The sequence below is a fragment of the Pomacea canaliculata genome, linkage group LG7 (assembly GCF_003073045.1).
Source record: "Pomacea canaliculata isolate SZHN2017 linkage group LG7, ASM307304v1, whole genome shotgun sequence".
Lineage (NCBI taxonomy): Eukaryota > Metazoa > Mollusca > Gastropoda > Architaenioglossa > Ampullariidae > Pomacea > Pomacea canaliculata.
In genome coordinates, this window is record NC_037596.1 from 13,647,358 (window position 1) to 13,719,446 (window position 72,089).

At 40.2% G+C, this 72,089-nt stretch overlaps 3 protein-coding genes and 1 long non-coding RNA gene across 13 annotated transcripts in view; 2 read left to right on the top strand and 2 right to left on the bottom strand.

Moving 5' to 3' along the window:
• The first annotated feature begins 205 nt into the window (after window positions 1-205).
• On the top strand, window positions 206-27,253 carry LOC112569096 (DNA-directed RNA polymerase II subunit 1-like). 9 transcript variants are annotated; one of them, XM_025246775.1, is made up of 4 exons: window positions 22,333-22,463; window positions 22,864-22,971; window positions 23,008-23,112; window positions 23,146-23,560. In XM_025246775.1, the coding sequence occupies exons 1-4, from the start codon at window positions 22,406-22,408 to the stop codon at window positions 23,337-23,339; spliced, it is 465 nt and encodes a 154-aa protein (XP_025102560.1). In that variant the 5' UTR covers window positions 22,333-22,405; the 3' UTR covers window positions 23,340-23,560. The 9 variants fall into 9 exon arrangements, 8 of the variants coding, with proteins under 8 accessions (XP_025102565.1, XP_025102560.1, XP_025102561.1 ...); XM_025246776.1 differs by having other exon boundaries at window positions 22,864-22,968; window positions 23,047-23,112; XM_025246774.1 differs by having other exon boundaries at window positions 22,864-23,112.
• Window positions 3,702-13,241, top strand: LOC112569101. The gene is made up of 3 exons (XR_003100299.1): window positions 3,702-4,775; window positions 5,650-5,804; window positions 6,285-13,241. It is a non-coding gene; the product is annotated as an uncharacterized LOC112569101 (long non-coding RNA).
• A 39,346-nt stretch (window positions 27,254-66,599) lies between the features above and the next one.
• On the bottom strand, window positions 66,600-69,198 carry LOC112569093 (arylsulfatase J-like). Of its 2 annotated transcripts, XM_025246771.1 has the most exons (4): window positions 69,168-69,198; window positions 67,845-68,827; window positions 67,176-67,372; window positions 66,600-66,983 (listed from the first exon to the last, which is right to left on the bottom strand). In XM_025246771.1, exons 1-4 carry the CDS (start codon window positions 69,171-69,173, stop codon window positions 66,721-66,723), a joined length of 1,449 nt encoding a protein of 482 aa, XP_025102556.1. In that variant the 5' UTR covers window positions 69,174-69,198; the 3' UTR covers window positions 66,600-66,720. The 2 variants fall into 2 exon arrangements, with proteins under 2 accessions (XP_025102556.1, XP_025102555.1); XM_025246770.1 differs by lacking the exon at window positions 69,168-69,198 and having other exon boundaries at window positions 67,845-68,984.
• A 1,523-nt stretch (window positions 69,199-70,721) lies between these two features.
• Window positions 70,722-72,089, bottom strand: part of LOC112569094 (arylsulfatase J-like) — a 2,942-nt gene continuing 1,574 nt past the window's right edge. Inside the window, exons 2-3 of the mRNA XM_025246772.1 lie at window positions 71,302-71,498; window positions 70,722-71,101 (exon numbers count right to left, since the gene is read on the bottom strand). Of these exons, the coding sequence (XP_025102557.1) occupies window positions 70,839-71,101; window positions 71,302-71,498 (460 nt within the window). The 3' untranslated portion in view covers window positions 70,722-70,838. The remainder of the gene's footprint in view (window positions 71,102-71,301; window positions 71,499-72,089) is intronic.

Sequence of the window (72,089 nt, forward strand, 5' to 3'; positions counted from 1 at the left end):
AGGTTGATTTTTGCTACTCAGAGTGGAAATAAAACTTTTATTCTTCTTACAGCTGAAGATGAGTCTTATTTTCTAAGTTCTTTCCTTAATATTTACTTACAGCATGGTGATCATTTTCGAACAATATATTATTATTATATCATTATTTTATTTTATTTTTTATTTTATTTATTTATTTATTTATTTTTAAAGCCTGGTGGTAGGTAATCTTGCTTTGAGAAAGTACTTCTAGGTCATTTATTTAACTCAATCCTACCGAAGTCGTGACTATTCAAGACTTTAAAGTATCCTTCGCGCTGAATTTTAAGAATTCAAACTTAACCAAATTAATGAATGTTAAATACTACTATTGTCAAGTACCTGCGCATGGACATTTTGTAGAATAAAGATGTGTGAACGTAAAAGGTGATGTCGATGCCAACACAGTATCGCGCTTCTGTAAAAAATATTTTCCTTACACACGAAAGGAGCCAATAAAGATACTCATTGGGAAAAACTGAAATTTGTCACTAATCTTTACGACCAGCTACATTTGCGCAGACTGTCAGAAGTTCCGTGGTTCTGACACGGCAGAACAGTTAAATAACAGTCCAGTATTAACTTTCCTAAACCAGAGACATTTCTATAGAGATTTTTGCCTAAACATCCGACTCTTTCATATGAACAGTTTCTAATGATATTGCTAGCCTAAAATATTTTCATGAAGACTACCGCAACAGCAGTTTATTCGAAGGGTTCAATTAATAAGCACACGCTTGGTAGTAATTAAATAAAAATAGAAAGATCAAAAGTAGCACGATGTCTGTATATTTTGCGCCGTTTCCTTTGTTAAACGGGTGTTTATTGATTGGATGATTTTCTCGCAGATAGGAGACTAATTAAAAAAAAAAGTATAAAAAGGTAGTTTGGGTCTTTGAGCTTCATTCTGAATCCTGAAGTCTTCTGACTGGTACAGAAAATTAGTGAAAACTGAAACATGAAGGTTTGTGTTATTCTGGTTGTCGTCGGCATAGCCATGGCGAGTGCGGAATACGGTAAGAAATTTACTATGAGTTTAGTTGAATTGTTCTGGTGGATTTGATACCTTGAGCAGCTGACAGTGTTCTCCATAACGACCTTTGCTAAAGGCCAGCACGGAGGTCCATCGTGATAAGCTCTGTTCATTGTTCTACGTTTGCCATACAGGTTTTTCTAAATAATCCCATTTGGCTGGTTTATTTCTGCTTTTTCCGTTCATGCTTAAGATGTCTTTTACTTGTGAGAGTTGTCATCATTGCAATCTGACACTAAAGCTTGTTGTTCTTGATGTTTGTTGCTAGTGACTACCGTAAGGTCATTGTTGACTGTGAAGTGAATGTTTGAAATACGTCTACCGATAGAGAGAGTGTATTCTTTCTGAAGACTTTCTTTTGGTGTGTTCAAAAGATCGCAGGGAGGCCTCTCCAGGTTGGGTCCGGGACGCCGAAGAACGCAGAGAAGCCTCTCCAGGTTGGTACCATGTCGCCAAGGAACGCAGAGAAGCCTCTCCAGCTTGGTTACCGGACGCCAAGGAACGCAGAGAAGCCTCTCCAGGTTGGGGACCATAGGCCTCCGAAAGGCACAGGCTTGTTGGTGTTGTCAAATGCGACAGTTAGCCTGCATGCAAAGTATTTCACTTCACGAGAAGGCTTTTTTCTAGATTTAAAAAAAAAATCAGTCGTAAAGTTGCTAAATGTAGACAATCCCCTTCTCATCTCGACTCGAAAAGTAACAATGTCATTGAAAAATTCAGTAAACAAATCAATAAAAGTGAGAGACATGTATGATTTGTGAATTACACTTTTTGTGAGATGTTGTGTGAGCAGTGGCGTAGGAACAGGGGCAGGGCAAGGCTAACCCCCTCAAAAAAGATACTAAAGAGGCAAGAATGTGAATGTCGTTGAGACGTTGACTGTCAGCATGAAGTTTGCCCTACATCCTCCTCTCCACAAAGCTGAGCATCTTCCTACGCCACTGGTGATTGGGAAGTGTAAGCAGTCTGGTGAAAGGACAAGAAAGAGACACTAAATAAAGCTCTAATGTAACCGGGAATGTCTGATATAAAATACAACTCATGCATTCCAGCGGAAAAAAAAGCACATACGACCGCCATACACTCCACCCGACAAATGTTAAATGGGTTACAAAGAAAATAGTCCGTCTTTGTCTTACATTTTAAAATCAAAACTTTGTCACCAGTGCCTGCCTCTTTGGGAGTCACAGCCTATCTCTCATTTTAATTACACTATAGTTTCTGCAAAGCCAGTGTTTCATTGAGACAAATGTTTATATGGCATATGTATCATATCGAACTAAAATAAACATTCACATTATTTCTTAATAACAAAAATATGACTAAGTAAGTATATCAATAATTAATATACACATTCACATTATATATTTGCAAAAAAAAAAAGTACAACTAATTAATTCAATTAGTTCTTGTTAAAATAAGTATAAGTAATCAATTCCTATTAATATAAGCAATAACATTCAGGTAGTTGACTTTGCCGACGGTTATTAAGACCATTTGATGTAAACTGTTCAGCCTTGTAACGATGTAATCTGAAGGTTAATTTTTTTCTTCTTTTTTTCATTAAAATAAGTATATACAATTATATTCTCTTTTTTTTTCTTTTTTTCTTTTTTTTCTTTTTTTTTTTTTGTCGTCTGTAATTGAGACAGATTTCTAGTTGAGCTATATATCCAAAACGGTCACTGCGAAATTTGATGTATGCTGAGCTAAGAATTTCGAATAAAAAAAAAATTAATTTCCGCTCCAACTCATCGAGGACAAGTGAGTTATTTGAACGTTCTTCAAATCTAGGAGTAATTTCCCTCCTAACCTGTAGATTTGCTGATTTCGGATAGACACATCTGTGTGCCCCTCCCTCAGGGGAGAATCATGTCTTCTTTCTAGTGGAGCATGAAGTCAGAGACAGACGGTTTAGAGAGGATTGTGATATCAATGTTAGCGCGTGTCTGTGAGAATCAATGTAGAATGAATAAAAACTGTTCCTCTTTCCCACACCCCAACCTCCTAGAAACGCACAGACATGCGAAAAGAGTTAGGTATGATAAGTAAAGACAAATGACAAAAAATTCGTTATCGAATATTATTTGTTCCTCTCTGTTTTTGCCCTCACCATGCAGCCTTTGAAAACTCCTGTAAAATCCATATATTATATATGGTTGTGAGAGAAAATAGTTTTTATGGTTTAATTTTGCCAGAATTATTTTGACCAGTTTTTATTCTCTATATTATATAAATTAAAGCTTTTTGCGTTGTAAAATGAAGTTATAAGTTAATTTTTTTTTCATGTGCAAAGATTTTTAAAAACCAGTTCGCTTGGATTTTTTTCAAACATAATTTAGTGGATTCTCATTGCTACACTCAGAATAACTGAGGTTAAAGACAATGGCTGTTAAATGTGGCCACAGTGTTTGTTGTAGCAAGTATTTCAGTGAACTGTGTTGACCTCAAGTCACATTGTCCTTTTGTGATGTCAGTACTCATCAGTTTACTGGACAGGGAACAGGGATGCAGGAATCCAGTCCCATTGCTCATACCATGAACGTAGATCCCCTATCTACGTTCATGTTCATACCACGAATATCCCATGGACAGATTGCAGACGATTTTTTTTTTTTAGAACGAGGCTCCATAAAGGATCGCTTCGCAAGAGTGGAAGAGTGAGTCTCGGCATACAGACATCAGTGCATAAAATTAATACACTTCGTGTTTCATCGAGAATTCTCAGGAAGCCTTCAAATCTATATCGTTATATTAGAAGCAAGAAGGGATACATGAAGGTCTCCATCCTTGTGGCTGCCATGTGTGTGCTGTCGCTGTCGCCAGTACGTGGCCTTATTTAGGCATATTAATAAACAACGTTGTGAATGTTATTTTCCTAAGGAGACGGTTATTAAATGATGAGAAGTAATTCCTTGTTGTTTATGCTCCAAAAAGCTCGAGGAAACCAAAAAATAATTGCCCTTTGGGATAAAGTATTATTTTCAGTTCGTTTGGAGATTTACAATGAACTTGAATTATATACGTCTGTGGTTCTAGTTTTCAGAAAATGCACTTCTGTTTGGTTCTCTCCTTAATAGGGATTTCGCTTTTTATCGCGCGTCTGACATTTGATGGGATTTTCACTAGGCTTAGAAGTGGGTCAACGATTTTTAAACACGAATTCAGCGCGTGGCAGTACGGTCGTTGGCCATTGGTCGGGTCAAAGGCTGTTCCGGCCCCTGCAAGGCCTTCTGGGAACCTTCCAGCGTCACGTTGTATCAAGCAAGACGGGCTGGGTGGTGTGGACAGAGCATTGCCTTATAGATTCTAGTCCTGTCTTAGTGGAGCGCTGCCATGCCTGAAAGTGATCAGCAAACAAAACAGAAAAGCGAGAGCTGCGGCCGAAATCTCAAGCTGTTAAGTACGATTCCTGCATTCAACACGCGGGACGCTTGTTTAACATGGCTGCTGTGGTGTTCATGATCCTTAATGCAAAAGAACGATTTTTGCGGAATATTTCGGAACTCGACAAACCCACTCGATGCTTTGGACAATTAACAGCTTTTTCAAAGATTCCGACTAGGTCGGCAGGATTTTCTGGAAATAATGGGTGATAAAATAAGAGTCGCCTTCAAATTGCATATCTGGGATGGAGCGTCATTCTGAAGACATGCATACGAATTAAATTTCCGAGGAGCTTAGAGTCGTCTGCAGCAAGAACTGTTACTCGATTAATGATCAGGTAAACTTTAAGTAAAAGTTGAAACACTTCGTTGCTATATATATCATTGTCCCATTTAATGTCTGATAAGGAAAAGTGCTATAATTAGTCTTAGTTGCACGTGTTTGCTGTAACAGCATGTAGTGCCTTAGACCAGTGATGCTCAACCTTTTTCGGCCTGGGGGCCATAGACATTTCCGACATGCGTGTCACGGGCCGCTTCACCGCAAAGAAGAAAAAAAAATAGAGCAGATACCATTCTTATTAGAAACAAGTTGTACTTACCATTAATTATGTAGTAATTAGTGGGATATTTGAAGTTGTTTTCCCGAAACCAACTTCTGAATGTCCGGCTGCATCGTAGAGACAGCGAGTCGGAGCACTGAATCGAAATGTTCGTCCATCGAAAAAAAGATTGAGAGAAGCCCCTACGTAGGGATAAATAATTCTTCTTTCCTTTTTTTTTTTCGTTTTTTTTTTTTTTAAATTACTAACATGCGGATTTCCTGCACTGAAGGCAGAAGTTTCGCGGGCCGGATATGTCCGCGGGCCGGATATGTCCCGCGGGCCGTAGGTTGGGCATCCCTGCCTTAGACAGTTTGACTATAATTTTCCAGTCTACACCTTAATTTGCGTTTTACTATCATGCCCCCAACTCCACATTCGCTTTGTGTGGTTAAAAGAAGAAAAAGTCATACTTTTGATGTTTAGCATCACTTCAGATACAATTAACCATATTGAAACGTTTTGTTTTAGAATTTTAAAGATATTCACTCAACATTTGCACAATTTGCTTTTATAAGCTGTGTTATAGTCACTTTCAAAAGTTGAGCATTGCCTTTAAAAAGATAGATGGGGGGAAAATATTATTATGAATTGCTGTATATTTTAACAGGTCTTCTGTATTGGTATTCATTATGCATGGATGAAGTATCGGAAAACAGGACTTCCCACCTAGACCTAGAAGAAGGTCTCTTATGATGCCCGCCTTTGATCCCACTATGAGTTACAAGAAGCTGTATAATGCAGCACACTAATTCAGACTGCACAGTATGTATGCAAAATACATTTTATTAGCAGATTGTTAATATCAGGACTGGCATTAATTACCGTTCATTGCTGTGTAGGTTTTTTCAAATAGATCTTATTCTATATCACAAGATTTTGTGGCATATATGTATTATGTACTTTTTCTAATTTTCATTATTTCTGCCTATAAATGTTAAATAATGTTAATTTTAGACATCAAAATAAAATACATTATGTAGAGGTATTTCCTCACCAGATAAATATTATATTGTACACAATGGAATTGAAGGATTGTAGCCACTACCGCTTGTGCAAGTTTGCCAATGTGAGATTAATAATAAGAGAGTTGGAAGGGTTTATAAACCTGAAACATTTATAAATATAGCACCTCTACTTTTTGGGGGGTTTCTGGAACGTAACTCCTGCAACAGGTGAGGGATCACTGTATTATTTAACATTCATTTTGTATATGGTGGTTATAGTTTGTTTGTTGTTTTACAGATGTTGCCAAATGATGTCACTGCCAGCAAGGTCTTGGGCTGAAACCAGAAAAGGTATGCCTAATTATAACAGTCTGCTTTGTGCCAAGCATCAAGGTGAAGATAATCGCTCACAGTGAAGATAATGGTGGTTACAGGTACTTACTGACAATGTATTTGCTTGATCTTCCAACTCAAAGGACTTCTTTTACAGAAGGCCAAGCTGAAAGAAACATTTTTGTTGATTGGCTGTGATAAGGTCTGTAGCATAATTTTGTATACATTTTAACCAGTATTGCCAGTATAAACAGTTCATGATGGGGCACAATGGCATATGCAAGTCCTTTAGCCATTGATACTCAAGACTGCAGGATCTAGACTATGTCAACGACCTAGGCTCCAAGAAAAGATTGAAAACCTTTTTTATTTTATATTTTTCTTGTAAAATAGTTTTGAAAGTAAGTATGTGACAAAATGCCCAGTGAAATGAATTATGTATTTGCAATTTATAGCTATTAGGTCTGGTCATTTTTTTCTTTGCATATATGTATTTTTAAAACAGTGGCAGAAATTGAACTATTGGTTTTTGCGATTCCTTTTAAGAAGTACAGCAGCCTCCTCCATGCTCTTAGTCTTAAAGGTTTGTGTTGCACATAAAAAATATTGATTTTTCCACACACATTAGTTAAGATAAGCTTGAATTTTTTTGTGTAAGTGTTTCTTGTGTATCTTCACATTGAACAAATGTGCAGGGTTGATTTGTTTTTCTTTTTTCTCTCTCTTTTTTTAAATTTCCATCTGCTTCTTGAGTTCAGCCACAGACTGGCTCAGATTTAAAGTTCTACCCAGGGGAACTTCCAAAAGTAGAGTTTGTGAAAGCAGACTTCTCATGTTTTTGAAACATTCAGTCGTGGCAGTTTGTTTTGCACAGAAGTGTCTAAGTTTGGTGTTTAATTGGCGTTTATGCACTATTATGCCCGTGTCTTATCCGAGTACTGCGGTCTCAATCTAATAATAATGTTAATGGTAGCAGACTTTTGGGGACGGATACACACATGGCACTGTCAACACACTCCGTCCCTCGCGTGTTCTTTCTTACAACATATCACAAAGATTTGTACATGGTCTTTCTCCTCTATTATGTGGGAGCTTGTATTTTTTAAATGGGAAGGGTGATAACTCTTACATAAACATCAATACATAAACAAGACGTCCAAAATATATTAATGTCAGGAATGATTAAACCCTCCTTGTTATTAATCAAATGTTTCTCCAATAGGTTAACAAAATTTAACTTATGGTTCGGATGTTGTCCAGAGATGTTTAAGCTTACAGGCACACACATCTACACTTCTTTGAATTCTCTGAGTCCTGCTCAGGGCCTGGGTTTCGCTCCACATCCCCGGAGCACAACAGCAAGCTTGCGACCATGATCGCCAGCAACACACACCGCACCCTCAATATCTGGGCCCTGCTGTACAATCTCGCCGATGTCCGAGCTCGCTTGTGCATGAAAGACCAAAAAGTCCACACAAATCGACCACAAATGCTCCTGAAAGTTGAATACTCCGCAGGCATGATTAGCAGCACCCCATAGGGCACAAATCACAATGTTTAAATTGAAATTGCCTTAATTTTAGGAGAAAAATGAAATCCAAAGTGACCGCAAACCAAAAGCTTGCACACATTCTGTGAGCACAGTTCAGGAATGATAATAAAGGAATAATCCACTTCTTCACAATAAAGGAATGATCCACTTTTTGAATAATTGTCCGTGACTAACCTTCCTAGAATAACTTTCCTTGAATATCCTTCCTTACTTGGAAACTTCCAAACAGTAGGTGCTGCCTAGTCTGACACACCTGACTGTCAACAATACAGTTTAGTGTCCCAGAACCACAGGTGCTGACTCGACAGAAACATCTGGCTGACGATACAGCTTCAGTGCTTCAATATCCACAAAAACTAGGCACGGCTAGTGTCGACTAAGCATATACACCAAGCTGTTGATGATGCTTTTCCAGTCATCTTCTTCCTATAGATCCTTATTTTTTCTCCTCACTGGTAAATTCCTTCTCCTTTCCTGGGTAATTCCTGAAATGCTTATTGTCTAATGGATATTCTTATCGAACTTATCACTGTTGCAACAACAACCACAAAATAATTTGCATCATCATCATCACTTCCAGTCAAATATACATCATTTGACACCATTCTTTCCCTGATATGGACGTATTCCATACCTTTACTATGCAAGGGATGAATTTGATTCCCAAATATCTTCTCTCAAATTCTCTTCAGTCTGTCTCCTTCGAAGACTGGCATGGTAATAAATCCAATCAGTTATTTTCCCCATACACCTGGGGTTCAGTGAACCTTTTACTCATGAACGCTTGCGTCACACATCACACACTCATGCATTTACTACACTCACACTCCCTGTTAGTGACCAAATACAATGCGGTCTTGCCATGGCACAGTGCCCTCATCATTCACATAATTTTTTACTTCCTCACGCACAAGTCTGGCATCAGTCGAAGACCTGTTGACTGGAGGATTGGTAAGGGAGTGTAGTTGATGTGTATTCTGGCGCCAGTCTCCCTCGATTATATTGTGGGTCTCAGTTTCTTGTCAATAAAACACGGAGGCATAAACTCCTGGTCTACTTTGTATCGCATGCCAGTGTTACTGTTGTGGCTCGTTCTGGGCTATGGGGCATTGATTTTTGAAGAACACCAAAGCGTGCTGCCAGAATGCCAAACACGTTCTCCACTATTCTTCGAGCTCTTGACAATCGATAATCAAAAATTCGTTGTCGCCTCCTCTCCATCTCCTCTTCAGCATCTTGCAGGTTCTGTATGACCTTTCTGAACAGGAATGGTTTTAGCAGGTAACTTTTTAGGGGGAAGGCATCATCCCCTACAATAAAGTATGGGACAGGTGTAAAACGGCCAGGCAGAGCCACTGGCGCTGGAATATTTAGAGTGTTCTTCTCGAGGGCAGCAGCTAGAGTACTGTCTCTGAAAACGCAAGCATCACCTGCCCTGCCATTTGCCCCTACGTCAAAATACAGAAATCTGTATTTTGCATCAACAGCAGCAAGAAGAGTTATGCTGTGAAATTTTAAATAATTAAAATGGGTTGACCCTCCAGGGGACCGAATGGCTACATGCTTGCCATCCATAGCTCCAATGCAGTTTGGCAGATTCCACCGTTGTGCAAATTCTTGTGAAATTTTTGTCTTTATTTACTAATAACTTTGAATGAATACCATAACACTGATTGTTTACAAAGCCTAATGTCTCTTTGTCAAAGAGACACTCGCAGACCACATTACACATTTATTTATCAACAAATTTTGTGACTGACAAGGAGGTTACAATATGATATCACAGCAATCATTTCTTCGCCCCAAATAATGGATGTCATTTGTTGGATGCTCCTATGCATTCTATGTTTCCTACACTTAAACAAACCTCTACCTTCAAATAATCCACCCGAAGAATCCTGTACAATGCAGCACAGGTATCCATTACTATGTTGTGGATTGTGTTTCCTGGGATCCGGAAAAGGAACGATAGGTCCGCGAATGAATTGCCTGGAAATAAAATCAGACCACGTCTGCTCATGTGGGTTGGCATTCACAAAAATTATCTTGACAGTTCATATGGAACATATATCAATAAGAAATTAATCTGAAGTTTCAAGCAGCTTCAACTAAATTACTGAATGATTCTCTGACAGTAAGACATGAAAATTATATTACAACTACTGTAAACAATCAATAGTGATGAATTCTGCAGATTTTTCCCCTGGTTGTACAATGAAGCATTTTGCCTAATTAAAAACATACTAACCAAGTCTACCAACACAAAGATGCAATTAAACTGATTTCTGTTTAGATCCTGAGGATAGTTGCTTACACCAGTATGGTGTTTGTGCTCTTCCGCATCAACTGGTTTTGTGGATTTTTTTACTTGCAGACAGCAGAGGGTTTATTTAAATTGCCATTATTCTGATATTGCTACAAACACCGGGTCCTCACAAGGCTGTTGCCTGTCACCCCTGTTGTTTATTATGTACACCGATAGCTGTAGAACTATGGAGGAGACTAGCTACCTCATTAAGTTCTCTCTGATGCTGTGGCCAACAAATAGTAAGGAAAGCTTCCTGCAATTTTATCAGGACCTCAACAGGTACTAATGGTAGAATTTACATTATTAAGTTCAGGTAAACGTTATATCATGCCTGTAAAATAGAAGCAATAGGTACCTGAAATCGTTTATGCCGTCTATAGTCTAGCTGCTCCATGACAAATGAATTGTATGTGGTGTGTGTGTGTGTGTTGAAGGTGCGTACATTTTTCTATTTGCTCATAACTAGGGCACGTTTTCAATATTTAAATTGACCATTCAGACTAATAACGTTGGAATGAGCTGGAGATCAATTTGTGTTCCATACTTAGTACTCTTCTGTACATAAAATTAACCAAACCTAAGCATGCAAAGAAAACAAAAACCAAAAAATGCATACCTGACCCAAGGTACCGCAGGGTCACTGCCAATCTTTCCTCGGCTTTAATACACTGTCTCATGACAGTATCTTGTCTGCGAATTGCAGGCTCGATTAAATATAAAAGTTCTGCAGACGTAGTAGACGACATTCGCAAAAAAGCGTCTGCATTCTCTTGAGTCCTCCGAAGATATTTCTTTCAGAAGACACGAAAAGGCACCTAAACGACTCCTTCGCGCTACCCACCCCCTCACCCACATCTTTTTCTTCTTCTTCTCTCTTTCTGCTTCATCATGCAATATTATTAATGTAGCAACAGTAACTTGCAGAAGTATCTGATTGTCTGCCATTTTGTCGACTTCCCACAATGCGCTGCGCGGATGACGTCACGTCGCAAGACACTAGCGGGTGTCCTTGCTCCTCAGGCCACCATCCTTCCTGATGCTTGTGTTGTCCTCGTCGACTAGTGACTTGGAGACTGTACAACGTCTCTGGTACACGACACACCTCGCTCGCTCTTCCAAACAGCTTCTTAACTTAAACACTGTCTGTGTTAATCCAAAAACAATTGCCCCCCCCCCCCTTGACCTTTCTATGCTCCTCTGTATATACACCCTCTGTCACCATCCACACGGGGTGAGCTCTAGGTGCCTTGCTTGTGAGGTCTGAAACTCTTGGGGTATCCAAAAATCACGAGGCCCATGATTTCTACTAACATTAGGACATTCACGAGTGACAACCTTTCATCCACTCATACCCCTGTCCACTACAAAAAGCAATGTTTAAATCATAATCATTTCACATCATATTATATAGCTTATGCATTTGGTAACTATTCGTAACTAACTACTGCAAAATTTTAGTGCTGTAGCACAAGCCTTTCTTGACAAAGTGCTTTTATAGTTAACGACTGGTTGTCAAAAATGGCAAACAGAGAAATTCAAGTTTGAAGATTCAATATGTATATAGCACTTCCATATCACTTCAAAAAATATTTGTTGTTTATAAGCTGCATTAGGCGTCTTGGTCTGATTGCCTACATCTCTTTTTATCTCGATGCTCTTGATAGGCTTTCAGAATGGTTACTGTTGGAACAATATCAAGATGTTTCATCACCTGAGTGAAATGAGCAGAGCCTTGATTAAAAAATGGATACAGCTGATGCAACTGCTGATTTCACACGCGCAGCACCCACAAATTTTGTCTTTGGACATCTAACCCCGATGGTTGCAATCAAGGCTTCATTTGCATTTTGGGTTTTTCCATGCTGTATACTCCTTAAAAGTTTAGGGGTGACATTCTTTCATAGATGGGTTGAATGGCACGTGAAACTTCATAAGCATTCCTGGGGTTTCTCCCGCAGCTACTGCTTTCTTGCGGAAGCACCAAGAGTCTGGGCCATCAGGACATCTCAGATGATGTGGTTCCTTTTCTGTAGACATACAGTGTAGCAATGTTGCCCAGATAGCTATCCTCTCCCAGGTGTTTGTTGATTGCATTTCTGTAATATTCTTGCAGTTTTGTGCAGACATTCATTGTTAAGGCTCCATACTTCCTTCCTCCTAATTTTTCCTCTGTTGCCTTTTTCCTAGGAACTGCTCCCATCCTTTTGTGGCAATTATTGACACACTCTAACTTTTTTTATCTTTGTGTTGCCATACACATTTGCTGCTGTTAATGCTAAGTTGGCAGTAGAATCACCATCTGACAGCATACTGGTATATTGCATGTTGTGTTTGTCTAAAGATCTGCCCCATAGTATGAGTGCTGCCTCCTTCTCCATTGCCTTTGATGAACCTTCATAATTAAGTGTGCAGCTGTCCTTATGCAGTTTATCCCATTCTTTTCTCTCCTCAGCAGTCATATCTTTAACTTTGGCAGCTTTACAAGCCTGGCAGTGCTAAGACCTGTATAATCTAGGACTAGCCCTGTCACAAAATCTATCACTACTCCAACTTCATGACTGGAGGTAAAACCCCTTTTATGCCATGTACCATCCAATGAAACCATAACATCAAGGGGGGAAACAACTTTGCTGCAAGCAACATTTTCATTATTATCATCATTATTCTGGGGAGAGACATTGCTGAAAACAACATTTCATCATTGTCTATATTATTATCTAATTCTGCATAAGTATCACGCACAGCTTCAGCTGATGCCTTCGTCACCATTTCACTAACATAAATGTGTGCCGTGCCGATCTTTTTGGTCATTTTCTGGTATGTTTTGTGATGCATGCCAGGAATGTTTACCAAAGCTGAAAATTTATTCATGGCTGTGTAACGAAGGCCAAGTTCATTAAAAGAAAGTACTCAGGCACTATTTATATCAAAACCTGTTTCAATTCAATTCAATTTAACTTTATTATCTCCACGAGGAGAAATTAACAGACGTGGTAAAACAACTGGCTTATAATAAGAACTTATAATAAAAACTTAATTCCATTCAAACTATCATCTCACACAAACACCTACAGTCCATGTAAATAACCCTACTAAAACTATATTCACAAAAACACACACCCACACCCACACATTCACAAATCCTTACAACACTTGTTCAGTAAGACAACAGACTTATTTATAAAACTTATTTATCTCGTCTTTTCACTTTCCTGAATTCGCGAACAGGAGTATTTTAAGGCGGTAAATGTGCATTTCTGACATTTGATATTTATCTGTCGTGAATATCCCTTTTTATCGCCAAAAAGAAACTTTAAAACTGCCTGTAGTGCAACATTCAGGGCAAGAGAATAAAGAAAACGTTTCTGTCAGAGTTTTTAACTTGATTAATACACAGAAAATACCCAAACCCTTAAATGTGCTTCAAGTACACAAGCAATGCCATACATGACGGTCAGCCGTTGACTATTTCCTTCCATAAGTTTTTTCAACAAACGACTGCATACCCAAGCCTGTGTGCAAACAAAAAAGTTGTGAAAATCAAACTAATATTAAACACATTACGTTTGGAAATGTTGGACCTTCTGTTATCCCCAGATTGGAAGTTGCTGCAAATGACCATGCAAAGGGTTGAAGCATTCTATTTTAATATGTACCATAGAGTGTTAAAATAGCATATTTATAGCACATGGCATTTGATTTTAATCAATGTTTATCATTATAAACATACTAGTATACCAGGATGATAGATGGAGCAACTTCAAGATATTTCATCACTTGGCAAAGGTGAGCTGAACCTTGATTAAACTGTGATACAGTTGATTTAACCTGTGCAGCACCCACAAAGCTTGTTTCGGGACATCTAGCCCAAATGGTGGCATTTAGGGCTTCATTGCCATTTTGCGTTCTACCATGCTGCATTCTCTTCAGAAGATTGGGGTCTGACATTCTTTCATATATAGGGCAAATGGCCCAAGCAACATGTTTTCCTGGTGTCTTGCCTTTGGCTGCTGCTCTTTTATAAAAACAACAAGACTTGGGGCAATCAGGTCATCTCGGATGATGTGGATTTTCATCTGTTGACATGCAGTGTAAAAGTCCTGCCCAGAGTTTTTTGATGGCGATGATGTACTTCTGTAGAGCTTTGCAGGGATTTTCAGTCAAGGCTCCCTTTGCCTTTCTCCTAAGAGCTGTCCCATTCTTCTATGACAATAGTTGACACATTTCCAACTTCTATATTGTGGTGTCACCATACACCTTTGTATTTGTTATAGCTGAGTAGGCAGTGTAGTCTCCATCTGAAAGCATATGTGTATACCACATGTGTTTTTCCTGTGACCTTTTTCCACAGAATCATTTTTTTCTCTCATCTTCAGTCATATTCTTTGCTTTGGCGGTGGCACATGCATGACAAGACTTGGTCATAACTTCATAATCTAGTACTAGACCTGTCAAAACTGCTATAACTATTCCTACTCCGTGACTGGAAATGAAATCCCTCTTGTGCAGAGTTCCATCAACAAAAACTGTAACATCAAGAGGAGACTTCTTGCTTGAAGCAGCATTTTCAATATCATTAACATCATCTTCATTTTCCCCATCAGTGGCATCATCAGTAATATTTTGCTCATCAGTATTATCATCAACATCATCCTTGTCATTAGCACCAACATCACCATTATACAAGTTAGTGTTTAAATCAGCATAAACATCACGCTCAGATTCAACAGATGCACGCATCACAGTTTCACGCACATCAATGTTAGCTGTGCAAACATTCTTGTTTAATTTGGAATATGTAATTTCATGCATCAAAACCTGCCAACGTTTCTTCACTGTCCTGTTATTGCAAACAGGAGTGTTGTTTGGCAATATAGGCCATTTTCGACATTTGCGTTAACATGTCTTGAATAACCCATCCTATCCCCAAAAAACATGTCACAATTGCCTGTAGCGCAACATTCAGGACAAGTGAAGAAAAAGAACAAATCAATTAAAGATTTCAACTCAACAAAACAACGTTCTTTTATGTTACCGTTTTCGGTCTCATAATTCATCTCAATTTGAAAAAGTTGTCACAATCGTACTAGTTTCGTCAACAAACTTGTCAGAAATGCCAGTCGTAGAAGTGCTTGCCGTCTCGACAATATCGATGCCATGTGACTCTTCACAATCGGATTTGCGTCTTTTAGCCCATCGTGCGTCAAGCGCCTTTTGACACTGTGCCTTTCAAGACAGGTGTCCTCTACCATAAGGCATTCTCTTCACTTTCATATTCATAGCCTGCCTCCCGTCTAGGAGAAGTCCAGGCCAAAGAGGTGTGTTGATAAAAATGACTTGCAGTAGCTGCTTCAACTTTCAAAAGGTGCCTTTCCTCTGTACAGCGTGCAGCCATATCTTTTATGTATATTATTTTCCTCTGAATGTCTGAGATCCCTGGTAATTTCAAAAATACCTGACAATCCTCAGAGGAAACGTCTTTAAAGCTAAGGGTTGCTGGCAAGGTGGCTTCAACATTGCTATAGCTGTTGTAGTTAGGGATTAGCAATTTTATTTTGTTGTTAAGTTTAGAAACAGTCTTGCTGATTTTCTTGGCCACCTCCTGTCCACCTGCAAATAAATACCAACATTAACAGTAAGGAAACATTAACGCTTTCAGCTTGCTCATACTATAGATTAAATATAACTGTGGTCGTCATTTCCATACAGTCTAGTCAATGCTGTCTCCATGTGTCATATTGGCAGTGTTGCGTGATGATGTGGTTGTTTTGGAGTGCGCCTTGCGGCCCACCACCTCTGACTTCAGTTCTCGTCGACCACTCTTTGTCTGGTCTCTACCCTTCGACCTGTCCGACATGGGTGACCCTGCTAGGAGCTGATGCTCCTGTCGGCATAGCTCTTAGGGTCATCGAGACACGCAAGCCCCCCGACCGCGGCAAGGTGGTGATCCAACAGGGGGATATATACAGTCTAGTCACAAACAAAAATCTATTCGAATTTTCTACTATAAATGGTACATACGTGCTGCATGCAGCTGCATCAAGCTGCTCCTTCTTTCTGCAGCAACAGCCCTGAGCTTGCTGATATGGGTTCTGCGGTGGCTATCAACAGCACTGGACAAAGCCTGCCTATACTTTTCACTGCCACTCGCCATCACCTCATGGCCATTATGATGGAACCTCTGAACCTTTTCAGCAAGCCTGTTGACAAAAATACAGCACTGTGTTGTAGAAAGCACAATATTTATATTACACATATAAGTATATTATAAATTATACATTATCCTTGTTTTATATTATAGTTTGACAATCACTAGTCAACTAATTACACCAAAAGACATGCACAGGAATTTTACAAAAATGTTAGGCATGTTACCAGTCTCTGAATAAACAAACATTCTAATTAACCAAAGTGATCATGCAAAGCTCATGAAACTGCAGACTTAAAAGCAAACCTTTAAACTTCAGGGTTTTCAGATCACTAATAATAAAATGCCTGGTTTTGCGTCAAAAAAGAAAGATTACATTAACAAACAGCTAGTCTGTTCCTAAGAAGATTCAGACGCACCCAGTTTCTTTCGCACTTTTGATACATAATGCAACAAAGCATAAGTTAATAGGTCACTTGGTCCTAAGCAGTCATTTGCTTGGTGGAGACCTTTTGTAAATAAGACCACAGCCTCTTTATGGTCCCATCATTTAATCATTTGATCTTTTCTTGGGACATACATCAGCTACAGCATTAAGTGTACATCTTTAATGTTCAATTCATGATGCCAATTTTTTTTCAGCTGATCCATACTGGCACTCAATTCATTTTCTTGAAGTAATTTTCGGTAAAAAGAGCGTCACTGACGAGATTGAATAGTTACTGCCAAAAGGCACAAATGAAAACAATTTATGCAAAAAACATAATGCTAAACAATTTTTAAAATTTTATGTTTCTCCTGAATATGCCTGTAATTTAAAATACGCATTTCATATTTGCTGCCAATTTCAACTTTTGTACTCATCTGTCAAACTGGCCTAAACCGTAATTTGAACACTGTCATTCTCTCACATTCTATTGGCAGCACAAATTTCATTATTTTGGGGAAAGACATTGCTGAAAACATGTACATTATCATCATCATTTGCAAAATTATCAAATTCTGCATAAGCATCATGCACAGCTTCAGCGGATGTAGGTGAGTTTCCTGTATGCAGCAGATGTTAATGCTGTTCTGGTGCAGGAACTGTTCCAGTTCTATCTTCTTGTTGGTAACCCCTTCTGCATTCCAATGCATGATGTTAATGTTGAGGTTTTCCTTGGCTTTGGTGGTATACTGGCCAGTCGCTTTCCTTCCTCGTCCCCTGGCTCCACGAGACGAGTTGAAGGGACCTCCAGTAGCTGAGAGTGCTCCTTTGAGTCAGGGAGCCCGGCACTGCACCTGCCTGGCGGATCTTCACAGGGCGAGCACCATTTCTGTCAATTCTGTCTCCAAGTGTCATATTGGCAGTGTTGCGTGGTGATGTGGTTTTTTCGGAGTGCGCCTTGCCCAGTATGTAACAGTGCTCATGTGTGTGGAAAATCTTTATAAGAATTTGTTTTTATTAAAGAAATACATATTTTATGAGCTTGCATTGCAAATGTCGAGCAAGTAGAAAGTATATAGTATAAGAACAAGTGTGAATGTTTCAGTCATTGACTGTTACCTTATTTTGTTCATGTGCACGATGGCTATGATTTTTTGTCATGAACATTTTGAACTGTCTGGCTTCTCCTTCCACCAAGTCAACGGGATTTTCAAGGATCCATAAGGTTGATGAAATGTCTACTATGATTTAGCTCTTTTTTTTTCTTTTTTTTTTTTTTGTGAAAAAACTTCATGGTGAACGTGTAGTAATATTGTTAATATAACTTCAGTTTAAGACAAATAATTATCACTGCAAATTAAAGTTTATCACATTATGACAACAGATGATTTTTTTTAATCGTGCTTCAAGAAAATTGGTAGGCTTTCACCCATAGATGGTGAGAAAAGACTAGATGTGTAGCATCTGGCAAGGACAAAAAAACTGATGGCATTGCACATTCCTAAGCATCTGTAATGTACAAGATGGGATGATTTGAAGTCTCTTCAGATGAAACAATCTGACCAAATTACTTTGCATCTCGATGTAACCAAGGTTATTGTTCAGGACCAGTCCTGTGTTTATCTAACTGTGGGTTATAAAGCTTTTCTAAATGGATCTGATGGTAGCCTGAAAGTGGTGCATGCACCATTTCACGTTGATTAAGGCTCTTTTTTTTTATGTATTTGTCAACATTGTAATCACCTCACTAAGCTAATGCTTTGTAAATCCGTTCATGAAAACTTTATCATTTACCCTTATGTGTAACACATTGTAATTTAATTAAAGATGTATTTTTTGCTTCATCGGATATTTAAATAAATATTTCTCCAAATGTAACTTGCTTTTGGCTCAAGCTCTTGACGTTGATTGAAAGATGAGTATGTTCTGAAGGGTGTTTACAGTTTTACATTTTTACTTACAAATATAAAACTTTGAATTGTCAGTTGGTGCAGAAGCTACTCTCCCATAAGATTTTTTCACATTGTATGTATATATTTATGGTCGGCAATTCTATTTAGCATACTTATATTTTAAATGCATAGCTCGCAGCTCTGTCTCCCAAACGGTGCTACCAAAAGACCTTCATTTGTTTTTGGCACTCAGATATGAAACAGACCTTTCTGAAATTATGCACATCAGACTAAGTACATTAAACACTAAAGAGTTTGGGGGGTATGTGTACAACTACTTTCTTTTGCATGTGCTGTCCATTTAACGCCTCACATGTTGACCGGCAGTCTTTACCATAAAAAGTTCTAGAATAGTCATGACAACATACCTGATATGCTGACCAATACAACATTTTCGTACTTTTTAATAGTAACATTTTGAAACAAAATATATTTAACTACAGTTTCCTGTTGATTCATCACCCATTACACCTTTTGGATACATACTAAAATGGCATACAGGTTCCTTCTGGAAAGGGTGGGATTATTGTTGCCACTACTGGAGCTAACCATGTTTACAAATGAAAAAGTTGTGAGCTCTTTTCTCCTGTAGCAGAAGTTCTTCATTGAACTCTCCGAAATCTTCAGTCTCTAAATTATACAAGTTCGTGCATTCAAACACAATCACAGAGGAATTGGTTCATCAGAAAATGTTCTCCATGCTGCACTATGGAAGGAGAGAAAACCCTCGACAGCCGGTCCCTTGAACAGGCATCACATACAAAAGAGTGTCACAAGACGAGATCTGAACCCAGAACCCTTTTACTCATGATGTCGAGTTTATTTCTCAAACGAAAAATATCTCTTCATTTTAAAAAAAAAATTATGGAGAGGAGGAAATGGTTATCGTCGATATTGTAATCACATCAAGAGATGCAACCACTTGCGCCTTAACTGTGGTATTCTTGGGAATATGATAACTATTGGTAATTACAACGAGGAGGGTAAAAAATCAAACGTAACATAATATGGAAGCAGCTTAAAATCCATCTTAACCGAGAAGATGTCAAACGTTTGACCAAGTTTGGCAAGTAAAGTGTACTCCCAAAGTCATCCTTTTTAAAAATATTTGAAATGCTGACTTTAAACAGAAATGATCAAATTTTTTTTTAAATGTTCATTTAGGAAGTTTAACAAAGCTGTTTCTTATATGACAGTGGCTAAAACAGTCAACCTCGTGATGTCTCCAGAATTTCTGTCTGACATTTTCGGACAAGAAACTAGACTAGCATGTGCCATCCACACGCACGCACACAAACTCACACACACTGCAACAGTGATTATGTCAAAAACGGATCAGTGTCAGCTGGGAGTTTCTCCTGGTCAAGACTGAAAGACAGAGGTACCTACCAGCCATGTTATAACAACAGAAAATGTAAACCGTTCTGCATGACTTCTCCACAATCATTACTCGACAAGCTACATAAAGCCTGGCCACGACCTGGGATATTGCGCTAAATTAAAATTAGTGTTATTTTTATTGAAGAAAAAGGTTAAAAGGTCTCGTTACCAATTTTTTGAAAGGGGGAGATGAGCGTCGAGGCTCCATGCTTTCAAATATGCGTGATAAAAAAAAAACCCGAAAAAAATTATTAATGCGTAAATAAACCAATTGAGTTATTTTTAATTTAAATCATCTACAACTGATGTGTGTGTGTGGTGCTCATATATTAGAAGTGAACTTATTACCCTTTGCTCGCATCAAAAACGTTCCGGTTTATCGTCGAATGGGCAACATGGCTTGATCACATGCAGAAAAAAAAAACAACAACAGCGTGCTCGAGACGAGATCTGAACCCAGAACATCTATTAACGGTTACCACGCTGTTAACATGCAGACACAATGTATGTTTCCGTTCTACTTTGTTTTTATTTTACAATCATTTGTACCTACCCAGGGTACCTGGCCTCGCCTCCAGGTCGATGTCTGCTACTCAGCGTAGAAATAAACTCTCACTTTTCAATCTTTCTCCCTTGCCGCCCTCACCCCTCTGTGTCATCTGCTACATCTAGAATGACGACGTCTGTTATTCTTAATAATCTAAACCTTTAACGTGTAACGGAGAAGAAAAAAACTAAAATCGCCAAAAGCATCAAAAATAAGCATTCTCTGGTGAAATGCACACCATCTAAACATTGTCCCAGACCTAGACATATATTCCAAAACTGCTTAAAATACTCTTACCTGGTGTCAGTAAACTTTGGTGGGATTTATTGTTTCAACTTTTTACCATCAAAGTGGGATACCACGGTCTATTTCGCTTGTAAGTGGAGACCCCTGGATAAAGTTTACAAACTTATTCAATAATAAAATAAAAGGAGTTCAGAATAAGGAGAAAACAAGCAAACGACGTCTTCCTTTTTTCTGCATTCAGGTGTTCACATCTTTTTACGTTTTAATTGCTGCCACAAAGACAAATACATTTTCTGTGATATGTTTAACATTGGAACATATGTGAGTTTTAAGTTGATCATATTTTAAACCTAAAGCCAGAACAAAGCAAACCACCATAAACACATATGAACTTAGATTATTAAACTACAGAAATACACTCAAGACATGGATAATTACTTTTGGCATTACTTACCAAACAAAGTGCACTTAATGGTGTCCCCACCACAGTTGCCGACAACTTGAATAACCCATTGAAGTCTGCGAGTTTTGTAATTAAATGTCGGACAACTAGAACTGCACGCGCACTGCCCACAGACGCACTGCTACATCGATGACAAATAATGATAACAATTATTATGTGGAAGTTCCAGCCATTGAGACACTAACAGCAGTAGGTCGACATTGCTGCTGGAAAAATAAAAGCCTCAAACACCATATGTGGTTCTATAAAAGAATGCAGAGAAATAACTATCTAAAAGTACCAACGGCTTTAATTACTAACAATTCTTCTCTCGTTTAGTGAAAATAATATGTTAACTTGGTAGTACATTTGTTTGACAGGCTTTATGACTCTCGTTTGAGTACAGCTGTCTCTTTTCTCCCATGTCTTTTGATTGCAGCTCAAAGACCAACCTGAATGGATGCCAAGTGCGAATCGAGTATTTTGCTGGCGGATAATTAATTAATGGATACGTTTTCGAGGCTGAAATTTACGTATTAGTTTTATATCGATAAGTATTTTCTTTACACACGAAAGTAACCAATAAAGATACTTATTGGGAAAAACTGAAATTTGTCACTAATCTTGACGACCAGCTACATTTGCGCAGACTGTCAGAAGTTCCGTGGTTCTGACACGGCAGAACAGTTTAATAAAAATAATTAAAGTCCAGTATTAACTATCCTACACCAGAGACGTGTCTATTCAGATTTCTACCTGAACACTGACTCTTTCATATGAACAGTTTCTAATGATATTGCTAGCTGAAAATATTTTCTAGAAGACTACCGCAACAGCAGTTTATTCAAGGGGTTCGATTAATAAGCACACGCTTGGTCGTAATTAAATAAAAATAGAAAGATCAAAAGTAGCACGATGTCTGTATATTTCCTTTGTTAAACGGGTGTTTATTGATTGGATGATTTTCTCGCAGATAGGAGACTAATTAAAAAAAAAAGGTATAAAAAGGTCGGTTGGGTCTTTGAGCTTCATTCTGAATCCTGAAGTCTTCTGACTGGTACAGTATATTAGTGAAAACTGAAACATGAAGGTTTGTGTTATTCTGGTTGTCGTCGGCATAGCCATGGCGAGTGCGGAATACGGTAAGAATTTTACGATCAGTTTAGTTAATTGTTCTGGTTGTCGGGAAGATTTGATACCTGGAGCAGCTGACTGCGATCTCCATAACGACCTTTGCTAAAGGCCAGCATAAAGGTCCATCGTGATAAGCTCTGTTCATTGTTCTACGTTTGACATACAGGTTTTTCTAAAATATCCAATTTGGCTGGTGAAGTTTCTGCTTTTTTCAGTTCATGCTAAAGATTTTTTTTATTTGTAAGAGTTGTTATCATTGCATTCCGACACTGAATTTTGTTGTTCTTAATGTTTGTTGCTAGTGACTACCGTAAGGTCACTGTCGACTGAGAGGTGAATGTTTGAAATACGTCTACCGATGGAGAGAGTGTATTCTTAATGAAGAGGTTCTTTTGGTGTGTTCAAAAGATCGCAGGGAGGCCTCTCCAGGTTGGGTCCGGGACGCCAAAGAACGCAGAGAAGCCTCTCCAGGGTGGTACCCGGTCGCCAAGGAACGCAGAGAAGCCTCTCCAGGTTACCCGGTCGCCAAGGAACGCAGAGAAGCCTCTCCAGGGTACCCGGTCGCCAAGGAACGCAGAGAAGCCTCTCCAGGGTGGTACCCGGTCGCCAAGGAACGCAGAGAAGCCTCTCCAGGTTGGGTCCGGGACGCCAAAGAACGCAGAGAAGCTTCCAGACCGGTCGCCAAAGAAAGCAGAGAAGCTTCTCCAGGTTGGTACCCGGTCGCCCAAGAACGCAGAGAAGCCTCTCCTGGTTGGGACCGGGACGCCCAAGAACGCAGAGAAGCCTCTCCTGGTTGGGACCGGGACGCCCAAGAACGCAGAGAAGCCTCTCCATGTTTCAGCCCGGTCGCCGAAGAACGCAGAGAAGCTTCTCCAGGTTGTTGACCATAGGCCTCCGAAAGGCACAGGCTTGTTGGTGTTGTCAAATGCAACAGTTAGCCTGCATGCAAAGCATTCCATTTCACGTGAAGGCTCTTTTCTAGATTTAAAACAAAAATCAGTCGTAAAGTTGCTAAATGTAGACTATCCCTTTGTCCTCTCGACACGAAAAGTAACAATGTCATTGAAAAATCCAGTAAACAAATCAATAAAAGTAGTGACATGTATGATTTGTGAATTACTTTTTTTGTGAGATGCTGTGAACAGTGGCGTAGGAACAGGGGACAGGGCAAAGTTGGATACCAATGTTTATTACGCTTGTAAAGGAAGACCCATGGATAAAGTTTCCAAACTTATTCAATAATAAAATAGAATGAGGTCAAAATAATTAGAAAACAAGCAAATGACGTCTTCCTTTTTCTGCATTTAGGTGTTAAGACCACATCTTTTAAATGTTTTAATTGCTGTCATATAGACAAATACATTTTCTGAACATTTTTTGTGAAATGTTTAACATTGAAACATATGTGAATTTTAAGTTCATCATCATATTTTTAACCTAAAGCCAGCACGAGGCAAACCACTCTAAACACATATGAACTTAGCTTATTAAACTAGAGAAATACACTCATGACATGAATAATTACTTTTGGCAATACCTACCAAACAAGCTGCACTAAATGGTGTCCCCACCACTAATGTCGAAAGCGTGAATAACCCATTTAAGTCTGCGATATTTTTAATTAAATGTCGGACAACTAGAACTGCACGCGCACTGCCCACAGACGCACTGCTACATCGATGACATAAATAATAATAATAATAATAATAATAATAATAATAATAATAATAATAATAATAATAATAATAATAATAATAATAATTTGGAAGTTCCAGCCAATGAGACACTAACAGCCGTACATCCAAATTGCTGCGGGAAAAATAAAAGCTTCAAACACCATATGTGGTTCTACAAAAGAATGCAGAGAAATAACTATCTAAAAATTACCAACGGCTTTAATTACTAGCATAAAGAATTCTTCTCTCGTTTAGTGAAAATAATATGTTAACTACATAGTACATTTGTTTGACAGTCTTTATGACACTCGTTTGCGGACAGCTGTCTCTTTTGTCCCATATCTTATAATTGCAGCTCAAAGACCAACCTGAATGGACTCCATGTGCAAATCGAGTACTTTGCTGGCGGATAATTAATTAATGGATAGGTTTTTCAGGCTGAAATTTACATATTAGTTTTATATCGCATATATCTACTGATATTTTAAAAAACACAAGCCGTTCAGGTTGATCTTTAATGTCAAAAGCGGATGAAATGAAACCTGAATATCATATAGTCTCTTTTACATTGTTTGCCTGTAGTCGCAATTACGAGCTTCATGTCTATCAACCTTCATATAACCAATATTTGTCAAGAAAGGTCCAGCAGATTGAAAAATTTGCGGTTCAAAATTAGAAGTCATTGTTTGGACAGCAGACTTATTTCTGATGCCGATTGGTACTTTTTTATCTATTGGTTTAGTTACGATATAATAAAAACTCACATGAGGAGGATTTCACCTAATTGCCCTTCCAAACTAACCATGGCTATATCACAGCCAGGCTGCCCGCCCTGTAAAACAGATGTCACATCCAAAGAAAAAAAAAAAACCACAACAACAATGTGTTCGAGATACGATCTGAACACAGGAGAGCTCTGAACAGTTACCGAGTTTTTAATATACAGACACAATGTGTGTTTCCAGTCTACTTTGTTTTTATTCAACAATCATTCGTAACTAACCAGCTGGGTTACCTGGCCGCTCCCCGGGGTTGATTTTTGCTACTGAGAGTGGAAATAAAACTATTATTCTTCTTACTGCCGAAAATGAGTCTTTTTTTTCTTAGTTCTTTCCTTAATATTTACTTACCAGCAGCATAGTGATCATTTTCGAACAAGTTGTTGTTGTTGTTGTTGTTGTTGTTGTTGTTGTTGTTGTTAATGCCTGGTGGTAATCTTGCTTTGAGAAAGTACTTCTGGGTCATTTATTTAACTCAATCCTACCGAAGAATTTTAAGAATTCAAACTAAATCAAATTAATGAATGTTAAATACTACTATGGTCTAGTACCTGCGCATGGTCATTTTGTAGAATAAAGATGTGTGAACGTAAAAGGTGATGTTGATGTCAACACAGTATCGCGCTTCTGTAAAAAATATTTTCCTTACCCACGAAAGGAACAAATATAGATACTCATTGGGAAAACTGTAAAATTTGTCACTAATCTTTACGACCAGTTACATTTGCGCAGACTGTCAGAAGTTCTGTGGTTCTGACACGGCAGAACAGTTTAATAAAAATAATTACAGTCCAGTATTAACTATCATACACCAGATACATATCTATTCAGATTTCTACCTGAACACTGACTCTTTCATATGAACAGTTTCTAATGATATTGCTAGCTGAAAATATTTTCAATAAGACTACCGCAACAGCAGTTTATTCAAAGGGTTCAATTAATAAGCACACGCTTGGTCGTAATTAAATAAAAATAGAAAGATCAAAAGTAGCACGATGTCTGTATATTTTGCGCCGTTTCCTTTGTTAAACGGGTGTTTATTAATTTGGATGATTCTCTCGCAGATAGGTGACTAATTAAAAAGGTATGTATAAAAAGGTCGGTTGGGTCTTTGAGCTTCCTTCTGAATCCGGAAGTCATCTGACTGGTACAGAAAATTAGTGAAAACTGAAACATGAAGGTTTTTGTTATTCTGGTTGTCGTCGGCATAGCCATGGCGAGTGCGGAATACGGTAAGAAATTTACGATGAGTTTAGTTAATTGTTCTGATGGTCGGGAAGATTTGATACCTGGAGCACCCAACAGTGTTCTCCATAACGACCTTTGCTAAAGGCCAGCATAAAGGTTCTTCGTGATAAGCTCTGTTCATTGTTCTACGTTTGCATACAGGTTTTTCTAAAGAAATCCCATTTGGCTGGTTTATTTCTGCTTTTCCCGTTCATGCTAAAGATTTTTTTTTTTACTTGTCAGAGTGTTATCATTGCATATTTGCATATACATCTGACACTGTAGTTTGTTGCTCTTGATGTTTGTTGCTAGTGACTACCGTAAGGTCATTGTCGACTGTGAGGTTAAGCTTTAGGCGGGACAGTCCCGATTTTGACCTCGTGTCCCGCCTGAATATCGGGCGGGACGCCCAATGTCCCGCTTTCTGGCAAGTCCATAAAATGTCCCGATTGTCTTTAAAAATCACTTTTTTCGGCGTTTTTTGACGGTGACGACACCATCATCGGCACATGTCCCGCTTTCGCCCCCGAAACGTCTGGTCACCTTATGTGAGGTGAATGTTTGAAATGCATCTACCAATCGAGAGAGTGTATTCTTTATGAAGAGTTTCTTTTGGTGTGTTCAAAAGACCGCAGAGAAGCCTCTCCGGGTTGGGACGACTGGTCAGCCAAAGAACGCAGAGAAGCCTCTCCAGGTTGGGACGACTGGGCAGCCAAAGAACGCAGAGAAGCCTCTCCAGGTTGGGACGACTGGGCAGCCAAAGAACGCAGAGAAGCCTCTCCAGGTTGGGACGACTGGGCAGCCAAAGAACGCAGAGAAGCCTCTCCAGGTTGGGACGACTGGGCAGCCAAAGAACGCAGAGAAGCCTCTCCAGGTCTCCAGTCACCATAGGCCTCCGAAAGGCACAGGCTTGTTGGTGTTGTCAAATGCGACAGTTAGCCTGCATGCAAAGTATTTCACTACACGAGAAGGCTCTTTTCTAGATTAAAAAAAAAAAAAATCAGTCGTTAAGTTGCTCAATCTAGACAGTCCCCTTCTCATCTCGACTCGAAAAGTAACAATGTCATGGAAAAATCCAGTAAACAAATCAATAAAGGTGAGAGACATGTATGATTTGTGAATTACACTTTTTGTGAGATGCTGTGTGAGCAGTGGCGTAGAAACAGGGGACAGGGCAATGGGGACAACCACCCCCTCAAGAAAAATACTAAAGAGGCAAGAATGTGAATGTCGTTGACTGTCAGCATAAAGTTTGCCCTACCTCCTCTCCACAAAGCTGAGCATCTTCCTACGCCACTGGTGAGTGTGAGGTGTAAGCAGGCTGGTGAAGGGAAAAGAAATAGAAACTAAGTAAAGCTGTAATGTAACCGGGAATGTCTGATATAAAATACAACTCATGCATTCCAACGAAAAAAAACACCCTACCGCCATACACTCCACCCGACAAATGTTAAATGTGTTACAAAGAAAATAGTCCGTCTGTTTTTAAATCAAAACTTTGTCACCAGTGCCTGTCTCTTTGGGAGTCACAGCCTATCTCTCATTTTAATTACACTATAGTTTCTGTAAAGCCAGTGTTTCATTGAGACAAATCTTTATCTGGCATATGTATCATATCTATCTAATATAAACATTCACATTATTTCTAAATAATAAAAATATGACTAATTAATGCAATTCAATTTAATATGCACATTCACAGTAATTATTAAAAAAACTTAAGTAATACTAATTAATTCAATTAATTTTAATTAATATAAGTGTAAGTAATCAATTCCAATTAATATAAACAATAACATTCATGTAGTAGACTCTGCCGACGGTTATTAAGACCATTTGATGTTAGCTGTTCAGCCCTTTAGCGATGTTATGAAAAGATTAAATTTTTCTCTATTTTTCATACAAAAATAAGTACACACAATTCTATTCTCTTTTTTTTTTTTATCTTCCCTCTCAACCCAATCTCTCTAAAACCACTATAACTTGTATAACTTGGCGATTTTGGCAGACGATTTTTTTTTCCAGTAAGATCAATTACATATGCCACCCTTCCCAGTCTTTCCGACAGTCTTCCTTCGTGCCATTCTGTGAGCTGGAGGAGGTGGTCCCTGCTAGATTAAAGTTAGGACACATGCACCTATGTCACGCAAGGACTCCTCTTACATGGCGTAATGTTATGATTGCTTGTCCTACACATTTCCATGCTAAAACGTCGAAAAATCCAGTAAATCTGTGTGGTTCATGAATAACTGCTACCGATTTGACATTCTATCATTATTGGTCTGCGCAGAAAGTGTATTTTATCTTGGTCGTGATGCTGCGCGCTTTAAGTTTATATTATTATGTTACTGTCGTCTTCAGACCCCTGGACGAGAAGTAACTCTTCCAAGAGCAATATCAACTACTAGTAGTGACCTCCCTTTGATTGCGAGGTATACAACCCACAAGAGAGTGTTATCACAAATTCTTATACACGTCCGGGCTGTTATAAAGTATAATATAAAAGATATCCGAATCTTTGTGTTTCATCGAAAATTCTGACGAAGCCTTCAAATCTATATCGCTGTATTAGAAGCAAGAAAGGAAACATGAAGGTCTGCATCATTGTGGCTACCATGTGTGTGGCTGTCGCTGTCGCCAGTATGTGGCCTTATTCAGTTATTGTAATAAACCTTTTGAATGTGATTTTCGTATCTTAACGGAGACGGTTTTGAAATGATGAGAAGTAGTTCCTTATTATTTATGCTTCAAAAAGCTCGAGGGAACTAAAAAGAATTCCCCTCTGGGATAAAGTCTTATAAAAAAAAATATGCATTTACAGTTTTGGAGATCTATAATGAACTTGAATTATATACGTCTGTGCTCCTAGTTTTCTTAAAATGGACTACTATTTGGTTCTATCCTCAAAAGGGATTTTGCTTTTTATCGCGCGTTTGACATTTGAAGTCGGGACACCGATTTTCAAATACGAATTCAGCGCGTGGCAGTACGGGCGCTGGCCATTGGTCGGGCCAAAGGCTGTTCCGACCCCTGCAAGGCCTTCTGGGAACTTTCTGGTGTCACGTTGCGCTCGTTAAGACGCCATATGCATATGGAAAGGCCTCGCTGGTCAGAGTGGACAGAGCATTGTAATATAGAATCTAGTTCTGTCTGAAAGTGATTAGCAAAGAAAACAGAATGTCGGAGAGCTGTGGCCGAAATCTCGAGATTACTTTCAAGCTGTTGAGTACGATTCCTGCATTTAACACGCGGGACGCTAGTCTAACATGGCTGCTGTGGTTCGTGATCCTTATTGCAAAAGAAATATTTTTACGGAATATTTCGGGTCTAGACAAGCCCACTCGATGCTTTGGACAACTAACAACTGTAGCAAAGATTCCGATTTGGTCGGCAGGATTCTCTGGAAATAATGAATGATAAAATAAGAGTCTGCTTCCAATTGTGTATCTCGGATGGAGCATCATTCTGAAGACATGCATAAGAATTAAATTTCCGAGGAGCCTTGAATCTCTGGAGAAAGGAATGTTACTCAATGATGCCAGGTAAAATTTTAATAAAATTTAAACTTTGTTGCTGTGTATATTATTGTCCCATTAAATGTCTGTTAAGGAACCGTGCTATTAAAGTTCATAAGCAATTAGTCATAGTTGCACGTGTTTTCTGTAACAGGAGGAAGTGCCTTAGACCGGTGGTTCTCAAAGTGTGGTCCGCGGACCCCACTAGTGGTCCGCAGCCTTGAGTCTTGTGGTCCGCGGCTGACAGTCGTCATATGTCAGCAAAGTGATGTTTAAAGTGATGTATTCCTGGCATTAACATTTTAATTACAGAGAACGAGGTACGTAGTTTTATGTCAACTTACTACTAGACTACTGTCACAAAGTACATTTAGTTTTGAATTGTAATGAAACAAATGCGGCAAATTAAATTTAAATTTCATAGTACAGTCTCAGAGTGATTTACAGTCTAAGAGTGATTTTACTGTATGATTTAGCATACATTTTCTTGGTATTTTTTTATCATAACCAAAAATAAATTTTTAGTTGTATGTGTTTTCATGTCTTTCAGCAACACCAGAAGTCTTGCTACCCCCCCCCCCAAATTCTCTTTGTGTGGTTAATAGAAGAAAAAGTCATACTTTTAATGTTTAGCGTCACATCACCAATAACTTGACCATATTGAAACATTTTGTTTTAGAATTTTTAAGATATTCACTAAACATTTGCACAATTTACTTTTATAAGCTGTATTCAAGTCACTTTCAGAAGTCACGCAATGCCTTTAAAAGAAAAATACTTGGAGGCTATGATAGATGGGGGGAAAATATATAAGTTATGAATTGTTGTTTATTTCAACAGGTTATCTGCATTGTTCATTATGCACAGATGAAGCACACTCAGAATCGCTGCTTTGAGGTTTACATAAGAAGAGGTGGGTTATGGTGCCCACCTTTCATCCCACTATGAATTACAAGAATCTCTATAATGCAGCAGACCAATACAGAGTGCACAGTATGTATGCAAAAATACATTTTATTAGCAAATTGTTAATATCAGGACTGGTGTCAAAATAAAATACATCTGGCACAGGTATTTCATCAGCAGATAAATATTGTATTGTACATAGTGGAATTGCAGGACTGTAGCCACTACCGCTTGTTTTCCAATGTGAGATTAATAATAAAAGAGTGGGAAGGATTATAAACCTCTGAAATATTTATAGATATAGCACCTCTGCTCGTGGGGGGGGGGGGGACTCTGGAACATAACCCCTGCAACAAGTGAGGGATCACTAGTTTATCTTACATTCATTTGGTATATGGTGGTTATAGCTTGTTCTCTTACAGATGTTGCCAAATGATGTCACTGTATCAAACCAGAAAAGGATGCCATATTATAACAGTCTGCTTCGTGCCAAGCATCAAGGTGAAGATAATTGCTCACAATGAAGATAATGGTGTTTACAGGTACTTACTGACAATGTATTTGTTTAAGATGTTCAACAAAGGACTTCTGTTACAGAAGGCCAAGGTGAAAGAAACATTTTTGTAGAGTGGTTGTTCTGAAGTCTGTAGCATAATTTTATATACGTTTTAACCAGTATTGCCAAAAAAAAAAGTTCATGGTGGGCTAAATAGCATGTGTAATTCGTTTACAGTAATGCAATACAATGACCAACTTTATTTGTCCCAATGGGCAATTTGAATGGGAGGTGTGCTCTGTTTTATTATATAAAAAATTATTACAAGTATGATAGAGTGTAATAGAGAAATTAACATTAATGAGAGCTATGGGCAAGACATTCCTATGCACACCTACAACATCTCGCACACACCGCTGACAGTTCATCTGTGGTTGAGCAGCTGGACTGCTGATGACACAAAAGATTTCAGATGCCTATTGCTCTTGCATACAGGCATGGCAAAGCGCTTACCTGAACTTAATAACACAAACACCCCCGTTAGCACATGTTCAGGTATTGCCAGAATGCTGGGAGCTTTCCTTACTAGTTGTTGATCACAGAAGGATGTCAAGTCCCTCTGTTTGATACCAATTATCTTAGAACAGGTGTGGACAATGCTATTCAAACCACGTTTAACAATGTATTCAGTGTTTAGATTCCATTTAAGCTGGTAATCAAATCAGTTCCCTGGTTGTAATGGACGAGTTGTGGGTCCTGCGCGCAATGGATAACTTATGCATTCATGTAGCATTCGCCCACACACCTAATTACAACACATTCAATAAAGATCTTAATAACAATTAAAAGAATGTAATTAAACGATATATGAATATATATATGTCATACAGTGGGCTACTACATAGATCATGAAGCTTATCTCACGGGTGTTTCTTCGTGTTGCTGTTCTCCTGGTGATAATTCCACAGTCCATAAGTTCCCAAGTTAGAGCTCACAAATTCCAATGTTCAGCAGTTCACTTAAGATAACAACGTACTGTTAATTCCAACGTTCACAAGTTCACCAAAGTTCACAATTCACTGTTACTTCCAATGTTCAGCATTCTCTGCTTTATATACAATAATATCTGAAGACCCTCGACCCTTTAACATCTTCTATAAGGCGGACCTTCTGTCGGCCACTCACTCGCCAGCCGCCTGGAAAAGTGAAGTTTCTTTCTTTGTGCCCGACTATCTTGTTTGTTCCTTCCGGTGGATGTACCTCTGGTCCTCTTTCTTCTTTGAATATGTAAAGCATGGTCTAAAACCATTACTAAAGGGGGTGTTGATCGCTTAGCGCAATACCCGGATTTTAGCTGACCATAAGGGTAGGACTGTTATCCAGTTACCTCCCCTGGCCATAGTTGAATCTCAGCCACTCACGTAAGATGTTTTCGCTAGCTCCAACTGGACACCGGTGCTGAATGGGGCAGCCAGACGTTTGTCACGTCTGTCGGGCTGATGTGCTGCCAGCTTGCCCAGTTCGCCACGTATTGTCCCTATCATCAAAATCAAATATAATCAAAACTTTACCCTAACAAAGTAAGTAAACACACTGAAAGTAGAAAATAGATTTTACACAGGTACCTGGAAGAGGTAACGGTTTCAACAGGTTTGCTATGTATCACACTGGGAGCAACAAAATCTTTGATTCTTTTAAAATCTATATTCAATTCTTTTGTTTTGTCTTCATTTAACTCAAAGTTCTCATCACATTCAGTACTATCGTCCGTCCAATGCTTTTCTGACTTAACAGGCTTCATATGTTGACACACAGGCTTATGCACTGGGGCCAAAAACACACTATGTTTGTAAGAAACCCTGAAAGATGGTGTAGGCTTGGCTTTGTATGCTGCAGGGATTGTGCCATAACCTAAATCCAGTTTGGTATTATTCTGGGTTGTTGTGCAGGTCACATACTGATTATACTTTTTGAGAGTCTTCGTCAGATCAAAGTTGTTAAAGTCGCCCAGAAAAAATGTTGGTGCATCTGGTGACAAGGAATTGAATCTGTGTCACATCAGCAATGATCATCCAGGCAGACATAGCATTTGCTCTAGGGTGAATATACACTACTCTGAAGAACAGTCCTGGAAATTCCATAGGTAGGTAGAAAGGGCAAAGGGAGACTGACAACAATTTAGATATCCGTGGTGCAGATTGATTCAGGCACTACTACAATTTGCAGTATCTTCATTAACATACAAACACCGCCTCCAATTGATTTACTGTGACCACTGCGGATTGGTCACAGCGATATGGAAGACTGAATCCGAAATAAACAGCTCATCACCATTGATAGTGAAGACTGGCTGTTCATTAAATTTGGCATGAAGATCCCTTAGTTGGCATTCCACTTTAAGCTTACCTATGGACTTAAATATGGTAAGCACCGGTTGTCATATTGACTGACTAAGTCTGATGGCTGACATAATGACGATTTTGCTCCATCAGCCACTGCTGTAATAGGCAAATATCATAAATGATTCGTTCTTCTTTTTCTTGCCCACGATTGTAGTCTGCGCACAGTTGGCTGCCCTCACTTGCTCTGAATTCAGTTCTGGTGCTATACGTGTGTACAGAGCTGACTCTGGTCTCTAAATTCGGCTGCTGAAGTATTTGAAATACATTTTTTAGTAATCCAATGACAGACTGCAGCTGTGTGTTGGTTGTCCGAAGCTTCTTTGCAAATTTCTGGGCAATTTTTTAACATACAAACACCGCCTCCAATTGATTTACTGGTGACCACTGCGGATTGGTCACAGCGATATGAAGACTAAATCCGGAAATAAACAGCTCATCACCATTGATAGTGAAGACTGGCTGTTCATTAAATTTGGCATGAAGATCCCTTAGTTGGCATTCCACTTTAAGCTTACCTATGGACTTAATATGGTTTAAGGCACGGTCATATTGACTGACTAAGTATGATGGCTGACATAACGACTCATTTTGCTCCATCAGCCACTGCTGTAATAGGCAAATATCATAAATGATTCGCTCTTCTTTTTCTTGCCCACGATTGTAGTCTGCGGCACAGTTGGCTGCCCTCACTTGCTCTGAATTCAGTTCTGGTGCTATACGTGTGTACAGAGCTGACTCTGGGTCTCTAAATTCGGCTGCTGAAGTATTTGGAAATACATTTTTTAGTAATCCAATGACAGACTGCAGCTGTGTGTTGGTTGTTCGAAGCTTCTTTGCAATTTTCTGGGCAATTTTTTAACATACAAACACCGCTCCAATTGATTTACTGGTGACCACTGCGATTGGTCACAGCGATATGGAAGACTGAATCCGGAAATAAACAGCTCATCACCATTGATAGTGAAGACTGTAGCATCTAGACTATTTGTCAACATACTAGTCCATTCTCCCATAGGCTCCAAGAACTTGCTCTGAATTCGATTGAAATTCGCTGCTGACCAGACTGAGACTGCAGTGTGTGTTGGTGTCGAAGCTTCTTTGCAAATTTCTGGGCAATTTTTTAACATACAAACACCGCTCAATTTGATTTTTGCGATTCACAGCGATAATGAATTTGGAAATAAACAGCTTGATAGTGAAACTGGCTGTTCATTATTTGGCAGTTCTTAGTTGGATCAGCTTTGACCAATGACACGGTCATATTGAGTAAGTATTGATGGCTGACATGCTCCACAGCCACTGCTGTTAATATAACGCACCCTGCCCTACAATCCAAGTGTGTGTTGTTGTTCAAGCTTCTTGCAAATTTCTGGCAATTTTAACATTAGTGGTTGGTCTGGTCATTGAGAACTTTGGCTTTTTACATAAATGTTATATGGTTTATAAACATAAATGTATTCAAACATGTGCAGAAATTGAACAATTGGTTTTGTGGTTCCTTTGAGAATTACAGCAGCCTCCATGCTGTGTGCTTCGTCTCAAAAGTTTGCTTGTGATGAAGAAGGCGGCTGTAGAGGGATGGCCTCACGCCCATTAGGGAAAAGGGGTCACTCTGCTGGCTCGCTCCGCCCGCTTCCACCCCTCACCTCTCATCCGACCGTTCCACACGTCCGCACGCGTACAGACCACTCACCCGCGTGCGCAAACACAACTGACAAGACAGTTGCACACAACAAACAAATTATAATTACAAGAAAAATTAACAAAGCAAAATAGGTTGACACACAAATTTTGAGAGCAGACTAAACTTTAGAGGTTAACTAATTGGTACATACGACAGTGTCTGTACATGTGTCCGTGCCTGATGATGTGAAGATGGGTGTAACTGGCTGTACACACCCGCTGACGTGAAGGTAAGCGTGACTGACTGTGCACACTTTGCAGACGAAGAGATAGGTGTACCTGTAATTATCTACACCGGCTTCAGCTGCTGTTCTGGCTCCACACAACTGTTGCCAAACAGAACAGTTAAAATAAGCTTTTTTATGTTAATGTTTCTTGAGTACCTTGACATCGCACAAATGAGACATAGTTAAAAATGTGCAAAGTTGATTTTTTTTCCTTTTCTTTTTTTTTAAAAATTAATATATGCATCTCGAGTTCAGCATCAGACTGGCTCAGATTTAGAGCACTCCCAGGGAAACTTCCAAAAGTAGAGTTTGTGAAAGCAGGCTTCTCATGTTTTGAAACATTCAGTCCTTGCAGTTGACTGCACAGCAGTGTCTAACTCAATCATTTAAGTCCCTGGTCTCTTATGAGCATGATTAAGACAATCTAGCTTCTGCACTTTTTGTTCATAATCAGGGTATGAGTTTGTCACGGACCGTCCGCAGACATGCGCATTCTTTCCACAAACAAATATAACCAGATCGCTTGAGGGTGGGCGTCCCTCCTTAGGGGCACCAATAATTATTAAGAACAAACACGAGTTTAAAAGAGGGCTAAATATTAACAGTAATCCATCCGTCAATAGAATCAACACTCCATCACATACACATCATCAAAGTTTAACAAGTCACTCTGCCGGAATCCACACGGCATCAACCAGAAAGTTACAATAAAAATCCTTGACGCAGTCCGACAATTTAGATCCACAGTGGTATCATCATACATAACACATGTACGTTTTTGTCGAAATCCAGTAAGTTAATGACTGTCTATTTTCTGCAGCTCTCCAGTCCCCGGTTTTATGTAGTCAACTCTAATCCTCTTTCCTATAGTTCAATAAATGGTAAAAAGGGGTTGTTTTTTTTTTAAACGATACCGATAAGTTGCTGTGAGGTGGTGGGTAGAGCAAGATGTAGCTGGGATGAAACTAAAAGGAAGCCTCCCCTCCTCCAGCGGTTAGTCTCAGCTGACCAGGTACCCTCCCTGGTGGCGTCAGTGCGTCAGCATAAGGAAGGGAAGGGTAGCCCCCTCCCTACTCACTCGAGTCCACTGCTCCTGCTCGCCAACGTCGTGTGCAGTTTCATGGCCCCAAGAATTTTTGCACGGACTAGAACAAAAAGATGGCCACCGCTGTGCCACACACCGATGCTCCCTCTCCGAACCACTGCCTTTTTTCCCTAACGTAATCTTTTTGACGTCACACCTTATGTCTTTTGCTCAAGGCACTTCCCAAACGACATCCAGCCCACTACATTAGATCACTGCCTCACCGGCACTTGTCCGTTACAGAGTTTAAAGCACAAACTACTTTATATGCTGAGGAGTCACCATTAGAAAGCATCTCCATATAACAAAAACCAAATTTATTTACAGACCTCTCCCCCCCCCCACACACACAATTTTGGCTGCCTCTGACCGTTTTTATTCGAAACAACAAGTCATACCAGAAGCACAAGGAAACAAGGAATTTGAAATTTTTCAGTTCGTTAGCCAGTGATTCAGTTTTTGGATCGTTCGTTTCCTCCGACAGTTTGACCAATGCATCATAAAAGTTTCCAGCCTGATACCTCAGCTTTCCTATCCCCAAAAACATGTCACAATTGCCTGTAGCGCAACATGCAGGACAAGTGAAGAAAAAAGAACAAATCAATTAAAGATTTCAACTCAACAAAACAACGTTCTTTTATGTTACAGTTTCAATCTCATGACTCGTTTCAATTCAAAAAAGTTGTCACAATCGTACTAGTTTGTCAACAAACTTGTCAGAAATACCAGTCGTAGAATGCTTGCCGTCTCGATAATATCGATTGCCATCTGACCTGTCACAATCGGAGTTGCGTCTTTTAGCCCATCGTGCGTCAAGCGCCTTTTGACACTGTGCCTTTCAAGACAGGTGTCCTCTACCATAAGGCATTCTCTTCACTTTCATATTCATAGCCTGCCTCCCGTCTAGGAGAAGTCCAGGCCAAAGAGGTGTGTTGATAAAAATGACTTGCAGTAGCTGCTTCAACTTTCAAAAGGTGCCTTTCCTCTGTACAGCGTGCAGCCATATCTTTTATGTATATTATTTTCCTCTGAATGTCTGAGATCCCTGGTAATTTCGAAAATACCTGACAATCCTCAGAGAAAACGTCTTTAAAGCTAAGGGTTGCTGGCAAGGTGGCTTTAACATTGCTATAGCTGTTGTAGTTAGGATTAGCAATTTTATTTTGTTGTTAAGTTTTAGAAACAGTCTTGCTGATTTTCTTGGCCACCTCCTGTCCACCTGCAAATAAATACCAACATTAACAGTAAGCAAACATTAACACTTTAGCTTGCTCATTCTATAGATTAAATATAACTGTGGTCGTCATTTCCATACAGTCTAGTCAATTCTGTCTCCAAGTGTCATATTGGCAGTGTTGCGTGGTGATGTGGTTGTTTCGGAGTGCGCCTTGCGGCCCACCACCTCCGACTTCAGCTCTCGTGGACCACTCTTTGTCTGGTCTCTACCCTTCGACCTGTCTGACATGGGTGACCCTGCTAGGAGCTGATGCTCCTGTCGGCATAGGGATCTTAGGTCATCGAGACACGCAAGCCCCCCGACCGCGGCAAGATGGTTATCCAACAGGGGATATATACAGTCTAGTCACAAACAAAAATCTATTCGAATTTTCTACTATAAATGTACATATTGCTGCATGCAGCTGCATCAAGCTGCTCCTTCTTTCTGCAGCAACAGCCCTGAGCTTGCTGATATGGGTTCTGCGGTGGCTATCAACAGCACTGGACAAAGCCTGCCTATACTCACAGCCGCAGAGCATTCAAGCGAAGCAAATCCTGAACTACAGGAGCTAAATGGATAGAAGCATGCTTTTACTAAACCTTAAACATCATGGCGATTATTCTTGAAATTGCTTACCCTGTTGTATCTGCACAGTTCTAATGAAAATGTCACACCTAATCATCATACTAACCTTAATATCATAAAAAAAAAATACATAGTAAAACTTACAAAAAATATAAAGTAAAAATATCGAAGATTTAATCTTGTACAGAATCTGAGAAATCATTAATAGATTGCACCAAAGCATGAAAAATCACTTACCTGTCACTTTTTTGTCCTGATTCTGAAAAGTCAATAGGGCTATGCCCATAACAGTGGAGAAAGTTTGCAATGTAACATGGCTTCCTCCTGTTTTCGTGACTAAAAAGTGTCATTCGTTGGTTCACTTCAAAGGGCTCTTTTGTGCTTTCAATGCCTTTTACAATGACTGGTAATTCTAACAGTAGATTGTTGTCCTAGAGTACTTGGCAAACCCACTGCTCTTCCATGCAATGGGCACTGGTCTCTCAAGCATTGCAAAAGGACTCTCTCCCTATTTCATCTTACCTGGCCGATATATATACCTATACAATAAATTTCTATCCCCACCTCATTCAGAAACAATAGAAACAGGTCATTGGCCTCAGGTGGGGCATGAACATCATTTGAGCTGTGTCTTCACAGCAAATAACATTCAATGTTTCATTGAATACACAAACCGTTAGATGTGCAGAAAGAATACATGCAATGTTGTACATAATGGTGATATTCTGTGGATGCTCTTCTAGCACTTTCTTCATCTGGGGGATAGCATATCTCGATCTAAAAACAGCAGAACTGTGTCATATTGATATGCATGTTCTGTGCTGTGAAGGCTGGAAAAAACAAGACATGGGAACTGCTCAAGATGAGTCCATTGCAGGCATGCTTCAGGTTGAATAATGTAACTGTGTGGTTGTGGGTGACAACAACAGTCCAGCATAAACAGTGTGGGAACTCATGCCTGCTGCATGCACAGCAAAACACACTGTTTTGTCAAGCTCGTCGGTTCGGGGCTTAGACCTGTAACTTCTTGCCTGAAAGTCACTATAGTCTAGTAAAAATATCATGCGAGCAATTCAGGTTTGGGTTTGAAGCCACAAAACTGAAGAAACCAAAGAGGTCAGCGTGAGATCTCACACTTTACCGTACCATTCAAAATAAACAGATCCTATAATGTTAAAACTGACCTGCTAATGAAAAAGTATTGAAAATAAAACTCCACTGCTGCTATTTCCACATACATTGCATTTATTCTTCAGTGTCCCACAGTAGTATACTCATATCCGCCACCACTGGTGATTGTACGCCATCATCAGCGCAAACTTGGTTCTCCTGCCACACTGCACCAAGGACATTTGTATAGATGGAATACATCGTTGTACTATAATCATATCGTGAAACTGAAGAAACCAAAGATTTAAGCGAGAGACCTCACACTGTACTGTGCTTTGCTTCCAGAAGTAACAGACCATTGGAATATACTGTATTGGTCAAACTGATCTGTTTTGTACACATTACTCAAAAAAAAAACCTGTATGTAGTAACACATATCCTGCACCATGGTGTTTTGTACTTTTGAAGCTATGAAACTGAAAAACCAAAGAGGTCAGCGTGAGATCTCACACTTTACTGTACATTCAAAATAAACAGATCCATATTGTTAACACTGATCCGCTTCTGTAAAAAATATTGAAAATTAAATCCACTGCTGCATTTCCACATACATTGCATTTATTCTCCAGTGTCCCACAGAAGTATATCATATATCATATACTCAAATATCTCCACCACTGGTGCTTGTTGGTCATCTGCAGCATGCAGACTCGTTCTCCTGCCACACTGCACAAGGACATTTGTATAGATGGATTTCATTGTCGTACCATAATCATATCTTGAAACTGAACAAACCAAAGATTTAAGCGAGAACCTCGCACTGTACTGTGGCCTCCAGAATTAACAGACCATTATGTACAAGGAAAACTAAAAAAAATTTACCTTTGGCTATAAGTCCATTTTATCATCTCCTTGTTGGAGTGATGATCTTCCTTAATGTCAAGACACCATAATAAGAAGGGTGTTTCAAGTTTACACCCTCTGCATCCCTGTAACTACAACTACAGGTGCCACAGGTTACACTCCTCCTTCCCAATGCTCTTCCTGAAATCAAACATTCACACATCAGATAAAGTGGTATAAAATTATCAGAACAATACAGTAAATACATACTTATAATTCTTATAGGATGTTTAAAAGTAACTCATTTCCTCAAACAATTGAGTGCTCTAATACTGTACATCTCATGCCCCAAGACAGTAAAAAGATTAACTGCTGTGCTGATACTTGCTATAGCAGTTTCTTAGCTCATCCTGCATCTACTTGTAATGGAGAAAGCATTTTTTCCCCAGCATATTCTGTAATGACTTCATGGGTTATAGAAATAAGAATACCTATCAGGCTGACTGCATTTCCCCTGTAGCATGACACCCTTAACATGTGATGCTGAAACCACCATTTTAGCAGGATTTGAGGCGTAGCCATATACCATCAAATTGCAAATGTCACCAAAAATAGCAAACCACTTAATGAAACAGCCTGTGATTTAGATTTACATCTTAACAAACACTGAATAACTTAGTTTTTGCATGACGACACACGATACCCCCTCCCTCCCGACGTCACCGGATGCACGCTCGCACCTCTCACGTGGCCCTCCCGACCACAATGAAAACACATCGGCTTTCCTCGGCTTGGTTCCGAGCAGGTTCTGTGCTCGCCTTCTCCTCTCGCTCCTCTTCTTGGGTGCGTGAAGAGTGAGGTTCGCAATAATGCCCTTCCGCCTCCCTGGCCTCCTAGAACTGCTGGGCCAAAGTCACTGCCTCCACGCTTTTGGGCATGCGTTCGAACTGGCAGAGGTAGGTCTCCAGGCCATCGTCCTCTTCGAATGGCGGCATCTTAAGGCGCATCGGTTTATATTCCATGCCTGATGCATTCCGCCTTTCGACTTCGTTACTTATTTTATGCTACCTCCATCTCCTTGCAGAGTTCCTGCTGCCGAATTCTCTCCGCTCTGTCACCCTCTTCCCGTCGGATCCTTTCCTCTCTTTCTTCTCGCGGGTCCTTTCCTCCCTTTCAGCCTCTCCTCTCCCCGTGGCGAGCTCCACCAGTTCCATACCCGTCAGGCCTGTCTCCCTACCAATGCGCAAGTACATTTCAAAAACCGTCTCCCCAGTCTGACCTCCGGGCATCGCTGACAGAGAGGGTGAAACACGACGTTCAGACTAGAGGCACAGGCCAACCTCCGCGCAGTCCGACTCGTCTTAGCAGCAATTCTGAAACCACGACAAGCTCCTTTCTTGGTGTGACAAACACAATTATCTACAAAGGTGTCGACTTTTGTTTGGTCTAAGAAGTAATGCCCCTGCGAAAAGGCTCACAGGGGCTTTGTCCAGTATGTAATTATGCTCATTTGTATGGAAACAATTTTTATTTTATGAAATGTATTTTATCATCTCATGATGCAAATGTCAAGCAAGCAGAAAGTATATAGTATAAGAACAGAAGTGTGAATGTTTCAGTCATTGACAGTTAACTTATTTTGTTCTTGTGCACGATAGCTATGACTTTTTGTCATGAACAGTTTAAACTGTCTGGCTTCTTCTTCCACCTAGTCAACTGGATTTTCAATATCTACTATGATTTGCCCTATTTTGTGAGAAAACTTCATGGTGAACATGTACCATTAGACTTCAGTTTTAAAAAATAGATTTGATGAAAGTGGCCTGCACCTGTGTGTAATGGGCGTTTTCTCGAATTTCCTGGTCGAATACCGATTTGGTCGAAAGTCAAGGCGTTCGAGAACCGAGGTATCACTGTATTTTTCTCACTGGAAGCCATAGTTATGAAGCAAAAGTAAGTCACTTCCTCATTTCAAAATGGGAAACTCCGTGAAAAGCCTAATTTTCAAGGTTATAAAGCAACGCCCAGACCCTGTGGACTATGTTGCTTCATGTTTCTTTACCCTAGAACACATTTCCAACCACTTTATAACTACAGCTACAGGGGTAAAACAATATCTGTGAGGTCTGGGCCCTGTTTTATAAGTTTGAAAATAAGATGTCTGTTCTAGAGTTCCCATAATACCCCAGGGCAAGAGTTTACCCTCACTTCATAAACACAGCCCCAGAAAAAATGGAGGGGTAAAACTCATACTCACTTAAGGCAAGTGACAAAAATCTCGTCTGCATCTCTGTATGTGAACTGAATGGAATAGGCATTTAAAAAGTGTCCCTCTGGTATAGCCTGCCGTACAGCATCCAGGAATTCATCTTTACCAGCAGCGACACCTGCAAAGTTGTAATTGTAATGGACTGCCACGTGTGGGGTCCTGCGCGCAAGGATTGATTTGCACTCGCATGCACCCGTCCAGCATGCGTCCACACGCTCGCTCCAAAACACTCCTCAAAATACAGATTTCAACATGAATAACGAATATAATGAAAGAAAAGATGTACATATATATATACCTAACTACATAAAAGATTGGCTACAAGTATATCTTAAAACTTATCTCTGGTGTTTCTTGATAGTTTCTCACGACAATAATCCCACTGCTCACTATTCACAAGTTACAGTTCAGTCCTATGTAGACTTCAACGAGAGTTCACAAATTCCTGCTTATCCAAATTCACACTTCACAGTTCAGTCCCCACGTGGACTTTAACGTCTTCTATGATCTCTAAGACGGACTCTCAGCGGCCGCTCACCAGCTCGCTACTTGGAGAAGTGACGTTCTCTGCCCCTCGCCAGACTTGGTTCCTTCTTCCGGTGGGCGTACTTCCTCCTGTTGGCCTTGGAGGTGTAGCAAGGGTCTGGACGAAGGTGTAAGGGGCGTTGCTCGCCTCAGGCGGTCCCCGACCTTCAGCTGGACAAAGAGAGGTCGGGCTGTTACCCGGTTGTCTCCCTCTGGCCATGGTCTACTCGCGGCCGCTTACGTCAGGTGTTGTCGTTAGCTTCGACTGGCCACTGGTAATGAATGGGCGGCCAGACATTTGGCGCGCCAGTCGGGCCGATATGCCGCCAGCTTGACCAGTTCACTGCTTTAATGACTAACAACCTTACCCCCACCCGACTAGCACACTAAATCCACTAACTACACAAAATGCCACAAATGTAGAAACATATTTTCTACAGTAATCTCATAAGGGATATTGAAACAACAGTTCCTAGATGCAGAAGAGACATGCTACTGCTGTTGACATGCAGTGTAAAAGTCCTGCACAGATAGCTCTCCTCACCTCCCAAGTGTTTTTTGATGGCGATGTTGTAGTACTTCTGTAGAGCTTTGCAGGCATTTTCAGTCAAGGCTCCCTATTTACTTCTAGATTTGCCTTCTTTCCCTTTCTCCTAAGAGCTGCCCCCATTCTTTTATGTGGTGTCACCATACACCTTTGCATTTGTTTTAGCTGAGTAGGCAGTGGAGCCTCCATCTGAGAGCATACGTGTATACCACGTTATGTTTTTCCTGTGACCTTTTCCACAGTATTAGAGCAGACTCCTCCTCCATTGCTTTTGAAGAACCATCATGATTTAACACACATTTAGACTTGTACTGTTCTTTCCATTTTTTTTTTTTTCATCATCAGTCATGTTCTTTGCTTTGGCGGTGGCACATGCACTGCAAGACTTGGACATAACTTCATAATCTAGTACTAGACCTGTCAAAACTGCTTTAACTATTCCTACTCCGTGACTGGAAATGAAACCCCTCTTTTATGGCAGATGCACACTACATATGTAAATAAAGTGAACTGAAATTTCTAACCCAGACACAAGGTTACTAATAAAGAAAAAGTTAAGAAATAATACAATAACCATTAAAGATATTACTTAATAATGATAACATATCATTACAACTGTAACCAATACGTCAAATGGCTACGTAGGGTTGGGCTACGTTGTACAGGAAAAACAAGATGGATTTCTGACGTTGAAGTTTCTTTATTCAATTCTCGGTTGCTGGCCTGCCTCCTCTCTCTCTCTCTCAAATCTCAACAGCCTGCCAAGCCACTGTCCACCACGCTACTTATTCCCCTACCCTCGGAATCTTCTCCAATCTCGATCCCCCCATCCCCAGCCCCACTCGCCCTGTCGGGTCATTGTTTCCACCCAAGTTCTCAGGCGGGTGTAACAATAGACCAGTGGCTGGGCGGTAGTTCAGCCAGCGTGGGAAATAGGGCCGGTGGTCGCGGGTGGACAGTTCAAGGTTGCCTACCTACAGACGCAGCCAGCGTGGGAAATAGGACGCGAACCTTACACTAAACAATTTCATCGTACACTTCTAGAGTGCTACACAACCAAACAAGCAATACGCCTCCACAAAGTTAAAGTGCATGTAGAACAGATACAATTCAAAAAACATTGTCAACAGAACTTCTCTCATTAGAAGAAAAGAGGAACAGTGAGCTACAGATGAGTTATTTAATCTAGTTTAACCTATAGACCATGCCCAAGTTGTTGAGTACCTGGTGACAGTGACTGTGCAGTCAAGGACTTGCAGTAGTTCTTTTGCGGTCAGCCCCAGAAAAAAATGGAGGGGTAAAAACTCATACTCACTTAAGGCAATTGGCAAAAATCTCGCATGTATTTATGTGGTTGAAGTGAATGGAACAGCCATCAATAAAGTGTCCCTCTTTCAAAGCCTTCCGTACAGGATCCAGGCATTCTTTATTAGCAGCGACACCTGTAATCTCATAAGGGATATTGAAACAAGGACTTGCAGTAGTTCTTTTGCGGTCAGCCTTCCAGGGGGCTTCAAGGGCAATAAGGATGGGGGAATTCCTTGTATAACGAATTCCCCCTTTTTGACCCTCTCGTAAGGAAACTGGTTGAAACCAAGTTGATTTATTACCCCAAGGCAAGAGTTTACCCTCACTTTATAAACACAGCCCCAGAAAAAAATGGAGGGGTAAAACTCATACTCACTTAAGGCAATTGGCAAAAATCTCGCATGTATTTATGTGGTTGAAGTGAATGGAACAGCCATCAATAAAGTGTCCCTCTTTCAAAGCCTTCCGTACAGGATCCAGGCATTCTTTATTAGCAGCGACACCTGTAATCTCATAAGGGATATTGAAACAAGGACTTGCAGTAGTTCTTTTGCGGTCAGCCTTCCAGGGGGCTTCAAGGGCAATAAGGATGGGGGAATTCCTTGTATAACGAATTCCCCCTTTTTGACCCTCTCGTAAGAAGACTGGTTGAAACCAAGTTCTGATTCTGTTAATAACCCAACACAAAACGAATATGTTACAGCTACTAAGATAGAATCATAAATAGCTTGTGCTAAAAAACATTACCTAGATCCAATTACTTTACTTTTTGTATTAGCTTTCCACCCTTACATAATCTGCAAAACTTATGCTTATTTTGTGATTGTTTTCATCACCACAGAGGTAAAATATGTACTAGAAACCACACCTTCGGCAGCTCATGAAACAAAGTATTTCACATACTTGCAATTTTGGACATTTTTGCGATGACTTTGTCTCGCAAGTCCTGAATGCAAGCCTGCTTCACTGCAAGACAAGTAAGTTGCAAAAATGAATGTGATGACTAGGTACTTCAACGCACACATTTTTGTCACCTCTTACACATGCCTGGCTGGATGGCAGGGACCCTATTCTTACAATGCTTGCTAGATAAGCATACCCTGGGTCCTACAGGGGGCTATTCAACAACATGAAGTTTAGCAGCTCGGACGCTGCATGTTCCTGCTGGTGGTGATATTTTCACACGGCACGTGCATTTGTCGTAGCAGAACTGCGCAAGTTGCAGGCCAATTTTTTTCTTGGCTGCGAAACCCTGGTTGCTCGTGTTCTTCAGCTTTGCTTACATTAAAAGATTACATTAACAAACAGCTGGTCTGTTCCTAAAGTTTTATACACGCCCAGTTTCTTTCGCACTTTTGATGCATAATGCAACCTAGCATAGCTAATAGGTCGCTTGGTCCTGAGCATTCATTTGCTTGGTGAGACCTTTTGTAAAGAAGACGACAGCCTCTTCATGGTCTCCCCATCATTTAAACCAACACTGTGACAATTAAACCCCCAGTTACACATTTGAGCTAGTTGTCTTCCAACCTTTTCTAAGTCCCTTCTGTTTTTTGCTTGAGGTATGTCTTGACAGTTTAAAATTTTCCATAAACTTCTTGCACTTTTGGTGTGCCCAAACCGTAAAATACGATTTAACAATCATAAATAAAATATTCTCTTTTATTTTCTGTGATGCTAAGATGCTATACATTTGCTCATATAAGCAATTGCTAACTGACTCTGCTTGGCAACAATTAGCATAATATAAATCGGAGGACAAAGTCTGCATCTATCTATCAAAGCATTGTCTAAAAATAGACTCTAGCTGTAGAAAAATCTGAAGCACAGGAGGTTTTAATTTTATAAGGCCCCCTCTGTCCAGAATTTGAGTTAATGATCTCTCAGCAGGTTCAGAAGCTGTGTCATGTTCAGGTATTAGTTCTTTTATACATAATAAAATGTCTTCTCTCTCAGTATGAGACAATTTTAGTGCTCATCTCTTAACACTATGTAGCACATAGCCTGCTATATACTCAACAATGTCTACTTCATCGTCAGTGACCTCACTTACACTGGTTGCCTGGTTGCTTAATGGCAAGTTGTAATTCTTGTTTACCATAAATTCAAACACCTTCAGGCACACCCATGCAGAGGCAGGTGATGGGATGTGCCTTTCTACATCTTGAGAATGATTGACAAATTCCCTGTTGAAATTGGAGTATGCCTTTTCCTTGGCTGCAGTTTTGAACCTGCCCTTCGTCACTAAACATTGATTCAGGAATTGTAAATCCTGAAGAAGAGCAGGTCCTGAAAAAGTAGAAATATACAATGTGATCTCAATTTGAAATAAATTCAGAACAGTTTACTGAAACCGCATTAGTAATATATGAAGAGTGCATTTAAAAGACAAAAATAAAGTTAAACTAAGCAAAACTGAATGTTCGATCAATACCATTCACATCATATGTCATTTTGTAGATAAAAATGAACTATGACTATGCATAAGAAAAATATTGCTTCTGCATACATTCAGTATTTGCTTCAAACTGCTGATATTTTCTAAATATATATATATGTTAATACTGTACTCAAAAAGACTGTAAAACTTAACAGCCTGTACTTACCATTGTCACGACACCGCCGGTGCCTCTTGTTTTTTTGCTCACTCCAACTCACCAGCGGGTCGGACAATTGCGCGTTCTTTCGTTCCAATTGAAGAATGATTCGCCTGTACGAGTCTGTCTGTTTACTGATCAAAATTACCAACCAACAAAATAGATCCTAACTATAAAAGCAAAACGGTCTCTAACACCACAGTTTATCCTTCAATCTCCACTTCTACAAAGTACAACGAACAGCTCACACACTATAAACTCACTGTCTTGGCAGTCGTTTCTCCTTTCACATTAGTACATTCGATCTCTGATTAGCAAATCGCATTGTCTTGGCAAATGCGTTCACCTCTCCCTTTCCGCTCTCTAACTTTCTTCTTCTTCCACTCGCTAACGTTCTTCCTCTTCTATCTACTCTCTAACGTCCTCTTTTTCTCTCTATTCTCCAGCGTCCTTCTTTTAAAAATGCCCTCTAACGTCCTTCTGCTTCCATATATCTTCTCAACGTCTCTTCGCTTACCTCACTATTTCTTTTTGACGTCACTATACGTCATTTGTCACGTTCTATTTAGAGAACGTCCATCATTCGCACGCTTTCATCTACACACGCGCCCAGTCCTAGCACTCTGACTAGATCCATGACAACCATCTATATTACGGATTATCTCCTTTACGCTTAGCAGTCATCTGACAGCAAAGCATTGCATGACTCTTGCAAGGTTTCCAAACAGACCTTACGAAACAAATTATAATTACTCAAAATTTGTCTCCAAGTGTAAGTAAAAAAAAAACCATCGCCTAATAGATAATGGTAGACAATAGCCACTTTTCTAACTCTAAGCTCTGTTTTTATCCAGGGCTGAAAGGTGCCAAAACAATTTACCAACTTGTGAATATTTAGTTAACTATTTAAATAAATGCAGTGGCAGATAACAATTAAAAAGCACATAAATTTCACTCACCCCACTGAAACTATCAGCGGTAGATGAGGGAACGTCAATTTTTTCTTGGTCACCCATTTCAAGTACACCATTGTCCTGATAACACAACGCACCATAAGAATGTGTTCAAAATACTCTTAAAAACAATCAATAATAGAATAAATGGAGTTTAAGGCACTTTCATTAGACTCTTAGTCTGAATTAATTTTGAATTATCTTCATTTAAAAAAGATAAATTCACCACAAACCACCCTCTGTAACCACTCAGAAAAACAATGTGCTCGAGAGCGAGAACTTGCTGACAACTTCTTGACTCTAAAATAAATACAAATACTACAATACAACGCTCTTTTTAAGTGCAGATATTTAACATTATGATTCATATACTAAAAAATATATATATATAAAGTATATATATTTAACAAAGACTATACTTACTAAGAGGATTTCTTTGATATCAAAGGATTCCATGATGCTCGCAGATACTAACCACAGCGACCGGAAATTGTCTACTCCCCCTTCTCTTCCACCCCGCGGTCACGCGGTGAGTCAACGCTTTCCCACTGCGAGCGCCTCGAGTGGACTGTCCATAGCTTATAACGTCTATGTCTCAACCGACAGATCTTTCCCTCCGGCCAGTCAGCCTGGGCCGGTGGCGCTGTCTCTCCTGCGGTCGTGGCTGGTTCTGCTGTAGCCTTCTCCCTAGTCGATGGACAGCATCCAAGTCTCTTTCTGTTATTTGTTTTACTCCCAGTTTTTCATGGAGAAATTTTTGAACAGTTTCCTGACACTCTGATCATTTCACCTTCCGGTTCCGTGACATAATAAATTCTAATGTTGTAATTCCTGGAGTATTGCTCATTAGCGTTGCTTTTTTTTTTCAGCCTTAAGAACACTGCGATCTTTTCTTGGGACATATATCGGCTACGGCAATAAGTGTACATCATTAATGTTCAATTTATGCTGCCAAGTTTTTTCAGCTTATCCATACTGGCACTCATTTCATTTTCTTGAAGTAATTTTCAGTGAAAAGAATCAGAATCAATTTATTGAATAGGCCAACGGCCCTTTTCAAGGGGAAGCATAACTATCAAAGATATATATAAATCAAAATCATAGAATTAGAAGTAACCACAACATTCCCAGGTGCAAGTAAAGATTTGCATTGTAATTTAAACAAACACCACACAGCCATATAAATAGGCAAGTAAAAATTAATACTTATCAAATTAATGTTAGTCACAAGATAACATATAACCAACTTAATAGTAACATAACCATATGGCATTTTTGGACATTATGGGCTTTGGTCTAAGACACAGTCTTTCGTATGTCAATGCATTGTAAACAAAAGAGGCAAGATGTAGTGTAGTTCTCATTCTATTATCTACCATTTAAAGTGAAATGGAAAAGGGAAGGGTGCTTAGAACAATTGTCAGGGATAAAAAGTTAGCGAAGGTATATATATTGAGAGCATGTAAGGAGAAACTGCGGTTCAGTTTCAACTATGGCAGGGCAAAAGGGCAGTTCAAACATTCTGACTGAATTGAATTAAGTTGAATTATATGATTGATGGGTCGACGGATTTATCAAATAAGGGCATGATATACAATTCGACAATGACCATAAGATATACGCAAGAATTATATGTGAAATGCATAGAAAGTATAAATAAGATCGTATCGTTTCAATCCCTCACCCTAACACGTACACTCTCACTTACCATTCCTCATATTCCCTCTCTCTCCTCATTCACACTAACACTTTCGCCCATTCGCGTGCTCTCTCTCTCACTCTCACACGCATTATTGGGCCTTCGGCCCCAGCCTTCTGGACAAGTTAACTAGTCCCGTGAGTCCAACTGCGATGGTTCATGATGTTTGTCTAGTACTTTCAACCTTCTCGTTGGGCCTCTTTAGAGCAGTGAAAAAGATGGTCACTGACTAGATTGGATAGCTACTGCCAAAAGGCACAAATTGCTTAAGTTCATACTGCTGTTTTTCTGCAAAACAATAAAAACTGTGACCATGAATGAAAAGCAAGAAATACATAACATATTCATTTCAACTTAAAGTACACAGCAGGTACCAGGTGCATATAAAATCTTGATACATAGAAAATGCACAAGCTTTAAAATGCGCTTGAAATACACAAGCAGTGTAGTACATCATAGTTGCTCATTATTGCCCTCCATCAGTTTTTTTAATAATTAGGCTGCACACCCATGCCTGTGTGCAAGTAAACGAAAAGCTTTGGAAACCAGACAACAGACGGATCACTCTTAGAAATCTTAGAATAGTATTTAGATTTACTCAAATACTTTATTAGGTGCCTTAAAGGTTAGCAAATAAATATTATCACCATGTTTCAGACTGAAAAAAAAAAAAGACGAGGGATGCTGGGTTGCCATGCACAGCAAAAATTGCTTCATGATCTGTGATTTGGATCTTGTATTATCTCCAGCTTGAAAGTTGCTGCAGTCCTGCAAAGTAAACACACACACAAAGCAATCTGGATATAGTTAATAAAAATTAATTTTGCTAGTACAATCCACCTGATTGTAAAGTGCCTCCATCATAAACTACACAACACGTCTGACATCTAGCAACCCACAATTTTGAGTGATCTTACCACCCCTTCTCCTTTCTTTAATGCATACCCTATGTAGGGCTAAGAAGCAGGTCTGCCCACTGACACGCATGGTTTTACCCCTTTTTAAAACAATAACTAAAAGAGGTAGAAGAATAATTTAAATTGATGATGATAGATCAAATTGTGTAAAACAGGTTTAGTCTTACCTGAATCATGCTTGAAAACTCATTTTATATGGTAATCCAAAGAGAATCGGGTACATGGTGTTCGCAAGACGTTTACACGGATAATGTCTTTCCGGCTTCTGTGGAAAAAAATGAAGGTTTCTGCACCATTTGTTTGAAAAATCAGAAATTTCTGTGGGCTCGTTGGTTTCCTCATTTGTAGTTGTAAACTGATGCTGTCCAGGGTGGCTGTCGACTTTGTTATTTTTTTCCTCGGCTTCGTCTGTGTGCTCGTCCTGTAAATTTTTCTTGGCAGGTAAATTGTCATCACTCCATCACTAGCATACTCCTTGCAATTTTCGCGAGCATCAGCAGCAGACACTCTGCATTTATCTTTCTTATTCAGCAGTGTCAGAGTAATTGTGTGTACATCAACATACAGCATTTACATTATAGAAATTATTACATAAGCTCCTTCATTAAAAGCACAAACTGCATGAGCCACTGAACCTTCTACCCTTCTCAAGCCCATGAAAGCAGTCTTGGGGCATCTGGACCATATTGAATTTAAACATGCATTATTATTTTGTGTTCCCCCATAAAGTATCCTTTTAAGCAGTTCCTCATCTGCCATTCTTCTATACACAGGATCACTTTATGATCTACCTGTGTGGTCAGATAGGTTGAAGAAGGATGTTCTTTATGGCTAGGCACTTTCTCATTGTTTGCCAAAGCTCTTTGGTAAAAACACCAGCGGTTTTTCCCTTTTGGGCATTGGCGATGTTGGGGTTTATTGTTTGTAGACATTGAATGCCACAAACTTGCCCAGATTGCATTTCTCATATTATCAGTCCTAGAAGTATTCTCTAAAATAGCTTGTCTGTAAAAGGTCTGTAACTTATCACATTTCGCCTCAGTGAGGTGACCCAAGCCACACCCACCCAACCTTCCTTCCTTATCCAGTTTCCGCAAAGCTGTCCACAGTCTCTTATAAGCATGATTAAGACAGTCTAGCTTCTGTACTTTCTGTTCATAATCAGGGTATGGGTTTGTTCTGCCACACTGCACAAGGACATTTGTATAGATGGAATACATTGTTGTTCCATAATCATATCATGAAACTGGAATACTGTATTGGTCAAACTGATCTGTTTTTGTACACATTATTGAAAAAAAAAATCCTGTATGTAGTAAAGTATACTCGCATATCCTGCACAACGTGTTTTGTGCCACTTGAGATGCAGTTGGGTCTGAAGCCATAAAACTGAAGAAACCAAAGAGGTCAGCTTGAGATCTCACACTTTACTGTACCATTCAAAATAAACAGATCCTATATTGTTAAAACTGATCTGCTTCTGTAAAAAGTATTGAAAATAAAATCCACTGCTGCTATTTCCACATACATTGCATTTATTCTCCAGTGTCTAGTATACTCACATATCCGCCACCACTGGTGCTTGTATGACATCTGCAGCACACAGACTCAGTCCTACAGTCACACTGCACAATGACATTTGTATTGATGGAATACATCGTCGTACCATAATCATATCGTGAAACCGAAGAAACCAAAGATTTAAGCGAGAGACCTCGCGCTGTACTGTGCTTTGCTTCCAGAATTAACAGACCATTTATGTACGAGGAAAACTAAAAAAAATTACCTTTGGGCTATAAGCTCCATTTTGATCATCTCCTTGTTGGCGATGATCTTTCTTAAAGTGCTAATGCCATAATTGGCGGGGTGTTTCAAGTTAACACCCTCTGGCATCCCTGTAACTATGACTACAGGTACCAGAGAATGTTTCTTATAAGGGAAGCGGATGTTGCATTCTTCCTTCCCCAATGCTCTTCCTGAAATCAAACATTCACACATCAGATACAGTGGTATAAAATTATCGGAACAATACAATAAATACATATTACCTACTTAAAATTCTTCTAGGATGTTTGACATTAACTCATTTCCTCAAACAATTGAGTACTCTAATACTGTACATCTCATACCATCAAATTGCAAATGTCACCAAAAAGTAGCAAATAACCACTTAATAAGCAGCCTCTGATTTAGATTTACTTAAAACACCTTATCGCGTGGCCCTCCCGACCACAATGAAAACACATCGGCTTCCTCGGGCTTGGTTCCGAGTGGATGCTGTGCTCGCCTTCTCCCCTCACTCCTCTTCTTGGGTGTGCAAAGAGGGAGGTTCGCGATAATGCCACGCCGCCTCCCTGGCCTCCGAGAACTGCTGGGCCAAAGTCACTGCCTCCATGCTTTTAGGCATGCGCTCGCGGATGGAGGCTCACACTGCCTGAACTGTTCCATCACGACCAAATCTCGGAGGTCTTCGACCATAGTGGTCTTTCCAGCCAGCTCAACCCAGCGTGTCAAGTATAGCCGGGCCCTGGCTACATATTGCTGGAAGGTCTCTCCTCCTTTACACGAGGCACAAAGCTTCCGCCTATATGTTTTGGCTGTCAATCGGAACCTAGTCAGAAGGGCAATTTTCAGCTTTGCATAGTCCTCGGCGTCTTCGTCACTTAGCCCCACGCATACGTCCCTGGTCTTCCCTTTGAGCAGCATACCCAGCCTCACCGCCCATGTGCTGATGTCCCACCTCTGCAGTTTGGCACAACGTTCGAACTGGCAGAGGTAGGTCTCCAGGTCATCGTCCTCTTCGAATGGCGGCATCTTAAGGCGCATCGGTTTATATTCCATGCCTGATGCATTCCGCCTTTCGACATCGTTACTTATTTTAGCTACTCCATCTCCTTGCGGAGTTTCCTGCTGCCGAAATTCTCTCCGCTCTCTCACCCTCTTCCTGTCGGATTTCTCTCGCGGGTCCTTTCCTCCCTTTCAGCCTCTTCTCTCCCCGTGGCGAGCTCCACCAGTTCCATACCCGTCAGGCCTGTCTCCCTACCAATGCGCAAGTACATTTCAAAAACCGTCTCCCCAGTCTGACCTCCGGGCATCGCTGACGGAGAGGGTGACACACGACGTTCAGACTAGAGGCACAGGCCAACCTCCGCGCAGTCCGACCCGTCTTAGCAGCAATTCTGAAACCACAACAAGCTCTTTTCTTGGTGTGACAAACACAATTATCTACAAAGGTGTCGACTTTTGTTTGGTCTAAGAAGTAATGCCCCTGCGAAAAGGCTCACAGGGGCTTTGTCCAGTACGTAATTATGCTCATTTGTATGGAAACAAATTCTTATAAGAATTTGTTTTTATTTTATGAAATGTATTTTATCATCTCGCGATGCAAATGTCAAGCAAGCAGAAAGTATATATAGTATAAGAACAGAAGTGTGAATGTTTCAGTCATTGACAGTTAACTTATTTTGTTCTTGTGCACGATAGCTATGACTTTTTGTCATGAACAGTTTAAACTGTCTGGCTTCTCCTTCCACCTAGTCAACTGGATTTTCAATATCTACTATGATTTGCTCTATTTTGTGAGAAAACTTCATGGTGAACATGTACCATTAAACTTCAGTTTTAAAAAATAGATTTGATGAAAGTGGCCTGCACCTGTGTGTAATGGATGTTATGTGGGTCCTGCGGGCAACGGTTAACTTTACTAGCATGCACTCATCCAGCTTGCGCCCACACACTTATTACAACACATTCCTTAAATATAGAAACTTTAGTATGAATCAAAAGAGTATAATTACACAAAAAAGTGCATATATATATATAAAGGAATGGTTACAAGTATCATTCAGATCTTATCTTAATGCTTAACTTTCTGGCTCTTCTCCTCACTGGTAATCCAGGTGATAGTTCCAAGGTTTACAAGTTCATAAGCCAAAGTTCACACTTTCACTAATAAATTCCACTGGGCATACGTCCATCAGTTACAGTTCACGATTCGCCAATAAATTCCTTACATCCAGATACAATAATATTTCAAGTCCGTCAGAACTTTTTTACGTCTTACACCAGACGGACCTCCGTCGGCTGTTCGCTACCACGCCACCCGAAAAGTGAAGTTTCATTCTGTGTGTATCACTTGGTTCGTTTCCAGTGGGTTTTTCCTTTCTGTAGAACATGGCGTAAAGCCATTACTAAAGGGGTGTTGGTTGCCTCGTGCATTGTCATTGCTGGAATATTTATCTCCCCTGGCCGTACACAAGCACGGCCGTCCACGTTAGATCAGAGATCTGTAGGGATATATATATCTATATCATTAAGTGATTGATTTCCTTTTTCTGTGTATTTGATTTCTGTCTTGAAAAATTTGTCAAAAACAGTACTAATCATAATATTCAAAGCTTCAAAAGAGAGCCATGGTGAGACAGCTTAAGTGACCATCTCATCAAGTGACCGAAGGTTGTCTTGATCTTTCATTGCCATGTGGAATTTTGTCCACACTTTTTCCTTGCTGCTGTTCTTGAAACAGGTCTTAGACAGTTCAAAACATCTTTCCAGGAACTGCATTCGAGACACAAGTTCTTGTCTAAGAAAATATACAGAGGATTTCTGTTTATACATGAGAATAGCGTGTGTCACAATTATACTTCAACACAAGCAACGGCTATTTTTAAATTACCTGAAATTGAACTGGTAAAGACAAAAGTATTCACCCCACACTTTTACCAGGACACATTCTGCCACTAAAAAGTATATTTGTTATGCAATGATATAATAAGAATAATAAAAAGTAGCACATAAACTTACTGTCAACACTCCTGCAAGCTTCATGTACCTCTGTAGGCATGCAGTTATCAGCAATCAGTTTCTCACAGACTTGGTCTACCAAATCAATGTTCACCTGAACGTTTTTGAAACCAAAATTAACAAACTAAACAGGCCTGAGTCCCTTTACCAGGTGCAACATTCTATATACAACTTCCACAAAAATGCAAATTAAAAGATAAATAAGTAATGATTCTACTTCAGACATTTGGAAAAAAAACTGCATGCAATCACACAGAAAATGATACAAATATTCGAACGTGCGTCGCAATATTTAACAGACAGCTTTTTTTGTGCACTTACTTTGATATTTTTGTCATGTGGTATCTTTCCACAAACATCACTCTCAGAATCAACGAATAGATCTTCTTCCACATCCTGCGATAGAAATAGATTAAACATGAGAACAAAATCAACACGAAGCATTGTTCCCTAGAAACAGCGATTTACAAAAAAATTATAACAGTTATCAGAATGCTGGCTTTTTAACTACTACCATAATCGGTGGTTACTGTTGTAAACAGCATCGTACTAAATCCTTCATTTACATACTTAATGGGTTTCCTATCACGCACAAAATTTTTAAATCAACCTTTTTCTTTCAAGAATAGACGAAGAAGCATAGTCTAAATATTTTACAAAAACTTAAGTATTTTAGGAACAGATCATTTTTTTGAATCATTCTTTAAGAAAACTGGTAGTCTTTCACCCATAAATGATGAGAAAAGACTAGATATATGGCATCTGGCAAGAGAAAAAAAACTGATGGCGTTGCACATTCCTAAACATCTCAGACTGCAAACGATCAGAACAAAATACTTTGCACTTCGATGTAACGAAGGTTATTGTTCAGGACCAGTACTGTGTTTATCTAACTGTGGGTTACAAAGCTTTCCTAAATGGATCTGATGATAACATGAAAGTGGTGCATGTACCACTTCACATTGATTAAGGCTCTTTTTTTTAAATGTATTTGTCAACATTGTAATCACGTCACTAAGCTTATGCTTTGTAAATCCTTTAATGAAAACTTTATCATTTATCTTAAGGGTTACCCTTATGTGTAACACATTGTAATTTAATTAAAGATGTATTTTTTGCTTGATTGGATTTTAAATAAATATTTCTTCAAATGTGGCTAAAGTTCTTCATGTTGATCGATGGATGAGTATGTTCTGAGAGGTATTTACAATTTTACTATTTTTACTTACAAATATAAAACTTTGAATTGTCAGTTGGTGCAGAGGTTTTTCTCCCATAAGATTTGTTCATATTGTATGAATATATTTATGGTCAGCAATTCTATTTAGCATACTTATATTTTAAATGCATAGCTCGCAACTCTGGACTGCAGCTCTTCCTCCTAAAGGGTGTTGCCAAAAGACCATTTGTTTTGGCAATAAAATATAAAGCAGACCTTTCTGAAATTATGCACATGAGACTAAAGTACACTAAAAAGTTTGGGGGATATGGGTACAACTACTTTTTTTTGCATGTGCTGTCCATTTAACGTCTCACATGATGAGCGGCATTCTTTACCATAAGAAGTTCCAGAATAATCGTGAAAACATATCTGAGATGCTGACCAATACCAAAGTTTTGTACTTAGTAACATTTTGAATTAAAACTGCAACAACTTCCTGTTGATACATCACCTATAACACTTTTGGATACATACTAAAATTGCATACAGATTCCTTCTGGAAATGGTGAGATTATCTATTGATGCAATCGAATGCACTACTGGAGCTAACCATGTTTACAAATGAAAAAGTTGTGGGATCCGCGCTCTTTTCGCCTGTAGCAGAAGTTTTTCGTTGAACTCGGTGAAATCTTCAGTCTCTAAATTATACAAGTTCATGCACTCGAACACAATCATAGATGAATTGGTTCATCAGAAAATGTCTTCCATCCTTCTTATGGGAGGGGAGAAAAACCTCGAGAGCCGGTCCTGTGAACAGCCATCACATACAAAAGAGTGTCCCGACGCGAGATCTGAACCCAGGACCTTTTCACTGCTGTGGTGACAAGCGTTTTTACTACTCTCTACCGGGCGGCCCAGGAGTAAGAAATCACGAGGTGGCGAAAGATTTTTTGAGTTTTTCCTATCAGAAGACATTCAACCCAATCAACAGTCTGCTTTCTTTTGCGTGTGTCTCTTAGTACTTTCATGATGTCGAGTTTACTTCTGATAAGCTCCTGCAAAAAAAAAAAAATATCTTCATTAAGAATTTTTGGTATATAAACATTTATGGGGAGATGAAGTGGTTAACGTGTAAGACGAGGACAACCATGTCGATGTTTCATAATCACCTGTTTTGACGATGACAGGAAGCAGGTGCTGCTCAGTATCTCCAACTATTCTCATCTGTTCAGCATACGAGAAGTCACATTCGTACTTTCGGTTCTTCTCTTCCGGTGGCACCGGAAGTAAACAAGCGAACCACGTGCGCGAGAAACTGCGATGGAGTGTCAACAATCTTTTTTTTTCCCCTTCTCTACTCCTTTCCTCCGCACTAGAAATTAATGGGTTAGGGGTGTAATGTCGGGAAGAGTAACTTAAGATAATAATAATAAAAAATCCTAAAGCCTCACCAAGTGTGATCTGAAAAGTGAAGTTTACTTGTCCAACATCGTTAGTGATTTGAATCCCGTACAAACCAGTCAGGTACAAACGGTCTGTGACGGACAGCATGCACTGAGACATGTGACGCTTCACTGGATACGGTGCGCACGTGACAGTCGTCGAGGAGTCCAGCTCGTGCTGCGTGGAATTTCCTTTTACATCCTCTGCTGATCTCATGAAGAAAAGGATGTAACTAGTAGGCGGAGGATAGGAAATGACTTCAAACTGGAGAACTTGTGGTTTGTCACCAACTTTGACAGTTCCAAGATGCAAAGACGAAACATTTCTTGGTTTACCTGTTGTAAACAAACATGCGACCAGTTTCACAAAACCCTTAAATTATGTCTGAAATAATTACATATCAGTTGAAATATTTGTAGGACATGAATAAAGCAGTCCTGAAAAGTTTTTAAAAATTCCTGAGCCGATTTTTTTTTAAAGTGCAGTGCAGCCAATCATAAAATTTCTCAGAGCCAAATACACGAAACTAACGAACTGACAGAAAACGGTTAGTAAAAGAAAAAAAAAGTGACACCCCAGTATGGTACATAAATTTGGTATCAGGGACGCCGTCAGCTCAAGAAGTAGGAAAGTTTGGAATAAGTGTGAACAGAAATCTCAGAATAAAAAAAAAGATTTTATCGAGAACTTTGGTGTACTGACAGGTGACATCCAGTCTGGAGGTTTTCTGCACTTTTCCGGGAAGCTGATTGTTTGCGGAGCACGTGTACAGGTCTGTGACGTCACAGCGCGCGGTTGTTGAGTGGCGGAGGGGGGAGAGGCCTTTCTTCACGATCCGGTTGTCAAGGATACGCTCCAGCTTCATCTCGGGTGTGGGTTGTCCGTCCGCTTCGCACCTGATGGTCAAGGGATCCCCTTCTGACACCGTCATGTCTTCGCTGTCATCGTTGATTGTCATTTTTAGCGATCGAGGAGAATCTGGTGACAACAACTCGGTATTCATGAAGCTGATGACAATAAAAGTGAGCTGCAGTCAGGGTTAGGGTTAGTGTATATATAGAATATAGTGCGAACTATAACCAAAGATACTATATACTATCTGCTATAACTTACAGGCCACGCTTGCTGTGTAGACCTCCCATTGAATAACATCTTGCCACACGACATCACACCTGATCCAGGTGTTGTTATGATCTGCAGCTGCTAACGTCTTCTGATAACGAAGTTCCAGTGGACTGCTTCCCTTTTCTCCAAAGAATTCGATCCCAGTAGTGATCCGATTTCCAACAATCCACTTCAGAGATCCTGAGGGAAAGCCGAGGTCAGAAATGATGCACGTGCAGCTGATGTTTGTGTTTTCTTGTACGAAGGGCTGCGGACTACAGGTCACGTGTGGGTGGGTGGGTGGGACGTTTTCTTTCTGCTGCAATAATAATAATAGTTTTAATAAGGCATTGTTTGCTTGGTATGCATTCCATAAAGATTGGCAAACACTCAGATGCAGGTGAATTCGACTAAAAATGAAAAGTTTACACGGAGGATAATTAGAGACTGTTGAGAAAATTAACTGGGTCTGAAGTGCCTGACTGTTGATTCGCAATACTCACGTAGGACAGTGATGTTGATCAGTTTGCTAAGCGATGGCTTATCAAACAACCGAAAGAGCAACTGTCCCGTGTCCTCAACTCTAAAAGTCTTGGTCAGGCTGAAGTGGTCAGGATTCAAGCACTGGCACACCTGGTCATTACTGCTGGTGCAGGTATCCTGTAATCTCCATAATCTACATATTTGGACGAAATGGTTCAAGTTCGTGGGTTTGCGAAGAACAAAAACCCTATAAGGTGCGGTGAGGTTTTGCCATGAAAACTCAATCTCTGACATCAGGCCCTCCTTCACGATGATGGACCCATTGTAGTTGTCAAGAGAAACCCCTGAAGATCCTGTTACAAAGACATTTGTAGTCTGTCGTCGCTGATCAAAGGATCGATAACAATGAAAATATATAAAAATATACATTCAAATCTCCCTACTATGCCACCCCTCTACTATGCCACTCTCGGTATTATGCCACTTTTGCTCGGTCCCGACTATAAATTCAATGTAAAAAAAAAATTTACTATGCCACCCCCTACTCTCTCTACTATGCCACTTTTGTGTGATTGTTAAAAGACACAAGTTGTGAAATTCCGCGCAGTGCTCGATTACTATACTCTATGGTAGTGTGGGACATCGCAGTTAGGTGGATGGAACATAGCACGCACACAGGGAGGGTGGAGGCTGGCAATGTGGGGGGTGGTGGTCGCTGGCCGGGTGACAGCCACGTGACAGAGGGAGAGCGGGAGGGGGTCGACTAGAGACAGGATGCAGGTGCAAGGATGTGGTTGGGAGGGGTGGAGGATGAAGAGGTGAGGGGGAGAATGAGAGGAGACAGCTAGTGCCAGCAGACGATTCTTGAGAGCTTTGGACTGACGGGTAACTTGAGCAAATAAAGCCGTTTTTACGAACCCTCCGTATTATGCCACTCTCGCTACTATGCCACTTTTGCTCGGTCCCGGTAGGTGGCATAGTAGGGAGATTTGACTGTATACACATTTCTCATTATAAATGGACTCAGTACTACACAGAGGCAGACACATAAAAAGTAATATCTACAGTGATATCTAGTGAATATTATAAGACTTTAATTCCATTACTTAGGAAAGTACATTATGTGTAGCAGCACGAATTCTTCATGTGGCAATAACTAAAACTCAAAATAGTAAAGTTTGTCACGCATAAACCTTAGTTTTTTCTGAATAGTAAACAAATACACACGTTCACTCGTCATGTCAAGCATAGTTATCTATATTTGTGTTTATCAACTTACCATCTGTGAAATGGAAACAGAACGTGGCGAAAAAACACAGTTTGGAAAAGAGGACGAGGATACTGAGAGGACATATGACCCGACCTTCCATTACACTAGTCACTCGAGCCTTGAAAACAGATAGAACCCAGTTATCTACTGATGACTTCTCGTCTGATTTAGAACGAAGGCAGTTAGATGGCAAACGATTCTTTAAATGAGAAATGGTTTTGCCTGCTCTGTGTCTCTTCAGGAGTCAAGTAATCATCCTCAGTCAAGGAAGATTACCTACCAAGGGGGAAATATTGTTTAAACACTATTACAATGGCTTACAAACAGGGAAATGGTTGAAAATGAGGATGTTTATTTTTAATTTTATATTTTAAATGGTTGACGTTAATTAACTTGACAACCCCTCGTTCAGTTTTTACGAATTGCTTTTAGAAATTGTTTAAAGGCCTTGCTGGGCGCAATTTATTTTCCTCACTACTAGGTAAAGGTCAGTCAGTGCAGGATAATGTTTGCCCAGATTCCGTTGCTCAGATACATATCTACACATATCTCCTTGCTGGAGAAGAGATCAACAACACGGACATCCGGGGTCAGTTATGAAGTGAGGGTAGACGTCTGTCCTGGGGCAACTTGGAAAAGTCAAGAACAATGGTCTTGTTTCCGATGTTACAAAGCCGTGTCCAGATCCTGTAGATGTTTTACTCCTGAAGCTGTAATCATAAAGTGGTGGCAAAGGTGTTTAGAAAATTAAAAAACATGAAGAAATGTCCGAGAGGCATGAAAACCATTTTATAACTTAAGAAAAAAGAAGCTTTTTATTTTGTCCCAGAGAAACGACTTACTCTCGCTTTACAAATGTGGACCAAGGATGGTGCATGGAAACGTTTATCTTGTGACGACCTCAGCCAATGGGAGAACTCGGATCAAATTTATTTGTGTACAAACGTGACGTCAAGAGTGTGAACTCTTTCTGTGCATGGTCTTTTGTAGGCCTGCTTTTCAAGAATGGTAAGGATGTGTGGATGTGTTCATCAAGATTTTGGAAAGTAGTAATCTGTACCCACCCATAAAAAATTGCTCGCCACCAGACCTTTAAAGAAAGTTGTTGGATAGAAAGAAAGGTAGATGTCCGCAACATTGAAGGAGCTTGTTTTAAACAAAAGCTTTTCTCCTTAATTGTAACAATGGGCGCTGCTTGTATTCTTTCCTTTCATTGCTCCCATCTGCACCTCCATGAATACTTTTATTGATTAAAACACTTTCTTCGTTTTATTTGTTTCAAGAACAAATCACCTTAAACATACTTGTATTTAAACACGCATAAAAATAAAATACAAATAAATAAATATTTATTATAATATTTCAGTAAACCACTCGTCCTCATTAGGAGTTTGTTGTTCTAAAAAGCAGCAGTCCTGTGAACATCTTCACGCGGAAACTGTGTTCACATCTGAAGTTACTTGAAAACATTCTCATAAGACTTGTGTTGAGTGCGGAAGTTGATAGTTACAGCACTGAATTCCGAGACCCGCCAGTTCGATACCCGTGTGGGCCAGCAAGCTTCACCCAGATGTCGGGGATATAACGAGTACCTGGATGTACGGAGGTTGGGGAAGGTATAGCGCAGGGAGGGGAAGATAAGTGCGGTCTCTATTACCTCCCTTCCAACGACCTAACAAGATGAGTGGACGATGAAACCTTTCTTGTGTTTCTCAGTTCGGATATTTTCTTCATTGTATCAAAACAGTCATGTAAATATCTTTGCATAAAACCCCGTGATGTCACAAGACCTACGAACATCTTTGCTTTAAAAAAAAAATTAGTAGTAGGACATTGTAGCGGGACTGTAAACATCTCGGTACACAGGGAGAAAGTTGTTGTTTATTATAAAATGTTTCTTCAGTAGGAGGAAATCATTCCTTTGTTGCAACACTCCTTAAATATCTTCACACACACGTGGTCTGCACCAGGAAACAGTTATTTAAATTAGGTAGCTGCTATGTAAACATTGTCACATTTTCTACATCTCACAACTTCAACAGAGAAGTAGAGATTTCCTTTTTGTCTTTCTCGTCGGTTTGTTTGTTTGCTTGTTTGTTTATTTGTTTGTTTGTTTGTCCTACAAATGTTAAAGCTGGAATAAGGTCTGGATTGATCATCGGCGCTTGTTACGAGTGACCAGGGACATCGAAAGTGTCATCCTCCTGCTTCAAGTCTCTCGCCTGCTGACGGAGGGACCTCAGACGGTAACCCATGACGACGGACGACACGATGGCGACCGCACTGACGCACAACATGGCGACAGTAACCGCGATGATGGCACCGGCGTGTTGCGCAGTCGCGCTGACGTCATTTCCGCTAGAGGAACTCATCGGTTTTCTGGTAGTGGATGATAAGCTCGACTTCCACTTCTCCACTGGTGTGGATTGTGTGGATGATGAGAGACTCGTCGTCCTGCTCGGATGTGGGATGACCGTAGTGGTAGTCGTGGTCTTCGCTATTTGACAAAAACAACACTGTTATAAACTGTTTTTTCTCTTCTTTCTTTCTTTCCTAAAGGAAGATTTTTTTTTAAACTTCCGGTCAAACTTTTTTCTTGGTGGCCCTCACATACCTCAGTTTTTCTCTCAATGCCTCTAAAATGGATAGATGAAAGGCGATTAAAAAAAATTAACAGGTCACCAGACAGAAAGATAAAGGAGAAAGATATGAGATGTATTTTCAATGGTTAGATATAGATAAAGCTAAAGGGTTTCTACTATGATTCGACAAACTAAGTAGTCACAAAGACAATACTCACGTATGACAGAAATATTAACGAGTTTGTTGAGCGATGGCTTATCAAACAACTGAAAGAACAACTGCCCCGTGTCCTCAACTTTAAACGCCTTGGTCAGCATGAAGTGGTCAGGATGCAAGCACTTGCACACCTGGTCATTACTGCTGGTGCAGTTATCCTGTGATCTCCATAATCTACACATTGTGACATAATGTTTCAAGTTCATGGGTTTGTGAAGAACAAAAGCTTTATAAGGTGCGGTGAGGTTTCTCCATGAAAACTCAATCTCTGACAACACACTCTCCTCCACGATGATGGACCCATTGTAGTTGTCCAGAGAGAGCCCATAAGATCCTGTAATAAAGAGAGATAAATTTGGGGTCAGAGGTCACTGAGATAAATAATGCACAAACATTTGGTTCTGATCAAAAGCGTCTCTCTTTCTTTCTCTCTCTCACACACCTCAACCCATATCTATGGAAACGTAATACAACCCACGAATATACTACGACATTATGAATTTATTAAGTAACATCCCCGCTACACCAACACTTCTACAACCACACCATCATATTATCATCATCTTTATTCTTCTTCTTCATCGATGTCCTGTTTCTTTCTGACCAACACACGCTCTGTATGACAACCGCTAGTTAACCCATTGATGCCTTTCTTGCAGAACATTTCTACACCATGAACACTAATGATGAACTGATCGTTAACAAAGTTAACAGGTTCTAAGTCAAGATTAGAGACAGACACTAAACTACTCTAGCAACATTTTTTCTTACACACTTACCCCATTCTGAAGCACAAGGCAGAAGGATGAACAATGACAAACCTAACAAAGTGTTGACCCGATGCTCCATTGCGCTCAGAGGTTCATCTTGTCATCAATATTATACGATTTTATCATCTCTTGCCAGTCTGCAATGACTACTTTTTGCCAGACTCTTTTTTTTTTTTTACAAAGTAAGCTGGACACATCACTAATGAACTTGACATAGCTTGAAGATATTGGGAAAACCCTTGTGACGCCTTGTTTACATCCGGGTCACGTTATACTAATGGTGACGAAGGAAGATGCTCGGATTTTTTTTGCGGTGGAGGAGTAGGGAAGCTGCAAACTCTATGATGACAGTGAAGTTCACATTCTCTCCTCCTCAGCATCTTTTTTAAGGAGGAGGCTGACCCTTCCCTCCTCGGTTCCTCCGCCACTGTAACATGAAGAATGAACGACAAGTTGCTGAATACGAGGTTACGGAAAACTTGGCTACTTGTTTAGATGCTTCCTGAAAAAATCCAGTAGCTTCCTGAAAAAATCTGGATGCATCACATAATGAATGGGTGAACGTCAATAAGAAAGTATGAGAAATGAGGAAGTTTTCTCACTTGAAAGAATTGATACAATTCGTAACTTACTTTCATTTCATATGCAGAAAAAAACAAAAAAACTTTGAAGCCTTAAACATTGACAACAACATAATGTGAGAGAGTATCTCAGGAGAATGAGACACGGGAGAGAGCTAAGGAGGGGAAGACAGCCCTTGTTTAGTTCCTGTTGCTTTTAACCTGTGCTTACGGAAAGGACAGCCATTGCGGGAAAGAATGATTGAATCCTGGGGATGCCAGCTATTCTAGTGGTAATGACTGGCGCTACCATCACCCCCTCTTCCCATGAATCCCAAAACTCTCGGTGAACATGCTGTTTGACCGGAACTGATGGTCCATCCAAGAGGTCAGAGTTGAGACAGACTAAACTCTGGCCCTAAATGTTTGAGACAGGGTTCATTGAACCTCCAACCTATTGTCATGGCATGAGCAAATTTAGAGTAAATATTACATGAAATGTAGGTGGTTATATTAGCATACAAAATATCTGTATTTCAGTTTTAAACCAGCATTGACATTATCTTTTTAGTAAGATTTGTTGACAAGTTTTGTTTTCCTTATCAATTTAATTTTTTAAGGTCTCAGTCCTGCAAAGTAATTAAGAAAATGAAAGAAATATGTCTTCACCGGAAACTAAATATCAGCTACACTGTATGCAGGAACCAACATCTCTTTTCTTCCTCCTCTGTACCTGTCCATTTTGCCTCATTCTCGTTCTTTCTCTCTCTCTCTGTTTCTTTAACCCCCACCTTGTGTGTGTACTTGGTACATAGAACATATGAATGAGTTAATGAATGCATACATTTGTGTATTCAGACAAAACTGATGATTTATTCTAATTGTTACAAAACCTGGTGTTCTTGTGTGCAAGATATTCTTTCCTAATTATTTCTACTCATTATTTCTCAGTATTTCAATTTTATCAACCCAAGTTTCTTAACCAGTGGTCAGTTAAACGCTCGTCTCATTTAAAGCAGTTCGATTATTAAGATGATTGAAGTTCCATGATTACAGGTTTATAAATGCTTAATGGTGTAACACTTGGTCCATGCAACACTACAAACATGCAAACACACACACACACTTGCATAATATCACACACACACAAGTGTGCATAATCACAGCACTGACAAGCCAAAACATTTCAGAGGAACTTTATTTTTTTCGGTAGGCTATCATCAAGTTCCATTCACGTGCGTTTCCGCTGTTGCCTCGTCACTGCTCGTGCGCAGGCGCGGGACTGCCGGAAGTCCTCATGGTCAGCACCATCCGGGTGTCCAGGCCCCACCCCAGTTTGTTGGATCTCCCTCTTTGAGCTTGGGTGGGTGCAGCTGTGGAGGCATGGTGAGTCTGAGGCTGTCCAGCTTGCTCTTCATGTGCTTGTAGACCTTCTTCACTTGTCGCCGCGAGCTGATGTCCGTCGTCTCCGTGGGGTCAGTGTCAAGGTCGAACAGCATGTACTCTGAGGTGTAGTTCCACTCCGGAGGCTGGGCCACCCCAGGTGGAGGGTTGTACCAGCCATCTTAAGCACACGTCATTTATGCAAACATGTCAGGCCAACGACACAAATAGCTACAATTAGAAAGAAAGAAGAGGGAAAAGAAAAGGGAAGACCGCATAGATTCAGATATCTTTGTTACCTGAATGCTTTCTCTCTCTCTCTCTCACACACACACACACACAAACACACAGAAATACAGAGAGCAATCAATACCTGGGTGGCCTGGTTTGTTCCACGTCATCTTGTAATTTTTGTAACGGAGAGCAGCACGCTGTTTGTCATCGTTGATGTCGTAGACAAACTCCTGTCGTGGGCTGACTCCATTGGTGGAGATGCTTTCCCAAAGGTCAAGGCCATCTATATTCGGAATGTTCTTCTTTGCACCCGCCAGCCGTAAAAGAGTCGGGTACCTGTGTTTGTACCCAGGTTATTGACCATCAGGATGAGGTTGTAATTAAATCCCTTCCCTCCTTCTATTTCTTCTTTGAAAAAATTAGCAACTATCGTCAGGAACGGAAGTCCGAATTTGTTCCTCTAGACTGATTCTGCAGCCTGCTGCTCATATTTTATGATCATTTCAACTTATTTCTGTAAGCAAATCTTGTAATGTCATCTGGCACCTTTTAACTTATTGTTCACAGCTGACAAACAACTCAACACAAAGGACATCACTGTAGGGAAAAAGTAGGAAGATAATTGGGAGTGGGGGGGGGAGATAACTATCAAACATAGGTTTTTAAATGTATAGAAAAAATATACAAATTTATATTTGCTGCTGCACTAGTACTCCAAAAATAAAATAGCTTACATGAAAAGATATTAAAAATACTGCTATAAAACTGAGAATTGGTGAATCATTTTCTAACGAAACGCAGAACGTACCAGTCGACAGCGTGGACAAGACCATCGTAGGACGTGTTGCCCCTCAGCAGTGAGCTGCTGTAAAGAAAACTTGTGACTTTGGTTCCTCCTTCCCACAGAGTCAGCTTAGAGCCTCTCAACGGCCAGTTGCTGGAGCCAGTGTGTACTGGCCCGCCGTTGTCCGAGGTGAAGAAGATGAGGAGGTTGTCCATGTAGCCCAGCTCTTCCAGCACGCGCGTGATGTTACCGATGCCCTCGTCCATGGCCGCCCCCATCCCACAAAGCAACTTCCGGTCTTCAGACGCGGTGACGTCAGCGCAAAAATTGCTGACGTAGTGCTCAGGCACTTGGTGTGGGCCATGAACGGCCTGATAAGCCAGGTAGATGAAGAGAGGCTGTGAGCGGTTGTGGGTCTTAAGGATGTCGATGGTTCTCTGTGTGAACAGGTGTGTGGAGTAGGTGCCATTGGCGGACCACACCGGTGTGTCGTTGAAGACCAGGTCGTAGCCGTCCCTGTGTTCAGTGTGGGTGAAGTAGTCGGCGTAGCCGTTGTACATGCCGTAGAAGGAGTCAAACCCTCGTCGTGTGGGTGTCATGTCCCAGCGACAGAAGCCCAGATGCCACTTGCCCACCATGTGAGTGGCGTAACCGAGCTCCTTCAGACTCTGCGGCAACATCTTCTTGTCGAGCGGCACGGAGATGTTTTCGAGTTCTTCAAACACAGAATTTTGGATACCCATGCGAAACGGGTAGATACCAGTGAGGAAAGCAGCTCTGGAAGGGGTGCAGGATGGTTGTGCATATGCGTTGGTCAGCTCCACCCCCTCCGCCTTCAGTTGCTCCAGGTTCGGGGTGTACATGGAGGAGTCTCTCCACTGAACGTCAGCCCACCCCATGTCGTCAGCGACAATGAACAAGATGTTGGGAGGTGAGGCTGTCAACGACGATGTAAATACCAAGATGAAAAGCGCAGGCAGTAGCATTCTAGTCCCACTAGTTGTTCCCTGGAGCGAGAATATTTGTGTACCATGTACGAGGAGAATGTTATTCAATAACATCTTTCTGATTGGCTGTAATAATAAGAAAGTAGCTCCCAACTATACTTAGGACTCTTGCTCTCAGAGATTTATCATTCGTCATGAAAGTAGGAATAAATCCCGTTTGAACTTCACCCTCCTGCTTATTGGCAAAAGCTGTCTCTGTGAATTTTAGTAATCAATTTATCAAATTATTATGATTTGTCATATTTCCTGTATTCAAACGGATAAAAGATAACCCATAGCTATATTTGAGCTTTTTCTCTGCAACAATCACTGTAACAATGGGCGTAACAAACAGACTTACCTTCATACAGTAGGACTTACCTGTGTTACCTGTGGGTGCTGTGTAAGCGATGAGGGAGTGCTATATAAGCTGCTAAACGCGACAGCTGAATAAATAGGACCCCATGCCCTCCACTAAAATACTCCTGCCTCCCTGACACTTGACTCATCATCTTGACTTCCTTGAGCAACATCCCATCTTTTGAGATTAATTACATTTCTCTCTCTCTTTATTTTTCTCTCTCCCTCTATCTCTGTGTCCATCTGTCTTTCTCCTATCTCTCATATGTTTAAGAGGGATATTCCTCTATAATTATCAGGATTATTTCTATCTCCTTTTTATGCAATGGCTGAATAACTGCCTCGGTCCATACGTCTGGGAATTGACCGCTATTAAAAAGAAGATTAAAGAAGGACATTAAAAGGGTTTACTGAGTGTTTAAAAATTTCCCTTATCAGTGTGTCAGGTCCAGGTGCTTTACTGTCTTTTAATGATTTGACTGCCCTTTTCTTAATAGAAAAATCAAATTAAAATAATCTGTTGCTAGTATTAAGACTAATAATTCCCACGTTCAAGCCTCTGCCCTGCCAGCTCACACCTGTTCATGTTACTCCATCTTCCCATACTTCCTTTTCTCGTCCTGTTTGTATCCAATCAAGGTACTCAAGATTGTCAACTGAGCTCTCAACCGAATTGTTTGGCATGTAGATGTGGTTCTATTCATGTCATCTCCTGTAAGATGAGGACGATGGAGCCACACGGGTGTATCGATCGAAGACCGATGACTGAACTTCTCGTGTACATTTCGATATGTACTGACAATACACTTACTATGATAAACAAATTAGATGAGTCATACAGTTCCTTAGAACAATTTCCTCCTTTCGTCCTCCAGCTGTACTTCTAGTGGACTAAATTAAGGATAAGAAGATATGGCCTGGAAAATTATAGCCTTAAAACCATCAAGTTAAATTCCAACTGACAGTAAAGAACCTCTGTGAGCGCGAAAGACAGAGAAACAGGAAGAGAACTAGGGAGAAGAAGAGAGTCCAACTGCCGAACATTAGCGGCAACCTGTCGAGTTAGGAAAGAAACTTAAAGAGTATACTAATTATATTATTTTAGCTACTCTATAATTGCTTCTTTTAAATAAATTTTCTACTGTCCTCAGCAAATTTAGGAGATTTTTTTTTGGGGTGGGTGGGGTGGGGAGATGGATTTAAAAAAAGTTTTTGATTGAAATGGTAGTGGCTCGTTCACATCTCGTGAACAAAGAATTCATAGGAAGAAGTTTTTAAAATTGCTTAGAACGATTCTGATTAGTAACAACTAAATTTCTGTGCATTTTCAAGTAAAAATCAGTCTTCCTGTCCGTCCGTCTGTTTCAACTATTCACTCTGAGCATCTTAACCAGCCACATGTTATGTAAAGCGCAGATTTTTTTACATCCTATGAAATCGCTTATAAAAATATGTTACACTTGGCCCATGAAAAAAAAAACCACTCACACACGCACACCCACCCACACACCCCCACACACACACGTGTGCATAATCACAGCACTGAGAAGCCAAATCATTTCAGTGGAACTTTAATTTTTTCGGTAATCTATCAAGTTCCATTCACGTGCCTCTCCGCCGTTTCCTCGTCGCTGCTCGTGCGCAGGCGCGGGACTGCCGGAAGTCCTCATGGTCAGCACCATCCGGGTGTCCAGGCCCCGCCCCAGTTTGTTGGATTTCCCTCTTTGAGCTTGGGTAGGTGCAGCTGTGGAGGCATGGTGAGTCTGAGCTTGTCCAGCTTGCTCTTCATGTGCTTGTAGACCTTCTTCACGTGCCGCCGCGAGCTGATGTCCGTCGTCTCCGTGGGGTCAGTGTCAAGATCGAACAGCATGTACTCCTTGGTGTAGTTCCACTCCGGAGGCTGGGCCACCCCAGGTGGAGGGTTGTACCAGCCATCTTAAGCACACGTCATGCATACAAAAATGTCAGGCCAACGAAACAAATAGCTACAATTAGGAGGAAAGAAGAGGGAAAAGAAAAGGGAAGAACACATAGATTCAGACATCTTCGTTACCTGAATTCTTTCTCTCTTTCTCTCACATACACACACACACACGCACACAAACACACAGAAATACAGAGAGAGTAATCAATACCTGGGTGGCCTGGTTTGTTCCACGTCATCTTGTAATTTTTGTAACGGAGAGCAGCACGCTGTTTGTCATCGTTGATGTCGTAGACAAACTCCTGTCGTGGGCTGACTCCATTGGTGGAGATGCTGTCCCAAATGTCAAGGCCATCTATATTCGGAATGTTCCCCTTTGCACCCGCCAGCCGCAAAAGAGTCGGGTACCTGTGTTTGTACCCAGGTTATTGACCATCAGGATGAGGTGGTAATTAAATCCCTTCCCCCCTTTTATTTCTTCTTTTAAAACATTAGCAACTACCGTAAGGAACGGAAGTCCGAATTTGTTCCTCTAAACCAGTGATGCCCAACCTTTTTCGGCCTGCGGGCCATATCCATTTCGGACAGCCGTGTCGCGGGCCATATCCATTTCGGACAGCCGTGTCGCGGGCCATATCCATTTCGGACAGGCGTGTCGTGGGCCACTTCGCCGCAAAAATACAAAAAGGAAAAAAAAAATAGAGCAGATACCATTTTTTTATAAGAAACAAGTTGTACTTACCATTAATTATGTAGTAATTAGTGGGATATTTGAAGTTGTTTTCCCGAAACCAACTTCTGAATGTCCGGCCTCATCGTAGAGACACCAAGTCGGAGCACTGAATCGAAATGTTTGTCTATCGAAAAAAAGATTGAGAGAAGCCCCTACGTGGGGATAAATACTTCTTCTTCCTTTTTTTCGTTTTTTTAAGGTCTTCTTTTATTACTAACATGCCGATTTCCTGCACTGTGGGCAAAAGTTTCGCGGGCCGGATGGCA

Bases quoted from the DNA above. Each gene is read 5' to 3' on its own strand.
- LOC112569096 (XM_025246774.1), top strand. From the start codon at position 22,406: ATGAAGGTTTGTGTTATTCTGGTTGTCGTCGGCATAGCCATGGCGAGT. The intron at 22,464-22,863 runs GTAAGAATTTTA...TGTGTTCAAAAG, and splicing joins CATGGCGAGTGCGGAATACG to ATCGCAGGGAGGCCTCTCCA. The intron at 23,113-23,145 runs GCAGAGAAGCTT...TCGCCAAAGAAA, and splicing joins GGTCCGGGACGCCAAAGAAC to GCAGAGAAGCTTCTCCAGGT.
- LOC112569093 (XM_025246770.1), bottom strand. From the start codon at position 68,881: ATGTTATTGAATAACATTCTCCTCGTACATGGTACACAAATATTCTCG. The intron at 67,373-67,844 runs GTACGTTCTGCG...GTACAAACACAG, and splicing joins CTTGTCCACGCTGTCGACTG to GTACCCGACTCTTTTACGGC. The intron at 66,984-67,175 runs GTATTGATTGCT...CGTGTGCTTAAG, and splicing joins GAACAAACCAGGCCACCCAG to ATGGCTGGTACAACCCTCCA.